The following is a 68,706-nucleotide window of genomic DNA, read 5'->3' as shown; positions in this document are numbered from 1 at the left end:
ATTTTATTTATTGTTATTATATTATTTATCTCATTTTAAATGTGACAGTAAAATAATTGTGTTCTTAAATCCTGTAAACTAAATTCTTTTTCTATATTTCAAATGTGAGATAAAATAATTGCGTTGATAAACCTCTTTTTTATGAGTTGATACCAATTTCTATAAGTATTTTTTTGAAATTATTTTTTTATAACATTTTAAACATTTTCTAATCCAATTTCTCAATTTTTTATATTTATTTTACTCAACCCGCGAGCCAGCCCGTCAACCCGCGAGCTCGTAGCGAGCCGGGTTGGGTTCATATTTTTTGGGCTCGTTAAGACCCCGGGTTGACACAACCCAACCTGTTTTCAACCCAACCCATATGGACCGGGCTGGCCCGTATTGACAGCTCTATTTAACTGTGATAGCCTGATAGGATAAAATAGTGATATATTGTTTGTATATTTAATACAAAAATTAAGTGAGTTTTTTTATTATTGTAAGGGATTTTTATGTTAGTGCATGGAGTTTGTGACGGAAAGAAATCCGTGGCAGAAATTTGCATTTTGGCATTCTTTGCGACGGAGCAGTATCTGTCGCAAATAGCAAAGGAAATATCCGTAACAAAATAGCGATGGAAGTATCCGTCACAAAATAGCAACGGAAGTATCTTTCACAATAGCGACGGATGTATCCGTCACAAAGTATAGATGGAAGAATCCGTCACAAAAATAGCAATGAAGTATCCGTCACAGGTAGTGACGAAACTATCAGTCACAAACCAGCGACGTATGTGTCCATCAAAAAATAGTGACGGACGTATCCGTCACAAAATGGTGATAGAAGTGTTCATCACAAAATAGCGATGATGTATCCGTCACAAGATAGTGATGAAACATCCATACAAAGTAGCGATAGATGTGTTGATCAAAAAATAGTGACGGATGTATCCGTCACAATAGCGACGGATGTGGCAATGGATTTTGTCCATCACAAATTGCGTTTTTGGGACTCTGCACTTGGATTTCAGCATCATCTTCGCTCAGCCACCGTCAACTCATGTTGGCAACCTATGCTGAGGTTTGGTCTGACGCCGCCGACCTGAAAAAGGATACATAGGAAAACAAATGGCGGAGCTTTTGCCTTTAATTATTATTACTGGGGCTTTTCATGGTTGTCTTTGTGCATTTAATATAGAGATCAAGTACTCCGCCATTTGATTGATATGTAAAGCTTATTTACATATAGTGAGTGAGTAAGTGGTTTGACGTAATGGTTCAACGCTTCATTCATAAAACCGATAGTTGAGGGTTCGATTCTCAACTCTTGTGAATTAAAAAAAAAAACTAATCGAGCAGTCTTCAACCGCTTAACACATTGACAGTATGATGCAGTAACCAGTTTTTTATATCATGTTCAGTATATTGTTATCAATCAAACTCTTTGAACCCAACAACTTTTTTTCAATTAATTTGAATTGAGATATGATTCTCTATCTTTTTTTTGAAAGTATGATTCTCTCATCTTATATTTTATATAAAAAAAATGATTAATTTGATTATGATTTAATTATGTGAAAGCTTACAACCGCCAACATTAGTGAATTGTTTCAGCCGCACTCATCTATTAAGATACTACTACTATGCTTAACTGCCTTCCACGTATAGGAACTCCGGCTCAAAATTAAACAATGTCTTTTGTCCTCTACTCATCTTCATTACAATTTCCTTTTTTCTTTTAAAAACAGAAGCAAGACATGGACAAATTGATTCCTTAATAAGATAATTGATCCCCCTGAAAGAATCTCAGAGTGATCAAACTGGCTCCGCCTACTAGCATTATAGGGTTTGGGGCTCTATGAACCTGAGTATGATTAGAAATAGAATACATGCATAAATAATGATCATGAGCTAGCATTCAAATAATTTATTGTGCCACACCACAAGCCTGCTGATAACATACTCATAGAGGCTGCTTTGCGTATATGCTATATATTTTTCCCCCTTTTGACCCTTAATATATGAAGTAGAACCCCCAATAAAACATGGGAACCAATACCCACTATTATTACTTACCCCACTAGCTCCATCATATCCTCTACTTAGTTAGTGTTTTTATATACTACTAGTCTATTGCATTTTATGTGTACCACTTAATTAGTATAGCTATGCTTATATAACTTGTACTTAAATTAGTAAGCAATTTAAACTTAACCTGAGTTTTATTTTATAGATTCATTTTTATTTCAACTCGGAGTGAGCGAGCTCGAGTGAGCCGATATGACTCAATTTGACATGCTTAAATTTTTCTAAGAATAAAGTTAATAAAATAATAGGTACATGTTCCCTGTGTTAACTGCAGAGTTCACAAGTCTGGGTTTGTCTTAGGTTGCTTTTAACTAGGTCCAGGCAGCCTCTTATCTTAATGTGATTTATTCATCTGTAATCAGGATATGCCACGTAACTCGATGAACATATTTTTTATATCTACCATTATTAATCATAAATGCGCAGTTCAATTAAAAATATTTAGCAAACTACTTTTATGTACATAATTAATAAATGATAGTATACTATGTTCTATATACATATTTTTTGAGTCACTTATTTTTCAAGTGACTATGCTCCTCACTCTGCCTAGTAAGGATCAAATTATTTAATTTCTTCATTAAATTACTTATTGTCTTTAGTCATCGTTTGTTTAAATTGGCGTAGCCCAGAAACAAGGAAAAAGAAGACGATATGTGTATTCTTTGGTTCTATTATTTATATTATTATGTGTTATATATAATATACATATATAAGGATCTTAGCTTACACTATACTTTACAGGAGGGACACGCACATTAATTTGCTACCTATCAGTATCACGGAGTAATTGACCAATCCAAATATCACTGTAGTTCTTTTGGCTTCAATAACATAGAGTTTTTTATTGGTTTAAAGGAGGGCTTAAGCCCGAAACGTTTCTAACACTAGCTTTGGTTTTTTTAGCACATGCTACGTAATCAGAATCATGATGATGAAATTGTTAGGAAATTATAGAGATTTTTTTTTGAAAGTAATTACAGAGAAATTAAAACATGAATACAATCACAATATAAGAATACAGTGGAAATACCCTAAAATCAGAGAAAATTAACAGTTTTTAATTTGTCAAAACTAACTGTTAGATATCAAACACTTTGTAAAAATTATTTCAACGCATTGACTTCACTCTTAGTCATATTGGACTCTCAATGCATCTTCATTTTCCTAGTTTTTGTCAAAACTAATTGTTTTTTTTTTTTTTTGAATTCAAGTACGTCATATGTTAAACTTAAAATGAAGCATAAGTGTCTACAAAGATGGCCTCTGCTAGAACTCTAGGAGGCTCGTCCCACCAAATTTTGGAAGGGTAATCTACTGCAAGCTAAAACATGAGCAGATTTATTGGCTATCCTATTGACATGCGTAAAGGAAATTGCCCGGAATTTCGCTGCCAAAGCTATGCAATCTTGGATGATGGGATCCAGATCTGGTCTACTCAACTTTCCTTTGATAGTGTTAACCACGGTCATGGAATTTGACTCGATCATGACTGCTTCAATATCTAGCTCCCTTAGAGTGGATAAGCTCCACCGAACTGCCAAAGCTTCTGCCATCGTGGGATCAAAGCGGGAAGGCTGAAGTTGTGTCGTGCAACCTTGAGGAGAGCGTTGGGTGAACGAACTACCAAACCAAAACCAGTTGAGGTATCCCTGACCATCCTGCATCGACATTCGCCTTCAACAAACCTTCTGGTGGAGGAGTCCATATGTTGACACGGAGCTCATCTCGCTGAACCTGAGGACGATCTTGAGCTTCTTCCCACTCCCTTAACACTGCTAAGCCTCGCTGCATAATGACGGTTGAGTCTGCAGCTTTATTGTTGAAAACCCTCTCATTTCTTGCTTTCCAGATAGCCCACAACCCTTGAAAGATCAGAGCCAACTCCTCTCTTGTCTTATCAATGCAACACTGCTTGAACCATGCTGCGAAACTATCCCGGATCAGATCCGTTCTCAATCCTATCTGGTGGGAGAACCACGCTGCTCTTGCCCAAGGGCAACACAAGAACATGTGCTCTGCCGATTCAGCCTCTTGATTACTGCAGCTTTGACATTCTACCTCAACCTGTACCCCTCGACGAAGCAGGTTTGCCTTGCATGGAACTGCATTGTATGCTACTCTGTAAGGAAAATGTTTTATTTTTCTTGGCATAGGCACTGACCACAGTTTCTTCCAGGGAAAGGTAACCTCAGAATTGCTTGGCGATTGAGCTAGCTTAGAGGCTTGTAACTTGTAATAGGCTGACTTTACAGAGAAATATCCATTCCTGCTCCGGTTCCAATAAAAGAAATCCTCTGATGTTTTCCATCCTAAAGGAATGGAGGTGATAGTTGCTGCAATTTCAGCTGGAAAGATCTGATTGATGATTTGTGTGTTCCAGCTTCTGGTATCTTGATGGATTAAGTCAACAACCATATTTACCAGTTGGTTCGGTTCCGCCACAATCTTACCATCTCAAAGTCCCATTAACCATGGATCCTCCCATATTCTAATCTTCCTTCCGTCCCCGACACGCCAGCGCATTCCATTCTTGACAGTTTCAATTGCACCCAAACGCTACGCCAAGCATAGTTGGGTTGGTGCCCTACTCGAGCTTCCAGAAGTGAGCACTTGGGGAAATACCTCGCTTTCCAGACCTTATGTAATAGTGATCCTTCATCTGTTAGAAGCCTCCATACCTGCTTTGTTAGCAATGCCTGGTTAAAATCAGCAATGTCCCTGAATCCAAGTCCTCCCTTGTCTCGTGGCTTACATAGTTGTTTCCAACTTGTCCAATGGAGCTTCCTCTCCTCCCCTTTCTTACCCCACCAGAAACCCGCCATTAAGCTCTATATCTTTTTCCAAATGCCCAGCGGTAATTTGAAGCAACTCATTATGTAGTTTGGTATTGCTTGTGCCACGGATTTAAGAAGTATCTCCTTCCTTGCTGTGGATAGTGTTTTCTTCTTCCACTCCTGAAGCTTAGACCAGACCCTCTCATGAATTTTGGATAAAATTTTCTTCTTGGAACGACCAATAATGGTGGGGAGCCCAAGGTATTTTTCATGAACATCCACAGCCTTCATACTCATCCTATCACAGATCATAGCCATACTGGTTTCTGGTACATTGCGGCTGAAAGAGATTTCAAATTTGTCCATGTTGACAACTTGCCCGGACGCTTGCTCATACATTTTGATCACCTCCATAATGCGTTGTGCCTCCTCCATGGTAGCTCTAGTAAAGATTAAACTGTCGTCAACAAAGAAGAGGTGGCTTATCTCCGATGCTCATCTAGCTACCTTGACTCCATACAACTTCTTTTTTCTGGATCTGGTCAGTAATTAAACCTGAAAAAATTTCTACACACAGAATGAACAAATGGGGGGACAAGGGGTCACCTTGTCTAAGGCCCCTTTGTGGTGAGAAAGAATCAGTGGGATCCCCATTCACTAGTATTTGATAGGATATAGTTGTGACACATCTAAGAATAAGATTACAAAAAGAAATAGGAAAGCCCATAGTTACCAGTACTCTCCTTAAGAAGTTCCATTCAATCTTGTCGTATGCTTTAGACATGTCTAGCTTGAGAGTCATGTATCCTGTTTTCCCTCTTTCTTCTTCTTTCTTCTCTTTCTTCTTCTTCTTCTCTTCTTCTTCTTCTTCTTCTTCTTCTTCTTCTTCTTCTTCTTCTTCTTCTTCTTCTTCTTCTTCTTTCTTCTTCTTCTTCTTCTTCTTCTTCTTCTTCTTCTTCTTCTTCTTCTTTCTTCTTCTTCTTCTTCTTCTTCTTCTTTCTTCTTCTTCTTCTTCTTCTTTCTTCTTCTTCTTCTTCTTCTTCTTCTTCTTCTTCTTCTTCTTCTTCTTCTTCTTCTTCTTCTTCTTCTTCTTCCTTCTTCTTCTTCTTCTTCTTCTTCTTCTTCTTCTTCTTCTTCTTCTTCTTCTTCTTTCTTCTTCTTCTTCTTCTTCTTCTTCTTCTTCTTCTTCTTCTTCTTCTTCTTCTTCTTCTTCTTCTTCTTCTTCTTTCTTCTTCTTCTTCTTCTTCTTCTTCTTCTTCTTCTTCTTTCTTCTTCTTCTTCTTCTTCTTCTTCTTCTTCTTCTTCTTTTTTTTTTTTTTTTTTTTTTTTTTTTTTTTTTTTTTTTTTTTTTTTTTTTTTCTTCTTCTTCTTCTTCTTCTTCTTCTTCTTCTTCTTCTTCTTCTTCTTCTTCTTCTTCTTCTTCTTCTTCTTTCTTCTTCTTCTTCTTCTTCTTCTTCTTCTTCTTCTTCTTCTTCTTCTTCTTCTTCTTCTTCTTCTTCTTCTTCTTCTTCTTCTTCTTCTTCTTCTTCTTCTTCTTCTTCTTTCTTCTTCTTCTTTCTTCTTCTTCTTCTTCTTCTTCTTCTTCTTCTTTCTTCTTCTTCTTCTTCTTCTTCTCTTCTTCTTCTTCTTCTTCATATAATGAAAAACCTCAAAGCCTGTGAGAGCATTGTCTGTGATAAGGCGGCCTGGTATGAAAGCACTTTGTTGTTTGCTTACCACATCACCCAGGATGAATTTAAATCTGTTTGCAATACATTCGGTGACTAATTTCAAAACTAATTGTTAGTTATCAAACACTTTGTAAAAATTATTTCTAACGCATTGACTTCACTCTTTGCCATATTGGGCTCCAGTGCATCTTCATTTTCCAAAAAAATATTTAACTTTACATGTGTTTTTTCTTAAACAACTTTACACCTCGACACACTCTAAAAACATATAAGAGCAATATAAGCTTAAAGTGTTTCTAAAAATATTAGGTTGTTACAAATGACTTTTGAGTTTCAATCATGGTATCAAATCATTCAATATCTTGAAAGAAAAAATCACTACCGTGAAAAATAAAGTTTGTCATTTCGTAGATTGACATATCAACAAGAATGCATAGGGGGCAATGTAGAAGTAACTTAATTAGCAGCGTAAGAACTCACGCTTTCAAATTAATATATTATAAATAGATAGATGGTGATATAGAGAGATTTCGACTATATAAAAAAAATCCTCACAGAAGACACGTTTCTTTTACCATGAAAATCCTAGAGCTGCCTTTGATTACGGATGTCAAAATTACCCACACTCGAGGATAAAATTTGCTATGGGTAAAATTACCCGCACCCACAGGTATTCACACATTTATTTAATGAATATTTCCATTATTCATTTATTGATGGGACTGATACACATATTGAGGTATCCATATTCCATACCCATGGTCCACATGATATATAAAATACTAAAATATCTCATATATATATATATATAAATATAAAGAAATGTATATTAAGTCTAATATCTAATGAATTTATGTTTGAGTTATAGTTCTCCTTCAAGTAAACTTGTACAATGATAATAGTAAATGGAAACCCTTTAACCCAAAAAAGGGGGTAGAAAAGAACTGTAAAGTCTAATATTAAATTTCTTTTTAATATCATTTTCATTTGAACAAGTATATGTGAATCCATATATGTTTATGGGTGTCAGATGTCCATGGATATCCACAGATATTTTAAAATTCAGTTAAAACTCACTTAATGGATATCTATGTGAGTATGAAACAGGTACGTGTATGAATTTTCACTAGCGGAGCGGGTGGTAAATATATACTACTCATGCCTACCCGTACCCATTGACATCCCTACTTATAACTTACCTACATCTATTGGACGACGATGTCTTCCGTGGGTCAGTTTTTGGGTCAGTTAAAAACTGACTCACGGTGATACACTTGAAATTTTTATTGCAATGACAGTAATGCCCTTAACTTTTTTATTTTCTGGATAATAATATCCTCATCTTCTCCACCTCTTCTCTGGTACTGTTCTTCACCCACACATAGGCATAGCTCTTTCAAAATCAAATATCTAGTCTGTCCTCACCCACATAGCTCCTGAGAAAAAAAATCCATAGTTGCAACATCTTCACCCTCACAAGTATAAAACTCAATTTCCCAACAAAAGTTTGAAGAAAAAACCCTGGTAATGGCTTCGGTGAGAGAAGCCTACAAAACCCAAAACGTAATTGGAAGGTTGCAGGAGCACCAACAAGAAAGAAACAGAAAGAGAGGGAGATGCAGTGTCGGAGATCAATCAAGATCCAAACCCACAAAGATCCACCGAGTTTCCTCCATAAAGGACCAAGCATGGCGGTGAGCAAGTATCGATCAGACAGGGAGATGCAGTGGTGTTGCAGAAATGGTGCTGTAATGGTTGGGAGAGAGTTCCAGACCAAAGATTCGATGGAAAGCTTGAAGCTTTTCTTTTAGATATGAACAGATCTGTCAAAGCTCCTACCACCGCTGCCGCCACCGCTCCGTTCTACAGAGGGACACCACGTCGGATAGGGACAACCAGAGGTGGAGGCGCTTCAACATCATGCCGGCGACCTCGATGGCCAAAACAGCGACGAGTTTGAGGGCCGTGCGGGGCGGAGTCGAAGGATCAGTAATTTTACAGCTTCGACATCACGCCGACGCCGGAGATAAAGGTGGTTCTGTGGCTTTGGCGGTCGGTGGATTCAGTGAAGTGAGGGTTTGGGGATAAGGATGTTTCAGTAGTTTTACATCTTTAATCTTAACCGTTGAATTTAAAATAATATATCCAATGGTAAATTTTAAACTGTATCACGGTGATTCACTTTTTAAGTGTCACACCGAAGCCAAAACCCATCTATTGGTATAATGTTTAATGGTGAAAAGGAGGCGAATGGAAATTGGTGGTCTTTAAAACCCTGTGAACCAAAATAAGATTCTTTCTTGAAAAATCAGGAAAATCAGAGGACATCATCCCAAAAGGTTCTTCATTCTAAAATTTTGTGACATTTATGAGAGATAAGCCTCGTGCAGCTAAATTTGCAAGGAAAACAGTCAAAACCTAATGCTAATAAAAACCCTAATCGTTAGCTGTGCCCTAATTTATTCCAAAACCCTCTCTCTCTCTCTCTGCATGTGACACAATTTTCTTTTGCTCCACTCCCAAAACAAACCCACTTCCCCTCCCTCGGTAACCAAATCACTCTAACCTTTCTTAATTCCAACCTGAAAACAGTAATTAATCACACACACAGTAAAAAGTATAAACAAACAAAGTAAAACTTACAAAATTTAAACTATTTCGTCCCTCTCAACCTCTATAACTACGCTATGTATTTTTTAATACTAACATTTGCTTAAAACTAAGGCCACGTTTAAGAATTCTTATTTTTTCTTTGAGACCAAAGTAAAAGTATCAATATATAGTTAATTACGAAATGTGTTTCATTATCATAAATGAATATCCAACCTCCAACCTTCTAATAAATAAATGAGATAAGCAACTATCACATCGCATCTCTAGTCAGGAATGCTTATTTTGTTCAAAGAAAAAAACATTAAAATTGTTTTGCTTGCTTAATTAGTCTAACCCTTTAACTTTTCACAATCTCCCAAGCTGACTCACTCCTTAGTCCTTATATTATCATCAAAGTACTCTTTCTGTTCCCAAGAAGGCAGTCTCACTCAGTGTGCCATGACAGCTCCATGTACATATTTGCACATAACCATACATAGCTCTGAATCTCTTGATTTGTCCCAATCGCAGCCCTTATCCACAATATAATGCTAATTTTGTTATATTTTCAATAATTATATGCTACTAATATAAAACTTGATAAATTCATGCAATGCAAGTCTTATGAGTTTCGGTATTTACTATTTATACCAATTTTTGCACTCAGACACATTACAATTCACTCTAATCATCCCATCATTAGTTTTAATAATATATAAATTGTCCATTAGAAAACCATAAAAAAAATTGTACATAAGAAAATCATTTTCCTTCCTTCACCTGCTTTTGTCTCTTTATGTATCATTTATGAAGACAGAATCAATTAATCAATTAAATTAAATTAGTTAGTTTTGCAGCTCTATGGTTTTGCAGAGATTATGATCAGTGTGGCATGGGAATTTTGGTTTGGTTGATGAACATCAGTCACTGAAGCAGATGCAAGAACAAACATGCATGGAAGCCCCACTCCGCCCTCAATAGTAGATAATGCAAAGGTAAGGGAGTGTGTCAGTGATAGGAGAGCACTTGAACTTCTTGCAAACTGACAATATTGTCCCCGTGCACACTGGCACCCTCCACCATACTTAAGTTTCTTTTATAATTGAGATTGATAAGAGAGAACACAAACACAAAGAAGAGAAAATGGCCGGGAAAACATATTTATAAAAATATTTGTGGAATGTTTGGTTTTTTTTTTTATATGTCAATGTTAGTTGTTAATTGTTAGTAAATTAGTTCTTCACCAGGATTCGAACTCTGGCCCTTCACCCTGCAAATCCTTTCATTCCCTTAGCTCACCAAGTGAGTTACCCTTCCCCCCCCTTGTGGAATGTTTGGTATATAATAGAATCAAAATATAAAAATTAAAGAATGAGACGAAACACCTCTTCTTTATTTGGTTTAATATGGAATGAAAAGATAAAAAATTAGAGCATAATTCTCGTGGATTTTCCTCTCATTGCCATTCTAGAGTTTTTCGTTACAACTTTTTTAGAGTGACAACCCCTCAATCGAGTAGGAGTCCCGTCATCGTTTGCCTCCACCTCATGTGACTGGAGCTGGGGAGCTACTTAGTTATGGAAATGTGAAACAAGTGAAGATGTGAGCGTTCACAATGAGATATCAGTTTATTGGAGTGAAGTTATGAGAACCGAGACCTAATTATGCTAGATGATTTGCTTCATAGGCTTCAAAGAAGAGTATATCAATTAGCTTCTCCTCGTTTTAGGGTTAAAATGGTAGGGGTGTTGAAGTGAGCTTAGTTTCAAGTGCTTCCTTGTACACTTCACTAACTTGGAGTGTACAACTTAGCCAAATGTGTTTTGCTTCCTTTGTGATAGGGTTGGAATTGAGCCTTTTTGCTTTCTTTTTTGCTTTGTAGCACTGTAGACAAAAAAAATTAATCACATGTAATTTCAACTTTGTAAAACATTTTGTTCAAACATATTTTTTTCTATTTAAAAAAAAAATTTGTTTATAAAAATAGTTTTTAAATTCAAAAAACTGAGGCAAGAATCAAACAAGTTCTTATTCGTATGTCAAAAATAATTTTTGCTTAATCATATACAAGACAAATAATTAGTGACCCTCAGGAAATGACATTTCTAACAAGTTCATGACATTATTGACAAGGATATAAAAGGAAAAAATAAACAAGTTGCATCATGTTCTCGTTCTTAATTAATGTATTGAGAGAGCTTTGAAAAGATGGTGGAACCCACATTTGCATTCTCTTCCTCGTGTTCATAACATCATTGATAAGATATGAAAGGAAAAAGTAAACGAGTCACATCGTGTTCTCAGACTTAACGTATTGAAAGGGCTCTGCAAAAGTGGTGGAACCCACCTTTTTATCATCTTCCTCGTGAATACACGAACCAAACAATGTAACTTCTCGCTCCTATCTGTCTTTCATCCCCTTTCTCGTGTTCATGACACCATTGATAATGATATAAACAGAAAAAATTAAACGAGACGCATCGTGATCCCAAACATAACGTATTGAGAGGGCTATGCAAAAGTGGTGGAACCCACACTTTTATCATCTTCCTCGTGCATATGCGAATCGAACAATGTAACGTCTCGCTCCTATCTTTCTCCCATCCCCCTTTCATTGAGTTCGGATCCTCTCTTTCATGCCTCTCTTCGGCCCCTCTCATACTTATAAAGTTATAATAAAAAAACACTTAATCAACTGAAAAGCTAAGTAGGAGATATAACATTACTCAAAAGTTAAATGTGTGATTGTGAACCGGAGGGTTGTAGAGGAGTTTATCAATTAGAAAATGCACTAAATAAGCTAAATTGAGAGCTATTTGGTTTTCATCCTAAACAAACAATGGGTTGCTAATCTCAATAATGAATGAAGGCCATTTTGGTACAAGCGCACCAAGAACCAATGCAGCCAAAACAATGAATTATTACTAGTAAAAACCAGCCTAAGTATTTAAATGCTCAAGAGATAACCGAGAGGGAGGTTTTCAAAGTTCTTTGAACTCAAAAAAGTTCAGCCACCACACTACCACCGCTGAAGAAAGCTCATTGGTTAGGCTATTATTACCAGCCAAGCGAATCATGGAAACCAAGAATGGTGCCACCCTTCCTCTACCATTCAGCATAGCAGCATAGTCCAACATGATCACAGTAGCATGTCTTTAGCTCTATTAATTGTTTTGTAGCAGAGTTTGGAAGAAGAACAAGTACTTTCTGGTGAGCAGAGAAATAGGAAGAAGAACTATTCATATTCACTGTCCTTTCCTTTTGACCAATCCTCTGCTTGCATAACCTTCCTTCTTTAAGAAACATGACACAATCTCTTTTGTTTCACATGCTGGCATTGAAAACCTTAGAGTGAAACTGAAGCATCTTACCTCAATCCAAACCCCTCTGTCACATGCATCTTGTCTCCTTGATTCAACTTTTATCAGTTTCAGTTTCACCACCATCTTCTTAAACAACACCCCATTATTAGTCTCCAACTCCAACTCCAAGCCATTTTCACTTTTTTCACAATCCAAATGGGAAATACTGTTACCACCTTGTTATTTTCCTTGTTCTTCTTCTTCTGCCTTACCCTAACAAAGATTGAAGTGATAACTTGTCTCTCTTCTGATGGACAAGCCTTGCTTTCTCTTGTGTCTGGAACTGCAAAATCATCACCAAGACATTCTGTTCTCTCCTCATGGAACCCATCAAGCTCAACACCATGTTCATGGAAAGGCATTACTTGCTCCCCACAAGGTAGAGTAATTTCTCTCTCTATCCCAGACACTTTCCTCAACATTACCTCTTTACCCCCTCAGCTATCCTCTTTGTCAATGCTGCAACTTCTCAACCTCTCTTCCACCAATGTCTCTGGCTCAATCCCACCATCTTTTGGTGAACTCACCCATCTTGAGCTTCTAGACCTCTCTTCCAACTCTCTCACTGGTTCCATTCCTGCTGAGCTTGGAAAACTCTCTTCACTTCAGTTCCTTTTCTTGAACTCCAACAGATTGAGTGGGAATATTCCTCAAGATCTTTCAAACCTTACCTCACTTGAAGTTCTCTGCCTCCAAGACAATCTTCTCAATGGATCAATACCATCACAGTTAGGCTCTTTAACATCTTTGCAGCAGTTCAGGATTGGGGGTAATCAATATCTCACTGGACAAATCCCATCTCAGTTAGGGTTTCTTACCAACCTCACAATATTTGGTGCTGCCTCCACTGGACTTTCTGGTGCCATTCCCTCCACATTTGGGAACTTGATCAATCTCCAAACTTTAGCACTTTATGATACTGATGTTTCTGGTTCAATACCACCAGAACTTGGGTTTTGCTCTGAGTTGAGGAATTTGTATTTGCACATGAGTAAGCTCACTGGCTCTATCCCTCCTCAATTGGGTAAGTTGCAGAAACTCACAAGCTTGCTTCTTTGGGGGAATTCATTATCTGGGCCAATCCCACCTGAGATTTCTAACTGTTCATCACTTGTTATATTTGATGCCTCTTCTAATGAACTTTCTGGTGAGCTACCTGGGGATTTTGGGAAGCTAATGTTTCTGCAACAGCTTCATCTTTCTGACAATTCACTCTCAGGTCAAGTACCATGGCAGTTGAGCAACTGCACTAGCCTTGCCATTGTTCAGCTTGACAAGAATCAATTTTCAGGTTCAATTCCATGGCAGGTTGGAAAATTGAAACTCTTGCAGAGTTTTTTCTTGTGGGGAAATTCAGTTTCTGGAACAATACCATCCTCTTTTGGGAACTGCACAGAGCTCTATTCACTTGACCTTTCAGGGAACAAGCTAACAGGATCCATCCCAGAGGAAATTTTCAGGTTGAAGAAGCTGAGTAAGCTTCTGCTTCTTGGGAATTCTTTAACAGGAAGGTTGCCACCAAGTATTGCAAATTGTCAATCTTTAGTGAGGCTAAGGGTTGGAGAAAACCAGCTTTCAGGACAGATTCCTAAAGAGATAGGCCAGTTGCAGAATCTAGTGTTTCTTGACTTGTACATGAATCATTTCTCTGGAAACTTGCCAGTGGAGATTGCCAACATCACAGTTCTTGAGCTCTTAGATGTGCATAACAACTACCTCACTGGGGAAATTCCATCTGTGTTTGGGGGACTTGAGAATTTGGAGCAGCTTGATCTCAGTCGAAACAGTTTGACAGGTGAAATACCATGGAGCTTTGGGAATCTCAGTTATTTGAACAAACTCATCCTGAACAATAATTTACTGACAGGGTCAATTCCAAAATCCATTAGATATTTGCAGAAGCTAACTCTGCTGGATTTGAGTTATAACTACTTTTCTGGTGGCATACCTCCTGAGATTGGTTATGTTACAAGCTTAACCATCAGTTTGGACTTGAGCTCAAATGCATTTACAGGAGAAATCCCAGATTCAATGTCTTCTTTGACACAGTTACAATCAATTGATCTTTCTCATAATGCGCTATATGGAGGAATTAAGGTTCTAGGATCTCTCACTAGTCTCACTTTCCTCAATATCTCTTACAACAACTTCTCAGGTCCTATCCCGGTAACTACATTCTTCAGAACTCTATCTTCCAATTCATATCTTCATAACCTGAATCTATGCCAGTCCAGTGATGGAACTACGTGTTCTTCAAGAGTGATTCGAAAAAATGGCGTAGAATCTGTAAAAACCATAGTTTTGGTCATGGTAATTCTAGCCTCAGTTGCCGCAATTGTCATTGCATCGTGGATCCTAGTAGCTCGCAATTACAGATATAATGTTGAAAGAACTTTGGGGATATCGTCCTTGACATCAGGAGTTGAGGATTTCTCTTACCCTTGGACTTTCATTCCATTTCAAAAACTGAACTTCAGCATAGATAATATCCTGGATTGCTTGAAGGATGAGAATGTGATTGGAAAGGGTTGTTCTGGTGTTGTGTACAAAGCTGAGATGCCAAATGGGGAGTTGATAGCAGTGAAGAAGCTTTGGAAAGCAAACAAAACTGAGGAAACGATTGATTCTTTCGCTGCAGAGATTCAGATTCTCGGGTACATTCGGCATAGGAACATTGTGAGGCTCATAGGTTACTGTTCTAACAGGAGTGTTAAGCTCCTGCTCTATAACTTCATCCCAAATGGCAATCTACGACAGCTTTTGGAAGGGAACAGGAACCTAGATTGGGAGACTAGGTACAAGATTGCTGTTGGATCAGCTCAGGGTCTAGCTTACCTTCACCATGATTGTGTCCCTGCAATTCTCCATAGAGATGTTAAGTGCAATAACATACTTCTAGATTCCAAATTTGAGGCATGTCTTGCTGATTTCGGTCTTGCAAAGCTAATGAGTTCACCAAATTATCATCAAGCAATGTCCAGGGTTGCTGGTTCCTATGGCTATATTGCACCAGGCAAGTTTGTTTGACCTTCTTTATGTATATGCTTACAGCCTTTACTTTGTTTACAAAACCATTGCCCTTGAATTTTATATCATGTATGGATTAGCTTCTTTTCATCAGAATCAATTCTTGAACCTAAAAACTAAACACATAAGCTTCTCCCTAGAGTTAAATTTGGCTTCAGAATCAATAATAGAAGGGTTTCCAAACATGTACTTAGGTTGCATCAGGAAGAGTAGTTACCTGTCTGACATTTAAAGTAGAAACAATATGCACACATTCAGTTCAAGATCAGAAATGTTTGGATGTTCATGTTTTGTTATTCATTGTTTGGAAACAATATGCACACATACATAGCATGTTCGGTTCAGCTTAGTTTTCTCAGTAGCAATTGTAGAAGTATTTCAATACAATGTTGTCAGTTCGAGATCAGAAATGTTTGGATGTCTATGTTTTGTTATTTATTGCTTTTGGTTTAATTTCTAACCAAGTCTTATAACCATTTCAGAGTATGGCTACTCCATGAACATAACAGAGAAGAGTGATGTCTACAGTTATGGAGTGGTTTTACTAGAGATATTAAGCGGGCGCAGCGCAGTAGAATCTCATTTCGGAGATGGACAACACATAGTTGAGTGGGTGAAGAGGAAGATGGGAAGCTTTGAACCAGCTGTGTCAATACTAGACTCAAAGCTCCAAAGTCTACCAGATCAAATGGTTCAAGAGATGCTCCAAACACTTGGAATTGCCATGTTTTGTGTGAACTCTTCTCCGACAGAACGCCCCACCATGAAGGAAGTGGTTGCTCTACTCATGGAGGTGAAGAGCCAGCCAGAGGAAATGGGAAAGACCTCACAACCTCTAATAAAGCAGTCCTCAACTCAAAGCTGATTTTTTTGGCACTCCCTTTATTTTACTTTCATTGGTTGGTTAGTGATTAATTATCCTCTCTTCTCAAACAGTATGGTGTTATTGTGGAGACTTGAAAGTAACATTTATTGTACAGTTCTAGAAATTTAGAGATATCAGTTATCAGCAGCATGTGCTTGCGGAGTAGAAGCAATTTTAGTGTTTCGCCTTGCTGTTGAATAACCATACTCTATGATCATGTCATGTTTTCAAGATGCTAATGTATGTCTCAATTAATTTGCTGAGTCCTGAATAGTTCACTGAGTGGGCTTGAGAATATTGCACCAAAGATTTGGCACTCATGCTAGTTGGATGGTCCTAGTTTTTTTTTGTCCAATACAAGTACTATCATTTACAAGAGTCAATTATATTCGAGCTGAAAACATTTGTACCTTAGTAACTTAGTTCATGAGTCTTGGTGGACTAGCTACCTTGGCAGGATATTTTTTCTTCCATAAACAAGACTCGCCTTGATTAATCAATTGAACTAACCACACATTGTTGGTGAACCCAGCTTTTCTGCCTAAACTTCTGCTGATAGTTTCTTTAAAGGAAAAAAAAGATTTTAAAAAAAGTTGATAATTAAAGTTATATCCATCATGAGTCATTGATAGATTAGAGTCGATAATATGTTTTGAATTAAATATATTAACATATATATATATTTAATTATTTATTATTAGACAGAACTATTTCAGCTCTTATTTTTCAGATTCTGCATAAATAATTTCTTTGGCAACTTTGAGAGAAAAAAACGAAGAGAGCAAAAGAGTACCAGAGAGCCGAAAGGTCCACGGCTGGCAGGAAAAATACAAAACCTGTGTGGCCTGAAATTCTTTGAACACTACTAATGGCAGGAAACAAGTGTGCTTTTCCTGAATGTTTTTTACCAAGCAAAAACTTATCAGTTTTCTAAGTTTCATTGTTCAATCACATTTTTGAATTTGATCCAATTATTTCCCAAATTTCAATAGGCAACTTTTTGAATTAAATGGACTTCAAAGAATAGTGAAATTAAAGTGTATATATATTGAGATTAATGGATATGCACTGTCAGTGTAAAGAAATTTTACACTGACGTTCAATCACATTATGTCACATAGGATTAAGTGGTTGCAAATCTTTTTAATTTTAATTAGTAAATTAATAAATTGATGATGTGGCGGAAATCAATTGGGTGCATGTGTAAAACAAGTTTACACTGTCAGTGCACCTCCTATTTTCTCATATATATTTATATATAATGTGGACATTTGCCTTTCAGAAGTGTAAAAATTGATGCATGCATCTTATGGAGGGGGCCCCCAAGATTGCTGCATGTTTAGGAGACAAAAGGAAACAAACCATGCATGCTTCCCTCTCCTTCTTTCATATTTTTTAGCAGACACTAGATTTCCTTCTATATCATTGTTTGATTTTTCAAACAGGGTTTGGCAAGGAGCTGAATTGTCATGTTCACTTTGCTGTCTGACTCTCATTTCTTTTCTAGTGTGCATCACCTCCAAGTATATATCCAACTGTTTAAAGGATGGGGTAATAATTTTTATTCAATTCAAAAAAACCAAAGTACTATTATTTTTAATTAATATCTTTTGTTTCTTTCACCATCCTTTCCTTAGGAAAGAATTCAATGTTTCTAACTTGAAAGTTGTAATAGATGAATGTTTGAGAATTATTAAACATCAATCATGTGATCTTACCCACAGGGCCGGCCCAACACCAAATGAGGCTTAAAGCGAATTTTAATTTTGGGGGCCTTGAAACATGTTTAATCTAATATAAAATTTTGTTAATTTTAATTTTGAGGGCCTTTTTTACTTAATAAAAATAAAATCAGAGGCCTTTTTTACTTAAGAAAAAACAAAAAAAATTGGAGGCCTAAAGCCCTTGCTTGGGTGGCTTTACCCTTGGGCCGGCCCTGCTTACCCAATAACTTAAGCTTTTAGGATAATTGATTTTATATAAGAATAATCTTGTTTAGAATTATGATTAATGAAGTCATTGTGAATTTAGTCCTTGCGGGCGCCGCTATGGCCAAGTGATCTAAAGTTTGATCTTATTGCCCTCATTATTCAAAAAAAAAAGTTGAGTTAAACACATGTTAGAGAACTCTTCAGTCCATTATTTAAAATGTAAAGAATTATATTGCAAGTTATAAAAATTATAGTATGAAAGAAAATATTAAATGTATATGAAACCCCTCGACTTTTAAATATGTAATAACAAATTATTTATATATACATGAAAATGGTAAAAATAAATTGTAATCGTTAAATCTATTAACAATAGATGTATTTTTAAAGTGTTTTAATTTATTTTTTTGTGCTTATAAGTATATCTTGTACTATGCACTACTTGAACCGACCACCCGTTAATATTTAATTTAATTATTCTTTCTTTTAAAAAATGTCACATTTATAAATAAAAAGATAATGCAACAAATCCATTCAATTACGGTGACCATCTCTATTCTCTTATATTGTACATGCTGTTTCATTTATTCTGTAGCATGCCAAATTAATAGCTTCCATAAACTCTTTTCAGTTTTATGTGTTAAGTTGTAAAGAAATCATGACTATTATATTAATGTTTTTATGACAAAATAATTTTTAATTCTTCATAATGTAATATTTTATTATATCTTGTTTACTTTATGATAAAAAGTTTACGCATATTCTAATGAATAATCTCCAATTTTATGTTAAATTTGGAATTTTTAACTAAATTTTGATACTTTTTATTTTAATTTTAAATCCAAAATTTTCATTAATTTGACTTGTTTGATATCTGTTCAAATTTTTTTCATTATATAGTTAAGATTGAGTTTGAATTCGTCAAATAGAAATAGAGTTAAGATTTGTTTCTCTATTTAAATAGAGATGTTATCTAATTCTCTATCTCACCCGGGCATGACAATGGTGCCTCCGCAGCCCGGTCTCATCGACAGGCTCCCCCAAAGGGTTATCCGGATCGAGATCATCCCTGACCCCCCACCTAATTCAGATAGTGGCGTGTTAAGCCAAAATTACGAGTACTACGACTCTCGACACCATGGTGCAAAGGTGGGTTCTCGACAGAAAGGGTTATGGCGAAACCGGCAACTCAGCACACGGTGTCCCTCAAAGTCAAGTTAGTAAGAGCTATATCTCGACAAACTCAGTAGATGAAGAAATCTCGATCATCTGAATGGAAGAGGCAGTTACCGAGTAACAAGCAACTACAAGCACGTGCATACACCCACGATGCCACGAATAGCGACGGTTGCCCACGACTCAGAACCATCCACGTGGCAATAGAGTCACGTGCGCGAAGACCACCGGCTAAACGTGGGGTATGGCGCCAAAATTCAAAGCCCACGAAGCCATCATGCATTCAAGAAAAACCGCCAAGAACGTGGGAAGAAAGAACACTATAAATAGAGGAAGCAGCAGCAGAAGAAAGGGGTTCCCAACTCAAACTCTGGAAAATTCACCAAAAAGCTCTAATGTCCGCATCAATGAGACTCAAGGAGCAAAACGTGATGATGGAGGAGTATGTTGCAGAACCGACACTTTAGTTTCCCTGCATTTCAGCTTGTTGATTTCCAGTTCTTTTGTGTAGTTTGTTTGTCGAAATCTGCAGTTCATGTAGTTTTCATGTTTTAGCTTATTTGACTGTTTTGTAATTGAATCGTGTTCAATAAAATCTAGTTTCACTCGAGTTGCTCGTTGTTATCGAAAACACATTCATTCACACACAACACTTTGGCAAAGCGTTTTCTCAAAAGGACCCTGAAATCTAAACTTCCTTTAGTCGAATTAAGAGGATATTTGTTTACCAAAAATCCGTGTAAACAAATTGGCACGCCCAGTGGGACCGTTTTTGTGAAAACTAAGTTTTACAGAAGCGTTTTGTGTGTTTAAGTTTATTGCATGCTATTTGGTATCTGTTACTTGCCCCGGTTGTGATTTACGTTTTATATGCACCTGAGAAGTGGTAAGACTATGAGTATGGCAAGTAATCGAGGAAGAACCTCCCCTCAAGGGTCTAACGTGGGCAACCAGGGTAGCCCCGGGGGAAGTAGTGGTAACAATAATGAAGAAGTGTCTACTGGAATGGGGCATGGCACTACTATGCCAACCCAGAATGTAGCAATCTCTGCAGTTGCAGAAATGCCTGTATCTACATCAGTACAGGCACAAATTGTTCCAACGGTTACGAGGGAAAACATGCCTTATGGTATGCCTACGTCTATGATGCAAGGCATACAAGGCACGTATTCGACGTTCCCTGAAAATGTTCCTCCATTCAGCATACCCCCTTTTGGGGCAAATGGAACAATGCTAAATTTGGGGAGCCGAGTTAGCCCTTCTATTCCTGGGACTAGTTCACAAATTTATTTATCTACAGGTATGAATACTGGTTCACTTCAAGCCATTAGGCAGCAAGTAGATGATAGTAACCACGAAATTGTTAACATGTTATCTCGACAGATAGGTGAACTACTTAATCCTGTGCTTCAAAATAATAATGCCAATAATCAGCATTTGGCACGACAGATGGATCGTTTGGCGACAGCCCTGGGGGCACCAGTCGAAATCCAACCGGCACCAGGGATCAACCAAATCCCGTTGCCTAACCATGTCCCTGCCCCTGTGCGCTATCAGGCGCCGCAACACCAAGAGATGAGGGCAAACCCTTTGTACGAGGCAGTGCAGCCACCATTGCAAAATGTGTATATGGTAAACGGGGAAGAACACGCTGATGGTGTGCTAGAGAGAATTCGACACCAGAATGCTGGGGGGCAACAAAACGTTGCTGCTGTAGTGGAACAATTGTTAAACCAACATGGTTTCAACGTGGGTTTCGCGAATAGACCCCATTTTGTGTCAGCCTTTACAGAGGAGGTCCTCGAATCAGAACTTCCTCGAGGCTGGAAGGTCCCCAAATTCACTAAGTTCTCGGGGGATTCAGGAGAGTCCACTGTAGAGCATATAGCCAGGTACCAAATCGAAGCAGGGGACTTAGCCATCAATGAAAATTTAAAAATGAAGTACTTCCCGAGTTCTTTAACTAAGAATGCATTTACCTGGTTCACCACCCTCGCTCCTAGGTCAATCCACACATGGGCCCAGTTGGAAAGAATTTTCCATGAACAGTTCTTTAGGGGAGAGTGCAAAGTGAGTTTGAAGGATCTGGCTAGTGTTAAAAGAAAGCCAGCAGAGTCAATTGATGATTACCTAAACAAGTTTAGGATGCTTAAATCTCGATGTTTCACCCATGTCCCTGAACACGAGCTAGTTGTCTTAGCCGCTGGTGGCCTAGAGTATTCCATTAGAAAGAAAATCGACACTCAGTATATTCGAGATATGTCTTTACTCGCAGATAGAGTGAGGCACATCGAATTGCTAAAGGCCGAAAAGTCTGAGGAAAGGGCCAAGACTACTAAGTGGCCAAAGAAGGAAAAAGTAGCATACCTAGACGCTGATCCAGTATGTCAAAGTTCGTGTGTCTATCGAGAAGTCCCTGCAGACGTCGAATTAAACGATGTCAATCTGGCTGAACTTCAGCCAGGCGATCCTTATGTTTGTAAAGCATTGAAACCACGTGAAAACAAGCTTGGGGAGGAAAACCCCAAGAACACGATTCCTGCTGTGAAAACCTATACTTTTGATGTGACCAAATGTGATTCAATTTATGATATACTTGTGTCTGATGGTTTGCTTGTGGTCCCTAAAGACCAAAAACTTCCTTCTCCTGAACAAAGGAAAGGGAAGAAATATTGCAAATATCACAAATTTTTTGGTCATTGGACCTCACAGTGTGTTCGTTTCAGGGATCTTGTGCAGGGGGCATTGGACTCGGGAAGGCTCAAGTATGACGAAAAAGCCAAAAGCCAAATGAAGATTGACTCCGACCCACTGCAGGTAGCTGAAGCCAACTACGTGGAACCTTTCTACATTGGCATGGTTGACATTTCTGAGAAGCTAAATCTGGGCCTGACACTCGAAGAAGCAAAGGAGGAGAACATGGCTGTCGAAGAACCAGAAGTCGAGAAAGAGGTGAGCTTGGAAGAAGTTTACCCAAAGGCGGGAGAAACCCTTGTCGAGTTTCTATCCCGGAGCAAAGATGGCGAGAAGGAAGTCATGCTATGCCCTCGATGCAGCGCTGTTTTCGACAAATCCGCAGCCAAGGCTTACCAAGATTCAGAGATGAAGAGGCATTACCAGAGCAAAATTCCTGTGTCTAGAAGGTTGAAATATCCCCATGAGGAGTGGGTTGAAAGAGATCAAGAGCTCGATGGCCACAAAGGCCAAAAGTCAAGAATCAAGGACAAGACTTATGTCCCTGATGCTGGTTTGCCAAAGAATCAATGGTTCAGGCCAGCACCCCCAAGACCAAAACCATACCCCAAGTGGCAGAAAATCGACTTAGGCCAGGGGTCATCTTACATCAACAATTCCCGTGTGTCGCGGAACTATTCCTATGGCTCTGGGAATTATTATGCTCCTGAGCAAATGACTAGAACTCAGTTCAGACGTTTCCTGAGAAAAAGAAAAGCTGAGAGAGAAAGAGGTGGCAAGTTCCGTTCATTATGGGACATAAAGCCAGAGGACAACCCTCACAAGGAACCTAGTGTGGCGTCAATCATCAACCAGCTCGACCACGCTATCAAACAGGGAACAGTTGTGCCCCCAAACCCGGCCAAAGAAAAAGGGAAAGATGTGGCTGAGGACGAGGATGAAGACATGCTAGACGATTTCGACGACAGCGATGGGGAAGATCTTAACATCATCTGCATAGTGTCTATCTTACCCGCTGAATTCGACAGGATCTCGGAGGTCACCGAGAATGAAGAAGATTACTACGACGAGGAGGAGCCAGATGACAACCCCTTGTGCTACTACGTGATGCAAAAAGGATCCGTCGAAGACGAAAGAGCTATTTTCCAGAGGCCAACGGAGCAGATGAAAAGCCACTTGAAACCGTTATTCGTCTGGGCTAAAGTCGACGAAAAATGAGTCAATAAAGTTCTTGTCGACGGAGGGGCCACAATCAATTTAATGCCCAAGTTTATGCTCAAGAAGTTAGGCAAAACTAAAGCAGACCTAATCCCTCACGACATGGTCCTTTCCGACTACGAAGGGAAGACAGACTCTTCTTTAGGAGCAATTATGTTGAACATAACCGTAGGAACGGTGGCCCGTTCCACATTATTCATCGTGGTACCCTCAAAAGCCAACTACAACCTGCTATTGGGGAGAGAATGGATCCACGGCGTGGGGGCAGTCCCCTCAACCCTGCACCAACGTATTTCCATTTGGAAAGCAGATGGAGTCGTCGAGAACGTGCAAGCAGATCAGAGCTACTACTTAGCGGAGACAGGTTACGTTGGCAAAAAGAATTTCGAGAAAAGTTTAGCCACAATCGCTCCTCTAGACACAGTGGCTAGTCAATATTTCAACCCTTACTCAGAGTACTCGGTGACGTTGGATCCCATCAGGGGATTAAACCTTAATGAAGCATACAAACCTGATGTCATGAGTGGATGGCACAGTGATGAGGAAAAGGATGCCACAACTGAGTGGCAAAATGAGGTTAAAGATGATTAATTCGAGCCTAGCTCGAATTTCGGCTTACGCAACCGAAAACAGAATAAGGACGGCCTTAGAGGCCGCACGAATAGCCAAAGAAATGGCTACTGACGAAGCCAATGCCTCAATTCTGCCTGTCGAAATGACATCTCAGGAGGAGGCAAAGGCAAATAAGGATAACACGTGCATAAGAAAAAACGAGCAGAGCGTCGATGAATGCGAATTCGAGGACCTTTGCGATTTGAGACTGGATTGCATCTATGATGACGGTCCATTAGGTTTCGAAAAGCCAGTGGTCGACGTGTCCAAGAAAATGGAAGCACAAGACCCTTTGGAAGAAGTGGATCTGGGTGATGGCTTAGAAAAGAGGCCAGCATACATCAGTGCTCTTATTGACCCAGAACTAAAGGATAGGATGGTGAAATTACTCAAGGAATTCAAAGACTGTTTCGCTTGGGATTACGATGAAATGCCTGGCCTCAGTCGCGAATTGGTGGAATTGAAGTTACCCATCAAAGAAGACAAGAAACCAGTCAAGCAGTTGCCCAGAAGGTTCCACCCAAATGTGTTGGTGAAAATCAAGGAAGAAATCGAAAGACTCCTCAAGTGTAAATTTATCAGGACGGCTCGATATGTGGACTGGTTAGCCAACGTGGTTCCAGTGATCAAGAAGAATGGAAAGATGAGAGTTTGCATCGATTTCCGAGATCTTAACGCTGCCACCCCAAAAGACGAGTATCACATGCCTATTGCTGAGATGATGGTGGATTCAGCCGCTGGTCACGAATACTTAAGCTTGTTGGATGGTTACTCAGGCTACAACCAAATCTTCATAGCAGAAGAGGATGTGTCGAAAACAGCTTTTCGATGCCCCGGTGCCTTGGGGACATATGAGTGGGTGGTCATGCCGTTTGGACTGAAAAACGCTGGCGCGACCTACCAAAGGGTAATGAACACCATTTTCCATGACTTTATTGAAACTTTTATGCAGGTGTATATCGATGATATTGTGGTGAAATCCCCGTCGAGGGATGACCATTTAGCCCATTTAAGGAAATCCTTTGAGAGGATGAGGAAATATGGCTTGAAGATGAATCCCCTTAAATGTGTCTTTGGTGTTATTGCAGGTGATTTTTTGGGTTTTGTGGTGCATAAAAAGGGCATCGAGATCAACAAGAACTAAGCTAAAGCCATTCTCGACACGAGTCCACCTACTAGCAAGAAACAGCTGCAATCATTATTGGGAAAGATTAACTTCCTAAGGAGATTCATTGCCAACCTCAGCGAGAAGACCAAATCATTTTCCCCACTGCTTCGACTTAAAAAAGAAGATGCGTTCCGCTGGGAAGCAGAGCACCAAAAAGCGTTCGATGAACTCAAAGGGTACTTGTCCAGCCCACCTGTAATGGCACCACCTATAAAAGGAAAGCCAATGAAGCTGTATATCTCTGCCACGGATGGAACCATTGGAAGCATGTTGGCCCAAGAAGATGAAGATAGCAAAGAAAGAGCCATATTTTACTTAAGTAGGGTTTTAAATGATGCAGAAACTCGATACACCATGATCGAGAAATTATGCCTATGCTTGTACTTCTCTTGTGTAAAGCTGAAATATTATATAAAGCCAATCGATGTAATGGTTTTTTCTCATTATGATATAATAAAGCACATGTTGTCTAAACCTATCTTGCATAGTCGAATTGGCAAATGGGCTTTGGCCCTAACCGAATACTCACTCACTTATGCCCCACTAAAGTCAGTTAAGGGGCAGGCAATCGCTGATTTCCTAGTAGATCATACTTTGCCTGAAGAAATTGTAACCTATGTGGGCATCCAACCTTGGAAGCTATTCTTCGACGGTTCTAGCCATAAAAATGGCACCGGAATCGGGATGTTCATAGTATCCCCAAGGGGCATCCCCACGAAATTCAGGTTTAGGATTAAGAATAACTGCTCAAACAATGAGGTTGAGTATGAGGCCTTAATATCAGGCCTCGAAATCCTGATAGCCCTCGGGGCAAAGAATGTCGTCGTAAAAGGAGATTCACAGTTGGTAATAAAGCAACTGACCAAGGAATACAAATGCGTCAGTGAGAATCTAGCTAGGTACTACACGAAAGCTAATAATTTGTTGGCCAAATTCGACGAAGCTGGGCTAAGCCATGTTCCCAGGATAGATAATCAAGAGGCCAATGAATTGGCGCAAATCGCGTCAGGATACATGGTCGATAAATGCAAGCTAAAAGAGCTTATCGAGGTCAAAGAAAAACTAAATCCTTCTAACCTCGACGTCCTGGTCATTAACAATATGGCACCTAATGATTGGAGAAAACCAATTGTCGATTACTTGCAAAATCCTGTGGGCGCTACAGACAGGAAGACAAAGTACAGGGCAATGAGCTATGTCATCATGGGAAACGAACTATTCAAGAAAAACGTCGACGGAACACTACTGAAGTGTTTAGGCGAAGACGACGCGTTCATAGCAATCTCGGCTGTTCACGATGGGCTATGTGGTGCCCACCAGGCAGGAATCAAGATGAAATGGATCCTATTTCGACAAGGGATGTATTGGCCTACTATCATGAAAGATTGCATGGAGTATGCCAAGGGGTGCCAAGACTGCCAGAGACACGCAGGGATACAACATGTGCCAGCAAGTGAATTACACTCAATCATTAAACCATGGCAATTCAGGGGATGGGCTTTAGACCTAATTGGCGAAATTAACCCATGTTCTTCTAGGCAACACAAGTACATAATAGTGGCTATAGATTACTTTACCAAGTGGGTAGAGGCAATTCCTCTACAAAATGTTACCCAGGACACGGTGATCGATTTCATTCAGAATCACATAGTGTATCGTTTCGGGTTACCTGAGTCACTTACTACAGATCAAGGCACAATATTTGTAGGCCAAAAAGTGGCATCATTCGCGGAATCTTGGGGCATAAAACTCCTAACCTCAACTCCCTATTACGCTCAAGCGAATGGTCAAGTAGAAGCGGCCAACAAAACATTGATCTCCTTGATTAAAAAACATGTTGGTCGACAACCTAAAAGATGGCATCAAACATTGGGCCAAATGCTTTGGGCTTACAGGAATTCACCTAAAGAAGCTACCGGGGCAACACCATTTCGACTAGCGTACGGCCAAGAAGCGGTATTACCAGCAGAGGTGTATTTGCAGTCATGTAGAATCCAAAGGCAAGAAGAAATTCCAAGTGAAGACTATTGGAACATGATGCTTGACGAATTAGTCAATCTCGACGAAGAGAGACTATTGGCATTGGATACCTTAACCAGGCAAAAGGATCGCGTTGCTAAAGCTTATAATAAAAAGGTTAGAGCTAAATCTTTTATGCCCGGTGATTACGTATGGAAGGTTGTCTTACCAGTTGATAAAAGGGATAAACGCTATGGAAAGTGGGCCCCAAACTGGGAAGGCCCTTTCACAGTCGAGAAAGTACTTTTACACAACGCTTATTCGATTAAAGAATTAGGAGGTCGAAATCGACAAATAACGGTAAATGGCAAATACTTAAAAACGTATAAGCCAACGTTGCATGAAATAAACATCGAATAAGGAAGCAAGAATAAGAAAATAAATAAAGTAAATTGCCAAACTCGAATGTTTTATTAATTAGAATAGAGCATTACAACTATGGCAAAGAAACTTTAAAAAGGGGGATTGGCCCTATAACTATCGTATTTGGCCCTAAGAGGCTCCATGCGCCTCAAGACATCCTCTTGTTGGGATTCCAGTCTCGATTTCTCCTGTCGAAGATCCAGCTCCTCACGGGCAGAGGAAGAAAGCTTGTCCACCAAGGCCTTCAGAGCTCCCACACTCCCCTCAGGGTCCGCTTGGTTCAGAGCAGCCTTCAACTCTTCAAATTCTTCCATCTTCTCCTCAATTTGGTGTTCAGCAAAGAACACTCGAGCAGTAAGCTCCCGGTGTTCTTCATATAGGGGTACAGCTTCATGCAGGAGGCCCAGAAACTCCAGGAGAGGGGTTTTTACAGAGGCAATAATATTCCTCTGCAAAAGCTGGTTAATGAGCCTGGTAAGCTCTTCAGCCAGAGAAAGAGAGGGATGTAATTCCCAAAACAGGTCTTCGTCAAAGGCCAAGCTCCGGACCTGGTTAAGAACACGACGGCTAGCCATGGTTGAAAAGGTGTGTAAGAGCAGGAAAGGAATTCTGGAAAAGAGGCAAGGGAGAGTTTGAAGAAGTTACTGAAGAGAAGTAACCAAGAATGCTCTATTTATAGTACAACAACAAAGGAGTGCATTAATTAGTGGCAATCAGTTGCCAACTCTTCATCTTATGGTTACAGGCCACATAAATTACCACTACCATCGTAAATGGCTTTGGCCTTTAATGAACAAAGACTTTCATTGAATCAAGAAAACGTGGTATAAGATGGCAATAAATTGGCTTATTTCCCAGAAACCAAGTAATGACCACGTAAGGGGATGCAAGGGAGTTTGAACGGTGCAACAATAAGCGAATAGCCGTCAGAATAAATGCACAATGGAAACTGAAAAGACATGGCAAATTAAACGTCAAATTATATGGCCTACGTGCCAAAGCCATTGTCGAAATATTACATGCAAATTGGCATCGAAAGCCATGGTTAAAATAGTGCCATCATTACAAATTGATAAGAGAGAGTCCTAAAGCAGGAATTTAAAAGAGTTCAAACGATCAGCAAAGGTGGAAATCTTGGCATCGAGATCCTTCTTCACGGCCTGGTCAACCTCCAACTCCTTGATAACATCTTTTGTCGAGATGATCAGAGCCTTGGAGTCCTTAGTAAGCACATCCAACTGAGCCTTCCTCGACCAAATCAGCTCGCTTTTTCTCCAACTTGGTAACCTCTCGACGCAGCTCCTCAAGTTTAGTGTCGACTTCAGAGATTTCATCTGCAATTAAAACCTTCCTAGCAGTGAATTTCTTGAAGTCCTCTTTCATTGCTGCAACTTGAGCTTTACCAGAAGAGACTTTTGCTTCCTTAAGCCTGACAGCTTGACCAACGTCCTTGACTTGATGAAAAGTGGCTGAAGCATCCACTAAGAAGGATTGAAGGTTGGCCAAAGCAGCAGACTGATGAGAATCAAGTTTTTGGCCAAGAAGGAAGACGAGCAATTCCTTAGCAGCATGGCTCGCTTGAGGATCAACTTGGATCTGGTCGAGAAACCCACTGGCGAAAACAATAGCTTTCAGCCGACCCATACTCTCCTCGATTTGCTGAAAATTGGCCACCCCACTAGATTGAGCAGTCTCGGCAGTGGCATCAGCTTGATGGGGTGGAGAATCCCATTCCAAGGTGCCATCGAGAAAGCCATCCATAGCTGCCAGCGGGTCCTCCTCAAATAAAGTGTCGAGCTTTTCACTAGACACATGAGATGAAGAGCCACCCTTGGCTCGAGGCGAAGGTTGCACAGTGGCAGTCGATTTTGGAGGAGGCATAGGGTTATCATCCTTGCCTGGAAGAGGTTCTGCTTCGCGAATGGGAGAGGTTGCACCTTGAGTTTCCTACAAGGAAAACCTCTTTAATGCCCTTTTCAATAAAGTAAAATGCATATTAGAGGAGCCAACAAAACATGAAAAATATAAAGATACCTGGCAAGCAGATTCCTTAGAAGGGCTCGAGTTGGTGGAGCTTCTGGAACGGCGGGGAGACTTATGACCAGATTTGCTCATGACCTTCCTCCTTCCCCCAGATGTTGAGGTCTTTTTAGCCGAGGATGCGGCCTTGGGAGGTTTCTCGACACCTTCAGCTTTGGATTTTGCAGGGTTGGGAGCTGGAGAATTCTCACGGGATGGAGGATTGGAAGTGGAATGCTCATGGACATCAGCCTAAAAGAAACAGAACAAACAACAAATGACTCAGATCAGGAAACCACAGGTTAAAATGTCACAAAGTACCCTCGAGAATGGAAAACATACCTGAATGGCGGCGTCGCCACCACCTTCTTTGTCCTCGACTTCTGGTTGAGCATCAGATGCCAACTTAGAAGCCCCACTGGTGGTGGAAACACCAGCCCCCTTGGCCCTCTTCTGACTAGCCGAAGCAACAGGCTTAGGTTTCCTTTTTCGACTCTGTCGAAGAATACGTTAATTCATAGTCCAAAGAAATTGAAAAGAAGAAGGGAAAAGCATGAGGAAAATACCTTGAGCTTGTCAGCAAGACTGACATCATCATCCTCATCATCATCATCATCATCCTCGATCACGACTGGCTTGTCCTTGGAAGAATGAGCCATTGGGGAAATCACTTGAGGAGCTGGTCGGGTAATGACTTCAGCTGCAAGCAAAAGAGAAATTAAGAAGTAAAACAGGAAAACCTAGGCCAAGTCGAAGTATTACCTTGACCAATACGCATGTTCAGCGATATGTGGTTGAAGATTTCGACGGGCACATGATACGGAAAGTTCCATAGGTGGTACTTAGTCCAAGTCACTCGCTTTCGAGGAGGTAGAGCTTGATTGGCCAACACATTTATGTTTACATGGTCAACCCATTTAGGCAAGACCGGTGGAAAGGCCAATGCAAACCTACTCGTAGGCAAAGATGGGAACCTAAAACCAGTTTTTCGAATAACAAAAGATAGACCCTCCTCACCAGGAGGAACAACTAACTTGGATTTCTTGGCTCTAAATTCCCATTTTTGCCTTAATACTTGAGCTGCTTTCGCAACCGTATCTCGAAGGCGAAGAGTTGGGTAATATACCACACCAAAGAACTCTTGAAAAGATCGAATTTCTGCCAGGTGCGTACCTTTGGTCTTCTTCGGATCCTGCTTCTGCAAAAGAAAAGCATCTGTCATGCATTGCAGACAATCTACGAGGGGCTTCGAAATTTGAGCCCAATACTTAGACCACCAGGCTTTGAAAGCATTAGTAGCATAATATGAAGGAGCGTAAGTGAAGGGGCTTAGGTTGAGGAGTTTCTTGTTATAAAACTAAACAGTCGTGTCGAAAGCAGAAGCCCTCTTAATAGCTCCGGGGTACAGGACTAGACTCTTGTCAAATAGAGTGTTGGGTAGAACTTGGCTAAGCCCAAACTGTCGAGAAACCAATTGAGGGTTGTAGCCACATAGAGTGTAGTCACTGCTAGCAAAGCCCACAGTTAAAACCCAAGGAGATAAGAGGGTCCTCCAGAGCGCGATGTGGTGTTCTTTGGGCAATGCAGAATCAGAAGCATTAGGGTAAGAGTTCCTCAGCCAGAAAGGGCCACGAACAGCCTTGCTGTAAGGAGAAAAACTGGAACGATAATGCTTCAGCTCGAGAAACATGGTAAAGTACTTTCTGAAATCAGCTTCAAAACTCGACGCATCATAAGCCGGGGTCAGGGTCTCGAGCCTGTGGGCATCAATCCGGGTGTTAGAAACAGTTGGAGGATTATCTTGTGCCGGCAGAAGAGATTCGAAGACTGCATTCAACCAAAGTTGAAACAGCCAAAGAGGTCCAGCGGCATTCAAAGAGACGGTCTTGGTATTCCGGATATCCTCGACAGCTTCATTCAGCATTTGATAGAGGTTGCCAAGGACAAGCCTAGCCATAGCGAGTTGTCGACCCTCGTGAAGTAGATTGGCTAAGGGCAAAAGCTTGGCAGGAATACGCAAAGACTTGGTGCAAAAAACATAAGCAGACAGCCAATACAGCAAGAAAGCGACATGTTCAGCATCAGACACCTCACCACTCTCGACATAATGGTCCTTAATGAATCGACTAAAAGAAATATTGTCAGTAGGAATCGAGATGGGTTTAACAGTGGCAGGTGCGGAGTGATAATCATCACCAATGGGCCATAATCCGGTGATAGCAGCAACATCCAAGAGGGTGGGGGTGATCATGCCAAAGGGAACATGAAGGCAATTAGTGGACCTCTCCCAGAAATAAAGTGCACTCAACAACATAGCAGGGTTATACGAGATTGGAGATCTCGACAGCTGAATTAAGTCGAGAATCCCGACATCCTTCCAGTGTTGCCTCTTATCTTCCTCAACCCTATCTAACCATTTCAGGTAAGCTTTGTCGTTAGCAGAGGGGTTAGGAGGAGCTGAACGAAAGGCTCGTTTTGGGTCAGAAAGAAATGGCATACGGTAAGAAGGTTGAAATGCCAAAATAAGCTCTTCCCCCCTAACGCTAGGGTGAAATGATTCATGTTCTTTAGGTAGACTATTGGGCCTATCATGCTTCACTACTTTCAAAGGACCCAAAATGGCGCGTAAAGTACCATTAACAGAGAAAGGAATGAGTACCTGGGATTTCCAGATAGCTCTCTTCTCTGCTTCATTGGGGGGGTTCCGGGATTGCCACGCGCTTGGATTCATCCAGCTTAAGCTCAGTGGCCAACGGAATGGTCAGCTCAGGATTGGAAGCCATTGAAGAAAACGGTAAATATTCCAGAGAAAACGGAAGAAGATGAAGTGAGAGCGCTGGAGGAAGGAGTTGAAGGTTTGAGAAAAGAGTAAAGCCTGAGCAAGGAATACCAAGAGGGTATTTATAAACAGAGGGACAAACGGAACCCAGGCCGCATTGAGCAGTAATTTATAAAATTTGGGGTCCAAACGATTATTTTATTAGTTAACTCATGTCACCTCTCAGCTTTTTGGCATAGGTGAAATCATGGCCCTAAAAAGGCTATAACTGTCAGCTAGTGGAGAAGTCATCAGACGTTATGGCTGCTGATTGGACTTGAAGATCGAATGGTCGAGAGCACAAAGTATTTGAATCGTTGGAATCGAACGGCTACGATCAAAAATGCTTGGTGTCTTCAAGCTAAAGCAGTCGACAACCAACATTCTTGGGGGGCAACTGTTAAGCCAAAATTACGAGTACTACGACTCTCGACACCATGGTGCAAAGGTGGGTTCTCGACAGAAAGGGTTATGGCGAAACCGGCAACTCAGCACACGGTGTCCCTCAAAGTCAAGTTAGTAAGAGCTATATCTCGACAAACTCAGTAGATGAAGAAATCTCGATCATCTGAATGGAAGAGGAAGTTACCGAGTAACAAGCAACTACAAGCACGTGCATACACCCACGATGCCACGAATAGCGACGGTTGCCCACGACTCAGAACCATCCACGTGGCAATAGAGTCACGTGCGCGAAGACCACCGGCTAAACGTGGGGTATGGCGCCAAAATTCAAAGCCCACGAAGCCATCATGCATTCAAGAAAAACCGCCAAGAACGTGGGAAGAAAGAACACTATAAATAGAGGAAGCAGCAGCAGAAGAAAGGGGTTCCCAACTCAAACTCTGGAAAATTCACCAAAAAGCTCTAATGTCCGCATCAATGAGACTCAAGGAGCAAAACGTGATGATGGAGGAGTATGTTGCAGAACCGACACTTTAGTTTCCCTGCATTTCAGCTTGTTGATTTCCAGTTCTTTTGTGTAGTTTGTTTGTCGAAATCTGCAGTTCATGTAGTTTTCATGTTTTAGCTTATTTGACTGTTTTGTAATTGAATCGTGTTCAATAAAATCTAGTTTCACCTGAGTTGCTCGTTGTTATCGAAAACAAATTCATTCACACACAACACTTTGGCAAAGCGTTTTCTCAAAAGGACCCTGAAATCTAAACTTCCTTTAGTCGAATTAAGAGGATATTTGTTTACCAAAAATCCGTGTAAACATGGCGTCACCTCCGTCGTTGAAGATCAAGTTTTGAACTCTAATCAAAATCAAGATGAAGAGACGGTTCAAGGATTCGCTGCAAACAACTATGATTAAAACTGCACCATGTATATAGATTGCTCAGTTGTTAGAGTTGAAACACTGCATATCAGTTCTTCTATCCTGGCTATTAAAAGCCCTTCCTTCTCTAAGCTTTTCTCAAATGGCCAGAAACATGTCACCATCCGTGTTAATGAATCTGAAGAAGCTGTTCTCAATGAGCTATTGAATTATATGTGCACTGAAACTGAACCCTTGGTTATGGATGAACTTCTAACTGCTGATGATTCTAAAGTCTTTTCACGTATTAAACAATGTAGCGAGAGGTTGCAAAATTCACCCATGACACCTTACTCTGCATTATTTTATCTGGAACTCCCTCATACCGCCTTAATGGCTGATGCAATCGAACCACTAGCTATTGCTGCAAAGCAGTATCTTGTTGGCCGATACAAGGATATAACCAAGTTCAAGGAAGAGGTTATGGCCTTGCTAGTGATGATCTCCTGGTTGATTCAGAAGATGCTTTAGCTGACTTTGTATTAAGGTGGGCTAGACAACATTACAACACTGAGAAAGAAAGGCGAACAGTTATGTGTAGTCGGCTTGCGCCTCTAATTCGCTTCCCATACATGACATGTCCAAATCTTAAGAAGGTCTGTCGTGACTTTGCCTTTAAACATGAGGGTGCATTTAAGCTTGTACTTGAAGCACTAATTTTCAAGGCGGAGACTCCAGATTTCCAACGCCAACAATCACTGGCAGCACATTCTCATCGTCGTTTTGTGGGGAGGGCATATAAGCATCGCCCTGTCAAGGTGGTAAGCTTTCAACTTCCCACACAGGAGGAGTGTGTGGTGTACTTGAATATGAAGCGGGAGGAATGTGCCACTTTATTTCCATATGGAACAGTATATTCTCAGGCATTCCATTTGGGTGGACAAGAGTTTTTTCTATCAGCAGAATGCCACATGGACCAACAGGGATCTTTCCATTGCTTTAATCTATCTTTGGGAATGCAGAAAAATAATTGGGCAAGATTATCTGTGGACTATGAATTTGCTGCAAGGTCTAGGCCAACAATGGAGTTTGTTAGTAAGTACAAAGGCAATTATACATTTCATGACAGGAGGATTGTTGGCCATACAAACTTGTTTGGGATTCCATGGAATTCCTTCATTGCTGAGGATAATCTTTTATTCATTGATGATCTCAGAGCCAAGCTCATCATCAAACGATCCCTAATTTTTGTTAGTTGGTAGCCTTGACTTTTAGCTTTTGTTCATGTAGTTAATAATCCTCTTGAACTTTAAGACCAAGGTGGTATGCACTAGATTATATGCTAATGTTATATTCCAAAAAAAAATTAGAGATAGATTTTGTTTCTTTTTAACTCTTTCAAGTTCTATTGTTACATGAATTATGTTGAAGTTTCATTTAATAGGATTAAAAAAAAACACGGGTAGGACTATATAAAGAGATGCTCGAAGCCACAACTATGAAGCAACCACCTTCACAGCGGTTGTTGTCGCTGATCTTACCAAAGGAACTGATGATCAAGATCCTCCTTAGGCTTCCGGTGAGATATATTCTAAAATTCAGGTGCGTGTGTAAATTATGAAAAAATCTAATCTCTAGTTCTCAATTCGTGAAGGACCCACCTTCACAACTCAATCTTTGATACAAGCATGATCCGCCAACGATTGGTCTCACCAACAATTGTCGCAGTATCGCGTATGTTTGTGAGGAAATCCGGCTGGATATGGATGAGCATCTAGGATCCTCCTCTGATTGGTTTCGTCTCCCTTAAGGTTGACGAAGCTTACAACTTATATTTTTTAGCAGACACTAGATTTTTCAAACAAGGTTTGACAAAGAGTTGAATTGTCATGTTCACTTAGCTGCCTGACTCTCAAATTATTTTCAATTGTTCATCACCTCCAACTATCCAACTCTTTAAAGGATGGGGTAGCAATTTTTATTCAATTGAAAAAAACCAAAGTACTCTGTTTTTAATTAATATCTTTTGTTTCTTTCACAATCATTTCCTTAGGAAAGAATTCAATCCTTCTAACTTGAAAGTTTTAATAAATGTATGTTTTTGAGAATTATTAGAGATCATTCATGTGATCTTACCCAATAACATATGTTTTTAGAATAATTGGTTTTTTACAAGAACAATCTCATTTTGAATTTTGATTAATGAAATAGTTGTGAAATTAGTCATTGCCGCTAAAGCCAAGTGATCTAAAATTTGATCTTGTTGCCCTCATTATTCTAATAAACACATGTTAGATGAACATGTGCATTGTCTTTCTCTTCAAACTCAATAAATTTATTACGTGAGAATGCGTGTTAAAAGTATACTTTGTGTCATTTACTCAAATTCTTAATAGTGCTTAAAGCTTTTGGGACAAAAATGTTCATCACATTCTTAAAATTTGGACTAGACCTAAATCTACTACAAAAAAGCTAGTTTGAAGGTGAGAGTTGTTCTTCCTTATAAAAATATTTGGGACCCGTTTATTTGTAGTTTTTAAAAACTGAAACATGTTTGATACAACCTTTTTTCAAAAACAATTTTTGAAAACAGTTCTCATTTTCAGCTTTTAAAACAAAAAAACCATAACAACTAAAATATGTTTTCATTTCTGTTTTTAGTTTTCATATATCAGTTTTCTAAGAAAGCATGTCATTCAAACAATTTTCTTCTTCTGAAAACTGTTTTTTAAAAATTGTTTTTGAAAATTGAAAACTAAAACTGTAATCAAACATGTTCTTGATCTCGCGTCTAGCATAGACTCACAATCATTTTATCCTAAAAACTACTTAACCTGATGGTACATGCATAATTTTCTTTCAATCCATTATTGAGACCTTCCGGAGCCCATCACACACATTGTTAACCCCCTTGTTTTTGTTCTTGGACCAATTGTTTTTCCCTATCCTTTTTTTGGTAAATAGGAAAACTAACAACAGACTACAAAGCTACCAAATCCTTCTGAAGAAGAGGCATCACATCTTAGGAGGAGAAACTAAATCAACAACAGTACATTGAAGCCTCCCACCAATTCCTGCTAGAAAGTCCGCCGGAGGATTTCCTTCTCGAGGAACATAGCCAATTGTGATCTCCCAATTCCTTGCAAGGAGAAGGTGGATGTCCATTAATAAGCTACCATACTGGTGAAAATCAACTCCTCGCTTCCCAACCGCATGCACCAGCTCCAGACAATTCGTTCCACATATAATTTTCCTCCAATTTTTACGCCAAATGAACCTCAATCCCATTGCCAAAGCTGCATCTCCGCAAGCAAAGAATCCCCAGCCGCTTCGGCATAAAAACCTCCCAACCAAGTCCTTGTAGATTCACGAACAAGACCCCCCCATTCCCATACGGTTGAAAGATAAGTTGTAAGCTTCGTCAACCTTAAGGGAGACGAAACCAATCAGAGGAGGATCCTAGATGCTCATCCATATCCCGCCGGATTTCCTCACAAACATACGCGATACTGCGACAATCCCGCATACTCGACACTGCGATAGTCGAACACTTCTTGCCCATCACCATTTCATTCTATTCTTAACTCTCATGAATCGATGTTAGTTAAATAATTAAATCAAAATTTTAAATAACTGTTATGTTTATTTGATTTTTTTCATTATAATTTTTTTATGGCATTCTAAATTTAAAAAATTATGGTTATATTTATTTCAAACAGTCAAAATTTATTTAAATAATTTTAAAAAAGGAAAGGTTTATGAGATTCATATTTTGAAATTTAAGGATGTCAATTGTCAAAGGATATTATCGAGATAATAATATCTTTTTGAGTATTGTAACAAGAATACAAAAGTTTAAAGTTTGTATTTTGTCGAAAACTTTTCAGTTTTATGTGTTAAGACATTAAGTTGTAAAGAAATCATGACAATTAATATTTGTATGACAATAATTTTTTATTCTTTATCATGTAATATATTTTATTATATTTTTTTTTACTTTATGATAAAAAGTTTACGCATATTCTAATGAATTATCTCCATTTTTATGTTAAATTTGTCCTTTTTAACTAAATTTTTATTTTTATTATTTTTATTTTAAATCCAAAATTTTCATTGATTTAACTTGTTGAATATATGATTTCAAAAAAAAACTTGTTGAATATATGTTAAGATTGAGTTTGAAATTAGTCTTATCTGACATAGAATTAATATTTGTTTCTTTATTTTAGATTAATATCTATTTAAATAGATATGATATTTAAGATAGATTTAGTTTATTTTTATATCTTTGTTATGTTTATAAATATTGTAGTTTAGAATCAAGTATTATCAATAAAATATACATAATAAATATTTTATCAGATTAATGGAGATCAAATTTCGAGATAATATCTTTCAAAATAAAAAATCGAGATAATATCTTCAAAGGATAGTAACAAGAATTAAAGAGAAATCAAAGTTTTAATTTGGTTGAAAACTTTCCAGTTCTATTGTTACAGGAATTCTGTTTTTTTTTTACAGGAATTCTGTATGTTGAAGTTTCCTTTCAATAGAATTAAAAAAAAAAAGATTATCTAAAGAGATGCTCGAAGCCACAACTATGAAGCAACCGCCTTCACGGCTGTTGTTGTCGCTGATCTTACCGGAGGAATTGATTGTCGAGATCCTCCTTAGGCTTCCGGTGAGATCTATTCTAAAATTCAGGTGCGTGTGTAAATTATGGAAAACTCTAATCTCTAGTTCTCAATTCGTGAAGGACCACCTTCACAACTCAATCTCCGATTCAAGCATGATCCACCAACGGTTGGTCTCTTTGACCAACTCTTTCCCCAACTTTGAACAGGAAGAAATGGTAACATGTTCGGTGCTGTCATTGTTTAAAAACCCATCAACCCGTGCTGAAACCCTTAGCTTCAGGGTGGAGCCCAATTGCCAAATTATAGGTTCATTCAATGGGCTGCTATGTTTGTATGATTATGATGGAGATTTCAGATTATGCAACCCTTCTACCAGATTGACATCCAAGAAATCGCCTCACTCATTTTGGTCGAGACAGGATATAACTCATTTTGGCTTTGGTTATGATCAAGTTAAGGACAAGTACAAGGTGCTAATAGCTATCAGGGCTCTTAATATGACCAAAGTTCATACCTTTGGAACTAATTCTTGGACAACGATTCAAAATCCCATATTTTCTGAAAGTGGGGATAAAGAAGGTAAATTCGTGGGAGGTACTATGAACTGGTTGAATAAGAGAACAGGTAGTTATGGTAATTGGGCGATTGTTTCCTTTCATATGGAGAAAGAGACTTATAGCGAAGTGTTGCTACCTCCTAAACATGATGGTGGCAACAAGCATGTGCTGGACGTCTTGAGTAATTGTCTTTGTTTTCATTACTTTGACGAAAGTCACTGGGTTCTGTGGTTGATGGAAAAGCAGGAGTCTTGGACTAAATTGATGTTGATTCCTCATAACAGGATTTGTAATTTTAGGCTTTTTTTCCACCCTTTGTGCATTTCAGGAAATGGTGATGTTCTAGCAAAATGTTTAGATCCCCAATTAGTTCTGTATAACGCAAACAAGGGCACATATAATTATCCTAAACTCAGGGGATGGTTTAGGCCTGATATGCATATTTACCATGAGAGTTTAGTTTCACCATGATGTTATGTTTGTGGAATCTTCCTATCTTTGCTTATATGACTTTTGAAATGGTTTTCTTAGGAACTTTTCATCTAATGACTCAAATATTATAAAATATATGGGGCCTGAATTGTTTGGGTGAACCCCCTCATATTAAAGTGTGTCCACCACTGGACGGAGTCATACAATATATTTCAAAATCGTGCGTCATAGCGCAGACCAACTATATCGAAATTAACTAGTTTTCTCAACATCAAATGTGAAATAGCAACACACAATGGGTGATAAAGATGACATTCTAGTCTTTGAGACAACATAGCATTTGATCTCTCTAGTCATCGATTGTTGCCTCTAACATTGTTATGCGTTAATTGTCTCACTGTGAAAGCCATAGAAATTGATCTGAGGCTTGTCATCACTTCACAAGAGAGTCTAGCATAGCAAAAAAAGCTAGATGTAACTAGTGTGGCTGCTTAATCAAGTACAATAAAAGTTATAAATGTCATGCAAACTATCATTCAACAAGCTACGAGGATAATCTGGATAAATATGAGAATAGGAAGCATAAATTAGGGTCATCCTCAACGATAAATCTGTAAGAACATGTTGGTTTTTCTCCATTAGTCCCCCAAATCTGATAGGATATACTGAATATGTCTCTAGCAATGGAGATTCCTATTCGGCGTATGGAGCATAAAGCTTTCACCAAGTTTATGGGTGTAGTACAACTAAGATTAATTGCCCTCACAAACTACCTTAGTACATGATATTTTGAAACAGATTCTGGGAAAAAAGGTGGAAGAAGTCTGTCTTAACATGTGATCTTCTCCGAGAATTGCACTATTCATTTTACTAACAAGTAGAAGTTCCACAAGAAGATTCTAAGTTTTAAACAAGTCACAAGTCACTTTAGAAGGATTATGGCTATGACTGTTGAACAATACTTGAATGTTTGTGGGTTAAATTGTGTTCTCAGTTTAACATTCCATGATGTGTCATCTAATGAGTAATGACAAGGTTCGACATCTCAAAAAGAGACCAATATCCTATATATCAAGTCAGTTTTGAAGGGAGTTTGCAATATTTGTGTACATATTAGGAATCAATTATGAATGGTCATTACAAGATGCATATACTTCATATGGCATACTTAAAGAAGATGAAAGAGAGAAAATTGAAATACTTGAGAAGTAAAAGGAAAAAAAAATGGTATAGGAGGCTACACATTTAGTTTAGGGTAATTTATGATTAAAAACTTAGAGGGACTAGTGTTGAATTCAAATACCACACAGCAGTTCAACATAAAATTCAAGCAGTATACAACACAAAATCTTGTCATGAGCAATATTGCTCACTGTTGATAATTATTTTCTGATTTATAGAACAGTTTGCTTTCTTCATATCATCAACCTCAAACACATAAAATTAAGCCATACAAAATGTTAGCAATGACCTTCTATCCATACTAAGTCAGTTCAAGTAGCATCCTGCCAACTCAACTGATGTAAGATCCAGGGATTCCTTTGGTCATCAAAGTCTATCTTTTGGCCCAACTTCTCTTTCTTCAGAATCAATCATCTCAATCACACTTTTCTTTCTTTATTGTAAGTTGTAACACTGTGTACCTAAAGCTTACTAATGTAGCAGAGAAATGCTAACGAGTTATGTTGATCAGTGTAGTAGCAGACTACGTAACTTCTGCATATAACACCCCTTGTTCACTCCCAATGCTTTGATAATTTTAGTATGCCAATCATCACATTACATCATTTAAGTAGAAACTAACTGACCAGCTGCATGCCACATTTGAAGACCTTAGACTTGAAGCGAGAAAAATGTTTGCCTATTTACTATATAGTGAGTAAACAACTACAGCTCTCTGAAAATTGTTCTGAAATCAACATTTAGATAGGACATTATGTTAAGTATTCATATGCTCTATGTTGATTACTCAACTGACTCTGAGAGAGATGTAAACAAAAGTGAACCATTCCTATTGTCTTCTAAACATCTTAATTAACTAGTTTCTTCACCAGTTTAATCACTACCAGAAAAACACAGTTAGAAAATCTCATTCATTGAAGGCCATATCAAACCAATGCAACAAGTTGTCAATGCTGAACTTAGCATGCCAAAAGAATGACAACAACCCTTTAAATGATCAGCAAAAAAATAAAAACTATAGTAGTCAGTCCTCACAAATCTATGTTTGGATACGCATTAGTACCGGTGCAAACAGATGTTAACGCACTCAGACAAACAAGGAAATTCTTCTTATGGATTGAAAAGAAAGCACTTGAATTCAACTATTATCCAAACACATAATCATCAAAGATGGCTTTCAATCTATTTATTTAAAATTACACCAAAATTAAATACCCTAAGAATCCCTGAGCTAAACTCATTGACTAGCATAAGCAACAACCATCAAATAAAGAAAAGTGTCTTACTCTTACTCATCCAATTGTTGAAGCTCAGCTTTCAACTGTTCAATCTTCAAACCCATTGATCTCTGCAAAGCTGCTCTATCCTTCTCCGGCAACCTCGCCAACAATCGTTCAAACATGCCCACAACCTCATTGACAGCAGCACGAGCACACTCAGCTTCTTCATTGAAATACACAGTCTCTTTGGACTCCAAGGCCATATCTATCTCTTCCCTCGCTTCTACAAACTTGAGGTTGATGGTGTCCACCTCTTTGTTCTGATCAACCTCGCTCGACCCACCACAGAAACTTCTCAGATTGTGCATAATCGCGAATTTGGATATAGAGTGGAAATTTGAAGCGGGGATGATGTGAGTCGATGATGTGAAGGGAATCAGTGAAGTGGGTATTGGAGATTGGCGAACAGAGTGTCCGATTCTGAAGAATGAGTTGAAGAGTGAAACGTTCGCGCGTCGATTCATTGTGCTCGGTGAAATTCACAGGTGCAATGGAGCTATGGAAGGTGCAGTTGGAAGTTGCAGAGGCGAGAGAGAGAAGAAGAGGCCCTTAAACCTTTAGGTAAAGAGAAAATATAGGTGGAACAAAATGGTAACAAGACTCTCATTTTTTTATTAGTAGAGTGACTAGAGTCCATTGAAAACATGAAGAGTCGCATTTCCGATTTAGTGGGATTCACATGAGTGATATTTTAGCTCAGTATCGAGTTAATGTTTATTCACACTTCTCGAGAAGAAAAAAAAATCATCAGTTTCACTCTTCCCATTCCATTCCATTCCATCTGAAACACATTTGGGTTTCGAAATTGAAAGCTATAAAAAACCAATTAGCCTCCTCAAAGAATTTGGCATTAAGGCTCTGCTGCATTCAGGATTGACAAGGGAATTTAGGGCTTCCACAATCTCCATGTCCGCTTGGCAGTGATTAGGATTCGCTCCGTGTCTGTAATCCGGGCTTTCGTCTCCATTCTACCAATTCTTCAGAAGCCGCATTACCTCTGTTTCATTCTGATGTTGTGCATACCTGCCATTCGTTTATGCCCGCCCGCGAAATCCCTTCTTCGGTGAGTATGAAGAAGGTTTAGAATATGTATTTTTGGTTTCGTTTCACAGTTGTAGCTCTTTTTTCGTTTTCCTTATCCCGGCATTGTGATTTTTGGTTTTCCTTGCCATTTTCGTTCCTAAAGGCGCCACTTTTTCATTCGGTATCGCCGATAACATCTCTTGGTTGTGCTGTCTTTCAGTTGTGGCCTCTATTTCCCTTCTTTGGGTGAGAATGATGAAGGCTTAAAATATGTATTTTTTCTGTTTAGTTTCACCTGTGGTAACTCTTTACAATTTCCATACGCTGCCATTATGTTCCTTAACAGGCATAACTACTATCCTTGATATATGCTTTTGGAATATAATATCGGGGTTTACAATCTGTTTTTGGATGTCTAAGTCATTACTTGATGGAATATTCTTAGTCATTACATGCTTATCAAAAAAAGAAAAATTCTAAGTCATTACATGTTTAGTGAAACAAGAGATGTTGATGAAGATGATGCTAATGCTAATGCTAATGCTAATGCTAACACATCCACTACATGATGATTTGTTTGCCAGACTCTTGGTTCCTTCATTCAATTCACCTAAAGACACTCTTGCGAGTAAGTTTGGACAACCGTTGTGAGTTCTCCACCATTAATCTCTCACCTGCGATTTCGCCTCTGTTGATGCTGCAAAGAGCGAACGGATCGTTGAATCGCCGGTGCGGCACAAGTCAATTGACCAGTCTCTCCTGTGTTTTCCCCGACGTTGTGCTATTTGAAAATTCCTTTCCTAAGTTTCGTTTATGACTCTTGGTGAAGTTCATTGGCCCTTATGCCATAAATTAATGTTTACTGCTCTTATTCTTCTCATTGACAGATTTTGCAAAGATTAGAAAGGGAAAGGTTAGTTTTCCTATACTTCCATCATCTGTGGTATTTCCTTTTATGATATTGAAAATCCCTTTCCTGAGTTTCTTTTATGACTCCTGGTGAAGTCCATTAGCCCTTATGTCAGAAATAAGAATGCTTACTACGCTTATTCTTCTCATTGAAAGATTCAAATGCGATATTTATCGCATGAATCGGATTGGCTTTGCTAATGGATACCATCTCAAGTCTAAAGTCTGTTTGGTTTTCAGATATTGTCGTCCTCGCTATCCATGGAAGCAAGGAGATGCAGTAACCTTATCAGCCAAAGTAAAAAAGATTCTCTCACTTCAATCTTAGTTCCTACTTCCAAACCAAGCACCAGTGCACCACAATCGTTGCTTCTTCTTCCTTATTACAATTTCAATTTTGATCTTTTGACTTTCACAATTCACTGTCATTTTTCTTTACCATCATGGTTGCGATTTTGGGCTTTGAGATGATAAATAATTCTGCTTTAGATTTTTATTTTCAAACTATTGCAGAATTGTTTAGGGGAAGGTAAATGATTTTGTTCATAATTTCGATTTTTAAGTTTATTTTGATTTTCTGATTGACTAAGTGGATTTTGGTGATCTTCGCTGCAGTCTTGCTGTGGCATGGGAGGTCAATTGTTTTTTAGCATTTTACTATCAGAGTGCAGGTTCATCTTCTCTGCACGCTTGGTTCCTGGGGACTTAAGCAGAGAGGGAAATTGAATGTAGGCAAAAATGACATGGATAGTGGTTTAAAGTGGGGTTAGTCATTCCCAAAGATGAGATACTTCTCTCACTTATTTGAAGTTATAAATCATGTATTGTGTTTCTAACAATCTCACTAAATAGAATAAGAGAGCGGCAAGTAGAGAAATATGATTTAGTATCAAATGATATCTCATGTCATGTACCATTTCGTGTCATGTCTTTATGCAGGATCGTTAATTTAGAAAACTGAAGAAGCTATAACCAGATTCGGTTATGGATTTCATTTGCTAAATATTTCCAACTTTTAATCTTGCTTAAAGTGTCTTTAAGAGTAAGTTACAAAGTAAAGTGTCTCAAGTTGAATCTTGAGAGACTACAACTCTCTATTTGTTCATCTTTTATTGTGGATTTAACTCAAGGTGAATGTTGATAAACAGAGGATGAGAACTCAGATCAGTGATTCTTTGAATTGTTTTTTCAGTCAGGTTTTGGGGGCGGGATTGGAGGTCACCATCATATCTGCGCGTGTTATATGGCTTCTTGCATCAGATTTGAATTTTCTAAACCCACTCTCTATTCTTCTTTGATTCTTCCTGATACTGTATAAGCATGTGAAATCTAAGTTGTCTTCATCCTTCTGTTGGACGCTCATGTGAGAAAACTGTCGAGGGGCCTCAGTGGGAGTCGGAAATCTGCATTTTGGTGTGTTTAAGGTTTTGTTTGTTTTAATCAGTAGATAGCTGTTTCAGTTCATTTTCATTATATTCTTCAATACTTTATGGGAATCACAGGTTGTTGAACAACTTTAGGACTTAGGAGGAACATCACAATTAAGACCAACGTCACCTTTCAGAAGCACTATCTGGGTTTGGAGTTGCCTTGCTACTTTCAATGGAGTAAATTTAGAGAGATGTATCAGCTGGAGGCAGTGAAGCAGCAACCTGAAGGTTGAACTGTGCTTTTTAAGAAATCCTCTAGAATAGGTCCAGCTTTAACCCCCCTACTTAAAACTCAAGTAGTTGGCCTGTAAAAGTGATTTTGAATTACACTTTCCAAAGTGGGGAGCATTTCTTAACAATCGTCAAGGTGATAAACAATGCTGTAGAGATACCTAGCCTCAACACTTTATGATGCATATGACATAGAATGCTGGTGACAATACTTTCTCCTCAAGCTGTAACTATTTTCTCTTATTTCCATTCATGATATCAGACTAAACTTAGGAAGATTGTGATTTCTTATGTTAAAGTATATGACTAAACTCATCAATAATAAAAGTTCACTACTTCTATGATTTATAGTAGTTTATGAGTATAAAATGATTTTTTATGGTAGGAATATAATTTGTTTGATGATTATGATTTGAGGTGAGTGGTTAGTAGAATGGATATGTCAAAAGTTATGCGGCAACAATAATGGATTTGTTTTCTTATGAATTATGATAAATAAAAAAATAATTAGGGAAAATGGATATATGTTGAAAGTGAATTTAAATATTCAAAACCCAACTTCTTATTTGAGTAACTGACCCTTAATGAATTAGTTTAAAAATTCTTTAGCGGGTTATTGCGAATTTGTTGTGAGGACCGCCAATGTGTATAAAGTTATCAATCTATTAATTAAGTATAAAGTTAAATATGAGTTCGAAAAAAAAGTTTTAAAGTTAAATATATAAAATGTGTTTACATATTATGAGCTAATATTATTTAAGAGTTATATAGTCACTGAATGATAGCTCAAGCGCTAGGGGAACATATGAGTTACAAGGGAAATTTGGCCGATAAAAATTTAAAACTTAATATTGGTTTATTTATTTAATTAACAAATTTAAAAGTAAAATTATGGAGTAATATATTTAGGAGTTATACAGAGATTAGGAAATTTAAAATCTGAAAGATGTAATTTAAAATCCACTTCAATAAAAAAAATCCAATGGCTATTCTTAGTATATATACATGTTACTTCAATAATCAACTATTCAATAAATATACAAAATATCATCAATTGAGCATTTACGAAAACAAAAAAAATAAAAACAAACATTCAGTAAAAAAAAACATACAAATTTATGATTTCATATATCTAAAATAAATTTAATTCTTTTAATCCACAAAATATCTTAAAAGATAATACAGATTTAGAAAAAATACACAAAACAAAAATGAATATCCCCGTGCATCGCACGGGTAAAAGTACTAGATACCAATAAATAAATAAACTTTTGAAATTTAAACATATTATAATTTTTAAGGGCCGTCTAAATGACGCATGTTGGTTATTAAATAACAGACAACTCAATGAACCAATAATTTTTTTATAAATAAAATATAAAAATTCTAACTCACTTATCTTCAATGTGATTAGAGAATGAGTTATTTAACCCAAATTTTCTCATGAGTTATTTAGGCAACCCCAATTTTTTAAAATTCTAATTTGAAACCATCAAATTGCTTTACGGTTTTGTTTTATTTACACTACACATGCTTAATTTTATTTTCACCTACTTAATTGTACTAGGATTGTGACCCGTGCTATGCACGGGGTCTTTATACATAATTTTTTTAGGTTAAGATCTAATCGAACCGTATAGCAATTGACTGCGTATGTGTTCGTAAATAAACAATCCATTTAATACTTAGCGTTACCAACGGCGAAATTAAGAATCTTTAGATATCTCCCTGAGCATGATGACTTTCATTAGAATACTAATGATAATCATTCATATATCATTTTCATGCGTCACGGTACAGAGTGTCGACATAGTCAATGATGAGATTGGATTAAAGCCTTTCAAAAAAGATTAGACTAAAAATACACCTAATATGTAGTCACTTAGTATGCAATACAATGCGGATTATGTGGAATTGCCGCAAGTGAATACAAAAGGATGAACTATGTGAAAATTTAATCAACAAACATTTCACAATCTGAAATCCAAACTATGTGAGAAGGAGAGGTGAGAGCAAAGTATATGTAAAAAATAAAATTGCATTAAATAAGTCAATAATGGAAAAATTGAGTATTTATATAAATACTCTAGAATAGATGTTGAAGTTGGCTTGCCGCTTTTTCTAGTTCCAATTTGCAATCCTATAAGGATCATCTACCTAAATGAGATTATTAGCAAGACAAAAGGCAAGTATGTAAGTTGAAATTCAGGTGCTTGCATGATGAATAACAGTGAAATCAAAAGAACTTTAAGACAAGTATGTAATGTCGAGCTTAATTAATCTATTCTCATTCCATTAATAAGCCCAAACCTTCTAAGTTGTTCACATGAATTCCACTTAACTTAATATATTTCTTCATTATATATCAACGTGCTAAGACCTGAATTATGAAATCATTGTTTTCCCAAAAATTGCTTCAATCTTTTGACCTTGTGAAACAAAGGAAGATTGATCAATACACAGATTACAACTCAACAGATAAACAAATGAGGACAATATGCAGGGAAAATGGACTCAGAGGTTCATTCACTGGACAAATTTTCTCAAACCCTGATTCTCAAGTTGTCTTTCCCAGAACACAAACATGAGATTCACTGGGAATGACTGAACATAGAAGTAGGGAATAAAGGGAACTGGATGAACAACTAACCGGTGAACATCTTCACAACCAATGGTTGAATCATCAATTACCTAAAATAAGAAACTACCAAGAAAAAAAGTAACATAGGATGTGTTTAAAACTCTATACAGTGTCAAGAAATGACCACCATACATGACACAATATTATCCATTTCCCTGCTCAATTGTATGATGCAAAACTCTATAAAAACAAAGAAAATGTTCATGGCTTCTCCTTGATATCTTGGATGAAAACATACTGAAATTTCATTGAAAAAGAAGAAAGAAAACAACAAATTAACTTGTCAATGATTTCATGCTAAACACATATTTCCTATGACCCTAAAATGGTAAATATGTCATGTTTTCCATGGAACTCTGGTTATGATTATGATGTGAAAGGTATGAAGAGAGGGTAGGCAACCTACACTTTCTTGTCCTTTTTCCGAACATTTTTTTTATATAACCTATCCTTCTGTTCCTTAATTTCATTCTCAATCAGACATCGATTAGTATCATCAGCAAACAAATTTATCCACATTAGAACTCTAATCTTGAGAATTCTAATCAGTGAAAAAGCTTCAACATTAGAACTAATGACATATAGAGGATTTGCTCTGTGTCTAGTTATGGTCATGGTGGCCACAATGTGGACTCAAAATGCAGCACAATCAGGTTGCACAAGTGCACTCACTAGCTTGAGCCCTTGCCTCAATTACATAACGGGAAGTTCATCATCCCCATCACCTTCATGTTGCTCGCAGCTCTCAAGTGTTGTTCAATCTTCACCGCAGTGCCTCTGCTCCCTCCTTAATGGTGGAGGTTCCTCTTTTGGAATCACCATGAATCAAACTCTTGCTCTGTCTCTCCCTGGCCCTTGTAAAGTGCAAACTCCACCTGTTAGCCAGTGCAAAGGTAAGAGAATCTAAGCATGTGTGGAAATTCTTCTAGTTCTAAATTCAAAAGTCAAAACCAATTGCGGAGAGAAGCTTCTATAGGTAGCGTTTTTTCTGTCAGAATTGATTCTGAGAATAGAGAAACTGATCCAAACATGCTACAAGTTTAGTTGTTAAGCTTTTTTAAATCACAAGTTGAAAAGAAAAGAATTATCATGAATAAAAAAGCTAATTAGTATAATTTGTTCTTGTGCTATGGATGCAGCTGGGAATGGACAAACAACTCCTTCAACTGCTCCAGTGGGCTCTCCATCTGATTCATCAGCTGAATCACCTCAAGGCTCAATGACACCTTCTGCTTCAAACTTCCCCTCAGGTATAGAAAAACAGATATAAAAATTAAAATTATCATGTAAACTTTGTCCTAAGTTGAGCACAAGAAATTTTAATTAATCAATGTCCAATAATTAAATAAATTATGGTGATGTAAGAATATTTTATTGTAAATTGTAACAATTTGATCAATTGCAGGCGCAGGATCAAAAACTGTCCCATCAACAGAGGGTGGATCATCTGATGGAAGCAATATTAAAGTCCCCTTTTACTTGGTGCTATTTGTTCTAGCCATTGTGTCTTTGGTCACCAAGTTTTGATTTTGATATTTTAGCCTTTAGAGATTTTAGTGCTGAAATTTTATTTATAGCTTTGGCTGCCAATTTGCCATAGAAGATGTCTGTATGTAGTTGTTATAAATAAAGGATATTCAATGGACGAATTTGATATGAAGTTACTTATTCAAGCTGGTGTACTACAATTTTTTTTCCAGTATAAATTAGCTAAACTACTTTGTTATCAGTTGTAATATAAAAGGAAACTAATTGGTCAGGCATGTGAGTGCAATTGGTCAGGCATTGAACCAAAATAAAAGTATAAAAGTATAAAAGCACAGTACTGCTTAATTTTTTGTGAGTGAACCTGAAAAACTGAGTTTGTATCATGTGTGAAGGTACAATCGAGCAACAGATAGTTTGTTTTATTAAGTTTCTGAGGGGGATTAAGAATGTAAAATAAAATGAGACAGTGTTTGTAAGTAATACCCAATCTCAATCTTCAGATGGGACAGAGTAGGTTAATAAAAATTAGACTGATAATAGAAGAGTTTGAGAGAGCAGAAAGAACATTTGTCTAGATAGATGGTTCACTTCAGTAGCTGCAGAAAATCAAAATTTTGTCTGTGGCCTTGAGGGGAGCATTCTCATCCTTGTTTATAAGCAAAGCAAAAAAGACAGATCAAAAGAATCAAGCCATAAATTTAAGAAATGCAGATGTAATTCAATTGGACGATGTAATTTGCAATATGCATACCTCATTGCCCATGAAATTAAGGTAGCCCTCTCCACCTCACGTCATGGTTATAAAATGTATCATCTGCAGAATATTAAGATAACAAATTAACAATGACTATAAGGAGATATGGGTCCTCTTCCAAAATATAAGGAAAAGCACTCTAAAAAAGCACTCTCCATAATTTTGTCTACCTTTCCAAATTCTCTCTTTTATTTTATTACTTTATTCTAACAAATTGAAGACCTCAAACCTTGCTCAGTCCTACCTTAGTAACTATTTGAGGCTAAACAAAATATGTAGCATGTGTATTCCATACCCAAATTAGGTTCTTTCTTTTTAACCTCTCTAAACTTGAAGGCTGGAGCAGAGGACTAACAGAATTCTTGACTCATTTGGTACATTTTGTTTTCTTTTGAAAGTAAGTAATATGCAATCACTGATAATCTGCCAGTAGCTCTCCATATCTAGTCATGCTTAGAAAGAAACAATTCCTATATCTCAGCAGAGAAGATAAATCGGAGAAGATAAATCAATAAAAACCAAGGCACCAACTACAATTACAAACACCTTCAAAAAGATAAATCAGAATGATTAGAACTTGGACAGTCTTTCCAAGATAATCTCATGTTCTCTACTTCTCAATAACAAACTAAAAACAATGAACTACATCAGGTCTAACATATAAAGCTTTGATTGAGCAACTGGTTTCATCTAACATATAAAATTAAATGAATTATAAAACCAGATAAATGAATTATAAAACCGCAGAACAAACTGCTCCATATCATATGTATTATATGACGTTGGTATTTTGCTTCCTGTGAGTGAAGCAGGTTCAAGAAATTAAGCTAGTTACAAAAGAACCAATCTCAGTAGTGATAACTTGTCAAACTCCACACATTAAAAAACAACACATCAAACCACTACATATAGAGACCAAGGTGCAGCAGGATAGGAAAACTTCTATTGTATTCCGAAGGATGACGGAGGGCACAGCAAGCGAGAGTCGACTGTGAAGGATAGGAGATGATGCAATTGTGTGGTGTGAGAACAATGGAAAAAACAACTTGTCCCAAAAAAAAAAGGGCCCGTCAACAGTAACCAGGATTTAGAAATTAAGGATACAAGACAAGATATCTCCTTTTTTTCACTTCCTTGGAAGTTTGTGAATTAAAGTTTATTTATTGACCTCTTTACCATCCTTCGTCAATCTCTATATATACCAGGTCCTTAAGCACAAGTGCACAACCATTCACCACCATAGTTGAAATCCATATCTTCACTAGCCAAAAATAGTCTGATCACCGAACTCACCAAGCAAGGCCATGTCCAAGGTGCTTTGTGTCACTGGAGCTAGCGGCGCCATCGGATCATGGGTGGTTAAGCTCCTCCTCGACCGTGGCTACACCGTCCACGCCACCGTCCAAGATCTCAGTAACAATCAAACGCCTTACTTCTTTCTTACATAAACAAGAGACTTTCATTCAAAGCATTTTTCTCACACCCCATTTTCATGCATATGGTATAAAAGGAAGATAATTCTCTTCTCTTCTTTTTGTCCTAATTACATGGGATTGGGATGTAAGTTCTCTGTTCTCACTCCCTTGTAACAACATGCAGTTGAAATTCAAGGGTAGGATGATAATATATAAATTAGAGATTAATTTACTGTGTAAAAGTTTTACACCATCATTCAATCACAACCTTCCATTTTCTATTTTAGATATTATTAAATTCAAAATTAATTGTGAGCTAACAAAATGGAGGAATGTGATTAAATGATGGTGTAAAACTTATTTACACCGTCGGTGCATAGAAATTAATCTCTATAAATTATAAGGGAAACATTGACTATAACATTAAAAATAACAATAAAAATCAGCATTAGCATAAATTTATCAATTAACTTTGTGGAGATAATGTTGTGACGTGTTGCAGAGGATGAAAAAGAGACCAAACATCTGGAGGCAATGGAAGGAGCTAAGGGCCGTCTCCGCCTCTTCGAGATGGACCTTCTTGACACCAACTCCATCGCTACCACCGTGAAGGGTTGTAATGGCGTCATACACCTTGCCTGTCCTAATGTCATTGGCGAAGTCACAGATCCAGAGGTTAAAAAAATTAATTTTCATCCCATGAAAAAACTTGACTGTAGTGGGAAATTGGTCTATGAAAATGTTGGTCATTGTTGCGCAGTAATGTAGATCAAGTTAGTTTTCATGATCAGATAAGTCACTAATTTAACCGAAATTCTTATCTTAAAAAAACTAGTTTGACCGACATCGTACACAATTAAAAATGGTCAACAGACATGTTTTAAGTTCAAAGACGAACTTGCTGATGTCATCAAACATTTATGAGTACCAATTTCATGGTCACTAGAAAAACTAATTGATACGAGAAAAAATAAAGAAAATAAGAAATTGAGTGTGAAAAAATAAAGTAAAAGGATAGAAATTGAGACATGTGGGTGTGCACGTGCAGAAACAAATATTGGAACCGGCAATAAAAGGGACAGTAAATGTTCTGAAGGCGGCGAAGGAAGCAGGGGCGGAGCGGGTGGTGGCGACGTCGTCTATCTCCGCCATCACGCCGAGTCCGAATTGGCCAGCTGATAAGATCAAGGGAGAGGACTGTTGGACGGATCTTGAATACTGCAAGGAAAAGGGGGTGAGTTTTTTTTTTTCCTTTTCTTTTTTTAATGTGTTTTTAATTAATTGACAATATCCTGCTCATGAGATATTCTTAGTTCTTACCCCTAGATAGATGAAAATTTATTTCTCTTTTTAACGATTTTCTTTGTCTTTTTCTCTGTTCTTTTCAGTACAAGCATAATTTCACTGTGATATTTCTGAGTCAAATAATTTTTTTCCATCTAAAAGTTAAATTTTATTTGATCCTTTAAAAAATTAGATTAACTTAGTTCTTAAAAAGTTAAGTGCTTTTTATAGTAGTTTAAACCGTCATTAATGTATTTTGTGACGGTTAAAATTAGAACTAATACATAAAAACTGTAATAAAATGAACAATAATAATTTTTTTGGAACATTAAAATGAACAATAATGATCAATTTCACGTATTTTACTATTGTTGGGACAAAAGCTATAAATATTTTTTAGAGGTTTAAATCAAATTCACCTCTATTTAATAGATTAAAATCATATTCAACCCAATATTTTTAATTGTCAATTAAAGAAACAATTAATAAAATGAAATAGACTAAAAAAAATTCATAATCAGGTTACATTGTAAACTACTTGCGGCACTTATGTTTGTGACGGTGGTCTGCAATTTATGTTTTATCAATTTTTTCATTTTGGGGCAGTCTAATAAAGTTGCTGCAAAGTAAGTGTCTTGATGTGTTTTATATATTAGTGTTGAAAGGGAAAAAATTTAAAAAACTTCATCAACCATTCATTACCGTGCCTGTCTTATTCAACAGCTGAATTATTGTAGTTCCATTTCTTTAAAATAAATGCCTGAATTTCCATTTCTTTGTAACACGTGGAGAAGTTATTAGTCACAGACTGAAATTGAAGTTATCTAAATTGTTTTTTCTTGGAAGAACATTGTTTTCAACCGTCCAAGCTAATTTAAGTGGGTCATATATATTCTTTTGTTGTTAGTGGTTATACTTTTTTGTTTTGGATAAACATGGTGGGTCTAGTTGATTTGAACCATTATTATTTTGTTGGGCCAGTTATACTATCCCATTGCGAAAACACTAGCTGAAAAAGCAGGCTGGGAATTTGCAAAGGAAACAGGCTTCGATGTGGTGATGATAAATCCTGGCACTGCCTTGGGCTCTCTTATTTCCCCACGAATCAATTCCAGCATGGCTGTGCTTGCTGGCGTTCTCAAAGGTAAATGGGCTAAAATCATTAGCATCTCTTTGCCCTCTCTCTCCTTCTTTGATGGTCTGGTGCTTGGTAGTTGAGAGCATTTACAATACAGCTCCATTTGCATTATTGGTGTGTGGAACTTAGAGAAAGTGATGGGGACAATACATATTTTCTATCGGCTGCCCATGTGATGCTTCTTGGCTTTTATCAAAGAGGGGACCACTCCCAGATTCGCATGACATTGGATTGATTTTTTCTTTGTTTTTCCCGGGTGGGTTCATTTACCGTACACAAAAAAATGCTTGTGCAAAGTTACACAAACCTATATTAATTTAAAATGGGGTTAAAATAAAAAATTAAAGAAAAAGTCTAAATCTGCCATCACCATCCTTAATCTTCTTCCTTCATCTTAACCCCAGAAATTCATTTCACTCTTCATCTTCATTATGCACGAAAACCCAGATTGGAACCCCAATAACCCATACCACACCACCACCAACCCGAGCCCGTGGCACGCCGTCGTTCCTCCTTGCTCAAGCCCAACCGCAGCTCCAACGGTGAATCGAAGCTCCTTCCCTTTCCTTCGCTGCTGCTATTTTGGTTGGGAGCCATGAACTTGACCCAAAATCCAGAAATAAGAGATAATAAAAATTGAACCTGCAAATGGAGGGGATAGTGGGGCTGTTGTTGGCAACGGCGGGGAGATGATAGACCTCAGCGGCGCGGTGGCTCATGGTGGTTCAGGGACTGTTGGTTCGATTCTCTTCTAAGAGGTTTTCTTGCTCCATTTTTCTGTGCCTCTCGCTAACAGCAAACTCCCTACATCTATGTGTGTTAATGTGTTTCACGGATGGAAAAGCTAAACTATTCCAAATTTCCATTGGAGATGAGTTTCATTGTCATGCTGTTTCTTTTTCTAGACTTGGGAGTAGAAATTGAATAAGCTCTGAGTCACCTCCTTGTTGGTACCGTTCGTTCTAGGGGTGAGCAACGGTCGGGTTCGGTCGGGTTCGGGTCCAATCTAACCCAACCGCCAAGAACCGAACAGCTTAAAATTTGGACCGATTTCGACCGTGGGCCAAATCGGTTTGGTCGGGTCGGTTTATAACGGTTAGGCGGTTTAGTTGGTTCGGTTTGGACGGTTTGGGCCTTAACTGGGTTGGACTTTTTTTGGCCAGTTTTTTTTTTTGAAGGAAAAATGAGATTTTTTTTTATAAAACGTGGGTCAAAATAAGCCCACCAACAATAAGCCTAACATCAATAAAACATCACAAAGCTAATTAAGACGCCAAATGGCCAATAAATCAATAATAACCTATTGATCAATTTTACCAGCCAAGTAAAACACATCACAAATTGGTTCTATTAGAACTTAAAAGCTCAATAACCATAGTCAATAATAACATTCACATAAACTTAAATTGGATTGTATCTTAACTGCCAAATTACAACTAAAACTTGAGTCTTGAATCACACTAAAAGGGTCTTCGAGTAAGCCACAAGTAGCAGAGCATTAAGGCATTAACAACATTGTGTCTACTACGAAAGTTTAGATTTTAAATCATATTACAAGACTTTAGACTTGAAATATCCATAAAGAATGAAAACTGAAAATAAAATCATGTAGGATTCCCTCTTCAGCATGTCTATGATCAGCACACACAAGAACCCAACCAAATCCTGCAAGATTGAGTAAGCTAAATGGATTAAAAGATATTATAGGAGAGCAACGATAATTAAGTTCTATAATCACCATTCACCACACAAAAGAAAATTATTAATCCAAATCATGTATGCATTGCATACACTTATACTAAAAGAAAGCAATTTTTTTCATTACCCAACAAGGAATGAAGAAATGTTTTCCATGTCCTTCATAAGCTTCTTTATCATCTCATCAGCAATCAGATTCATCCTCTATCCAAGTGTCCCAACAAGTCTTTCAAAAAGCTAATAATGCAATCATAAAATATTGTAATCAGAAATAAACATAACAATTAAAAGCAAAGGAAACACACATTTAGTTATTACAAAAGGAAGAAAGTAATTACCAACATGTTGTGATTAATTTAGTGCACATCCTTAAGAGTCCTTGCTGCTGCCCCACCAAAAAAATCATGTTCAACATAGGTGATTCAACCTGGAAGTAATTGGAAAAGCATAGGTGAACGGAAAAAACTTGATAAAACAAATAATGAATTCAAAACAGTTTGACATGTGGTACAAACCTCCCAAAAAACAGGTTCATTACAACCTTCTACAATGCTTGCAAAATAACCTACATATATTATATAATATTATAGTGAGTCATTTGACCTGCAAATGACTCCAAAAAAGTCAGGCACCTGTAACAGATACATAAAATAAATAAGCACATCAGAATTGGCTAACTTGAGTACTTAAAGGAAAGATTAAAAAGTTCAAGGGAAATTGTACACTTTTAAGTTGCGCTTTCAGCCAATATTCATTGGCTGAGAGGATGTTCCAGCTGCTGAAGCTGATCCACCTGGGGTCATAGAACTTGCTGCTGCTTGTAATTCTTGGTCATATGAAAAGGAAGTGAAAGAATAGATTAAAATTTATAAAAAAAAAACAATAGTATAACACATAATAAAAGAGAACAAAACAACAATACCTGCCACAATCTCATCATTAAGCTCCCACTCCTCATCAAGGTCTTGATCTTTGAATTGGTAAAGAGAAGGCTTCAACCAGTTCTGGGCACAAATCAGACCCTCAGCAATTTTTGGGCTAAGGGAGCTTCTAAAGGGCTCCAACACCCTACCACCAGTGCTAAATGCACTCTCCGATGCCACGGTTGAAACAGGGGTTGCAAGGACATCTCGCACCATGGAAGAAAGTATAGGGAACCTACCAGAATTTTGCTTCCACCATAGTAGCAAGTCAAATTTGTCATTTCCTTCAACATTAGCTTCAGTTAAGTATGTCTCAAGCTCAGTTTTTCTGTCAATTGAACTTTTCTCCTTTAAATGCTTCTTAAAAGCATCTGCCCGTTCTAAAAATGATGAACATTCAACCGGAGTAGATGATGCACCTTGTCCACTCCCCTCCAAAGGGTCATGAGATGATTGCACAGATCTGTTCCGTTCCTCATGGGCTGAAGCATACCAGTTGTACATTCTAGTAAGATCATCCTTCACACTAGTTGACATTTCATTTAGGAATGTTGGATTTTCACCATACATTTGTAGAAAAGACCATTCGACATAACTGAACTTGTATCGAGGGTCAAAAATTACACCAAAGTAAAGGAGTTTATTAATTGACTTAATATTACCCCAATACTTATCATATTTCAGCTTCATCTCCACACCCATTTTTCTCAAAGAAGAGTTTGAACTGTTACAACACTTTTTCAGCTCCATGTGGATCAAAGCCAATTGATGAAATGCAGAATGCATGCTCACATGTGTTGATGCTGAAAAGATTTTGGTAGCATCATAAAAAATCTTTAAAAATTTTACAAACACCCTTGAACTCTCCCAGTCCTCAGCAGTAGGTGGCCCAACAATCCCAAAGTATTCGACATAACTCAACTCCTCAAATTCCATCTTCTCAAATGCTGGCTGAAACCTTTCAGCTGCATCCAACATCATATATGTCGAGTTCCATCTAGTAGGAACATCAAGACATACTAATTTCTTGGAAGTTATATTTGAAAACTCAATGCACTCTTTGAATTTGGCAAGTCTATTGGGTGAGGACCTCACAAACCTAACAGCATTGCGAATATTATTAATGGACTTATTCAAGTCCTTCAAACCATCATTGACAACAAGGTTGAGGATATGGGCACAACATCTCATGTGAAAAAACTCTCCATCTAACACCAAACCACCCATAGTCCTCACTCTCTTTATCAAATGTTCTATAGCCTTATCATTGGATGATGCATTATCAACTGTGAGAGTAAAAACATTCCTCAACCCCCATTCCCTCAAAATCTCTTCCACATGTCTACCTATGGTTTCACCTTTATGGTTCGGGACAACAGAAAAACTTATAATTCTTTTTTGATACCTCCAGTCATTATCTATAAAATGTGCAGTGAGAGTTAGATAACTGAGGTTTTGGATTGATGTCCAGCAATCAGTTGTGAGTGTCACCCTATTGCAATTATATTTAAAAAAACCTCTCAACCTCACTTTTTCATCAAGGTAGAGTTGGTAACAATCCCTAGTCACAGTAAATCTAGAAGGGACAGTCATTTGGGGCTGAATTTTGTTAATGAGTAATTTGAAACCAATACCCTCAACTACACTAAAAGGGTGTTCATCTAAGATGACAAACATGGCCACAGCTTTCCTACATGTTTCCGCATCATATCTAAGGCTTGCAGCTGTCAACTCACCAGTCATACCAGGGGTAAATGCAAGGACTGTTTGGCTAGAATCATGACTGATTGCATATGCATACTTAACACAAACTTTCAAATGAGCCCACAAGTTTGATGTACCATGAAGCTTAGAATCAGCTAAATACCTCTTACCACAATAATTACAAGCTGCAGTCGTCTCATCAACCTCAATATCAGGTACATGGGTGAAGTGATCCCATATAGAAGAAGACTTCCGAGAGCCACTAGCATTTTGTCTTCGCTTCTTTTTACTTTTAGGAGCGGGATCAGTTATCGTAGCTTCAGCAGTAAATGTTTTCTTCTGTTGAGTAGAAGGCTGATCTCCACCAGAAGCACCTCCTTCAGCTGGGGTGGCATTGGATGGCTGTGTAGCAGTTGGGGGATTGTCGGTTTCAGTTGGTAAAGGCATTGGTGCCGTCAAACGCTGCCTAGATTTCTTCATTTCTATGACAAAGAAGAAATCAAAGTAAATGAATGACTTTAATATTTAATGATTGTAAAACTAGAAGCTGAAGAATAAATTACAGAATACATGACACAAAATTAGCTTTTGAACAAAATACATGCCATCAAATTAGCCATCAAATTTCACAAATTCATGGAGCACCAAAGCAAACTCACATTGTCATTATCACAAACAAAACACTTATTATCACAGCCAAAATAAAACCTACAGTACAAAGAATACCCAATAAAAATATGAAATAAGGATCTTAAAAAATACCAGACAAAGTGCTCTCAGAACTCAGAAGTATGAAGTCTTCAGTCAAAAGATGATATCCTTAGCCCTTGCTTCGGTTACCCTCCTAATCACATGAACCATACAAATATTAACATATTATAGAAACAAATTTCAGTAGGAACAAGGGGACGGGTTTCAATTTCAAGCATATTTCAGTGAGAAAGAAGATGGAGAGAGGAGAATTAGAGAAGTGAGAACAATGGTGAGAGCTGAGAAGATGTCTTACCAGAGAGGAGAGTGGATGAACGATGGAGGGAGAGGGACGAAGACATGCAGCGCAGCAGCGGCGAGCTAGGGTAACGATGGAGGGAGAGTGAATTGAATTGGCTTATATTCTAGGGTTAAATTTCAGAGAGAGAGAGAGGGTAATTGAAATGTCAGATACTCAGAGTTTGAGTGGCTAGGGAGCCTCCTCACGAGATTTCAGTCTTTCAGATGGTCCTACTATACTGATAATCATATCTGCAGTGCTATGTCGGTTCGGGTCGGGTATCGACGGAATCCAAAATTCCCACCGATTCCGACCGACTGTAGCCGCACGTAACCGCCAGCCAATTTCGCCTGTACCCGTGGCCCGACCCGACCGCGGACGTGATTTTTGAAACGGGTAGAGCGGGTTCGGTCGGGTTCGAAATTTCTGCTCACCCCTAGTTCGTTCAATCAATTTCTATTTCAAATAAAAAAAAAAGAGGGTTGATGATGAATAATTGAATACATTTTCTTTTCTGAATTTTATTGTTAAAGTAAGTAGGTGATAATATTAAAGATTAGAGATTAAGGAGATGTGATTTTCTTACAATAATTTATTTATTCTTAAAAAAAAATGATTTAACTTGTTGTAACTTGATATAACACGTCAACCTAGGTTTGTGTAACTTTGCACAAGTATTTCTTTGTGTACAATAAATGAACCCGTTTTTCCCACTAGTCTTTGGAAAACTTATCTTCTCTATTTTTTTTTTTTGGTCGAATATGGTTGAAGGAAGAGTGCAAATATGGCCTCACTTTGCTTGGTTGTCAATTGGTTCTTTTGGGAGAGATAAGACCATTCCACTAGTACTTCTCCACTAGCATTATTGCCGCTTGATTCTTTGGAAAGTGGTTGAAGTAATTCAAGTCTCTGCAGCTCCCCATGTGCCTTTTGTTTTTATTAGTTAAGAGGGACCACGTGCTTTCCTTGTAGTTACCGAGTTAGGGATGGCAATGGGGCTCGGACCCATTGGGTACCCGCTCAAAATACCCACAATGGGTAGGGTAAAAACCCGCTAGATAGGTATGGGGTTGGGTATGGGTAATTACCCACAAAAGTTAGTGGGTACGGGTGCGGGTATGGGTAGTATAGTACCCAACCCTGTAGTATAGTACCCAACCCGCCCATACCCACACACACTTTATTAATTATTTTTATTATATATACACACTTTGAAATATATATATCAACAAACTAAATTAAAGTTATAAGTTTCTAAGTTACTCTTTTAAAAATGAATGATTTTACTTATTAAATATTTGGATAATCTTTTGTATTTTTAATTAATGTCATTTATTTTATAATAGTAGTCATATATTATTTTCTTTTGGAAAATGAAAATTATATTTTCGTTAATTAAATTGTGGGTAATGGGCACGGGTACGGGCATATAGGTACCAAGAGGGTACGGGGACGGACATTCAAATTGCTACCCACGCGGGTATGAGGACGGGTACGAGTATCTTTTGAAAACGCGGGTACGGGGATGGGTACTATAGTACCCTACCCAGACCCTACCCATTAGCATCCCTATACCGAGTGGAGTGTGTTTTCCTTGCTGGCTAACGTGTCCCAGCTTCTTGTTCCTCCCCTTTGTGGGCTTTTTGTTGGTGGAGTTTTGTATTGGAGTGTGGCAGCTTTGTATTTCCCTCGTGGGCTCGGCCTTTGGGCCTTTTGTTATTAATTCCAACTTTGATTGACCAAAAAAAAATATTCCCTTTGAAAATAATGACTAATTATCTCACTATCTGACGTGAGAGTTATGTTGGTGAACAAATTGTAAATACTTTTATAAGCGACCTATGATATCGGAAGCATACTCTAACCGGTGGTGGTTACTAGAACCAAACCCACCTAAATCTTGTTGTCATTAATCAAAAAATATCAAATGTTATTCGTAACCTTTAAAAAGGAAAACTTAGCACTACTAAGCTCGTGTTATGTGTGAGTTCCCGGAAGGGGCAGACCCACTTTATGGATATAATATAAATAATCCTACCTTTTATTTTGCATAAGACTCGAAATGTTGACCTCAAAATCACATGGGAATAACATTATAGTGAGGGTCACCCTCGAACGCAATTCGAAAACAAATATATTTGTTAACTTTTTCTCAATTTATTTTTTATTCTCTGTCTATGATGCATTTCTTTACATATTTTCTCATTTTTTGTTGGACATTGTTACAGGTGATAAAGAGACATACGAGGACTTCTTTATGGGAATGGCTCACTTTAAAGATATTGCCTTGGCCCATATTTTGGCATTTGAGAACAAGAAGGCAGCTGGAAGGCACTTATGTGTGGAAGCTATTCGTCACTATAGTGATTTTGTGGCAATGGTTGCTGACTTATACCCTGAATATAATGTGGTTAGGTGAGTATTCTACTACACAATTGCACATAACACTTGAACAATTAGTACATTTTTTGATAATAAAATTAATATGTAATTTGAAATATATAATAAAAACATATTTATTTTTCTTTTGCTTATAGGGTGACAAAGGATACCCAACCAGAGTTGTTGAGAGCAAATAATGCATCCAAGAAGCTGATTGATTTAGGTATAAACTTCACACCTGCTGAACAAATTATCAAGGATGCAGTGGAATGTTTGAAAAACAAGGGTTATGTCTAACTTATCTGCTTTTAGATGTGGTGATGGTGTTAATTGCGCACCCTTCTATCCTAGTTTGACTCATTGTTCGTGCCATTGTCTTCTTTTCATTTCACTTTCAGTTGTGTGCTTATAACTATCAAGTAAAATAAGGGTGCATTGTATCAACATTTGAACACAGTTCTTATGTATGGGAAATTGTGTTGTGGTTATCAATGGATGAGCGGCTTCATCTTCACTACTCAAATTTCACCTTATAAGCATATTATTTAAAGGGAATTGTTATTCAGACCCCTCATCTATTCAAATCCAAGGAAATTCTAGAATCTCAAAAATACCTCCTTCGAACGCACTCTAGGAGAGCGTCGTGTACAGACATTTTGGGCCTATAATTGTGGGTAAAGGTGACTGGTAGATAAAAAAAATCAAAAATAAAGTTTACAAAATTACCCTTTTATATTCTCTATTCTCTCTCTACCTCTCCCTCACCCATGAATCTGTTGTAGGCAAGAATGGTTCCCTCTCTCCTCCGTACCGGTGCTCTTCCGCCGCAAACCGTCCTCTTCAACGGCAACCACCGTGGAACTCAAGTTTCAAGACTCACGAAATCAACAATCTGGAACCCCAACCTGGGTGTGCAGGCCGATCCCAAAGCCACCAATCTCTTGGTCGTCGTCGCTCCGCCAACCTCCTCCACCTTCCTCTCATCCTATGAAGAAGATGACGGAATGGAAGAGGGAGAGAGAGAGCGTATGTGTGTGGTGGTCACTCTATAAAATGAAATGGATCTGAAAAAGTGAGATCAAAACTTGATTTGGTGATTAAAAGGATAAGAGGATGATGGAACAAAGAAGAAGAAAGTGAAAGTGGGTTTGTGATTGCAGGGACGGTGCAGCTGTGCAAGGAACCATAAATGAATGAACTTTCTTGTCATTTACTCATTTAATTACAAATATATCAAATTTATCTTTTAACAGTGAAATGCGGTAACCAATTCCCCCTTAGACTGATGGCGTAAGCTCATAAGCCCTCACCCATAAGGCACGGGTGCAAGATCCACCCTCTATTGCACCTTATACTCCACCATAATCTAGCGGGTAATAATAGACATATTGAAAAATTGCCATTATTATGGGTCCAAATATACGAATGTCGATCAGTACTATTTATCTGACCACTAATTCTAAGATTTAAAGACGCGTGTCACAAAAGATACTGTCAATAGCCTGAAACGACACACATTACACGCTGTCTTGTGCCTTTGAAAGCAACTCGTGATATATTTTATTTTTTAAAAATTGCCTATCACTAACCTCGTGATCATATGACAATGACAATCGATTTTGTGTCAAGCACTCAAGGCTCTCCTCCCCAGAGGCTCGGACACGAACACAAGGGGTTTGGTATAGATTTGTGTCTCTATTGGGAAATTATTTTTTCCCCTCACTTCTTTTAAAGTTTAGGTTCTAACATATTGTAGTCTAGATGAATTAAACACAACTTGATTTTGAAAATTAAATTAAATGACTCAATTTTATGTTAGATGAATTTGAAATAAATTGGTTTATTATCTATGAAATAAGGATTAATATGATAAAGCTTGATTCCCCTTATTAAGGTTTTGAGTTCGAGTCTTGTGAATTGAGAACACTCCAGTTGAAAAAGTTAGTCACACTATGATGTAGATATTCCTCACTCAAAGAGGATTATCTCTGAAGAATGACACTTGTCTTATAAAAAACTAGTACTTTTGACCCGTGCGATGCACGGGGATATTTATTTTGTTTTGTGTGTTATTAATTTAAAGATATTTTACTGATTAAAAGAACAAAAAAAATTCCGATGTACCAAAAAAAAATTTGAAAGAACAAAATTTATTTTAGATATAAGAAATCATAAGTTTGTAAGAATTTTTTTGGTAGTGTATGTTTGTTTTTGTTTTTTTGTTGCTATTTTTTATTTTATCTTTTGTATTCATTTTTGTTTATCACGTGAATTCGTTAAAAATCTGTGCTATTTTTGCTATGTTTATTAAAAAATAATTATGAATGAAAAGAATAAAATAAATTTCAGATATAGAAAAACAGAAATTTGCAGGGTTTTTTTTTTACTGAAATCCTCGATTGAGGGTTATGTTAAGTAACATTTTTTTTTTTGCATCTAGAGCATTGAGAATAATGATTGCTGTGATGATTTTTCTGAAATAAAAGAAAATAAATGGGGAAACATAATATGAAGTCATAATATGTAACCACTAAGTTTTACACTGCTATTCCCAAAATTTCAAATATGAAAATGCATGATCTTGTTCTAAAACCTATGAAAGATTGATTAGCCTTAACTAATCACTGAACATTGTCACTGCTTAATTCATGCACTGGTTAGCTCATTGACATAATTCCCCCTGATTATGGCATCACCTTCTTCAACATAGCAGCTCCTCTCCTTCTTCAATCATCCCAAAGGAACCTTGACCTTAAATGGCCAAAGGAAGGTTGTTTGCCTAGCCCAACAGTGAGGATCCCATGGATAAGGTCTCATAATTCCATACTTACCCAGAGCCTCCCCAATAACAGAGTTATCAATCAGGGCAGTTCTCTGCTTGAAGGTGAAACAATAACAGAGATAGTTATACTTTCCATACTTGCACTCTACAGATTTGGGCTCAACTTCGCAACATGTTCATTGTTGATTTGCTAACTTTAAGAAATACACCATTAAAAATCTGTCTCAATCTCAACAGTTGCAAGATCCTCCTTGTCTTAGGATGCAGGGGATTAATCCCATGGATGCGAATAATAAATAAGAGCTTAGCATCAGGATCAACATAAAATCAACTTTTCAACTTTCCCTTACATTTCAATCGAATCAATTACTTTTTCTGCTCATTGCACTCCTTGGCATACTGCTTAACCTTGTTGTGGCCAGCTTACAGCTCTCAGCTCTTTTCTTCTTAGCAGCTTCAAGCTCCTACTTTTTCACCAAGGCACATTCCTCTACCCACTTATGCTTTTCCGGGGCAGACTCTGGAATAGATGCCTTCACCTCTTCTACTTCTTCAACGCAATGTCCTACCTGCAAAGAGAATTTGATCAATAATGGTTAACAATATGAGCCAAGAAGAGGTTTTTAACTTAGATGTTCATATAACTTTACTATGGAATATGTATATGCATTTCACATAGTAAAGAAGAACTTACCTAGAATAAATGACCCTTGAATGACTGAGTCCCAAAATAATTTGTACACTTGATGCTACTATTGTTTCACGTTCAACTGCTCTCAAGGTCAGCACTAAGAAATTAAAAATTGATTTGGACCAGTCCTCGTCAAATAACATCAACACAGCTTATCAAAATAGTGCTGGCTGAAGAATTACAACAGCCCTAACAAAAGTCATGCCATAGACCAATCACTTTTCAGTTTTTGCATCCTTCCATGTCTCTATGATAACTCCAGGAAAGCATGACTTTCTTTGAAGTTGTTCTCAAATCACAACATTAAAATCAGGGACTGTTTTCAAACACACTCAGAAATTGCTTACTTGTAAAAATGGAAAACTGTTTGATGGTTGGTAATTTAACATGATAACCTCCGATGTTCAATCTTGAAAATTTATAAGATAAGATCATAGGATTTACCAAGAGGCTGATGAACCTCTCGCCTCCTTCTTGGCGGATTTCAAAGAAACCCTCCTTTAAATTTAAAAAATATTTTAAAGGTCTAGTCTCATCGAAAATGCAAAATGATGCCTCAAATATTACATTTGATTTCTTAGGTGGATATAAATATTGATTATCAAACAATACATTAACACAGAGCATAACTTTTTAGGATTCACTGTGACAGTGATACCAGGAACTCTATGCTCTAGAGCTTTTTTTGTTGGAATTAATTATTCCAGAAAGCAAGAAAACAGAAGGAAAGAGAGAGAGAATCAAAGATTGGGGGAAAACTCAATTCTTATTATTTCTGTAATCAATAGAGTCAATGCAGTAAATGACTCTCTCACCTATTTATTCTATTACAGCCAATCAAGGGTAATTAACCCTACTAACCATTTAGACAGTAGTTATTTCTAATCACACTTTAATTGCATTACATTTAATACTCCCCATAATGCAATTACCATGAGAAGACTATCAAAACCCAAATCGACCAAAAATAGAACATAGGAAACAAAAAACCACATTATAATTGTGTAAAAAAAAACTCCTATGTCTTCAATTCAGTCAGGCTTGTAACTCCAATAAGTCTTCTCATCTCTTTGAACTTTTCAATCTTCAGTCCCTTGGTTAGTATATCAGCAAGTTGTGAATCAGTTGGACAGTACTCAATCTTGATCTTTCCAGAATCTACTTGCTGTCTCAAGTAATGAAATTTGGTTTCTATATGTTTGCTCCTGCCGTGTGACACAGGATTTTTAGCCAAATCTATTGCAGATTTGTTGTCTACTAGAAGCTCAATCTTACTTCCAAAACCAGCCTTCAATTCTTCTAACAAGGATGATAACCAAACTGCTTGGCAAGCAGCAAAACAAGCTGAAATATATTCAGCTTCACATGTAGACAAGGCTACCACAGGCTGTTTCTTACTACACCAGGACACTGGTGCATCACCAAGAAGGAAAATGTTTCCCATTGTACTCTTTCTGTCCATGATGTCACCACACCAATCAGAATCTGAATAAGATACCAGCTTCAGATTGCAATTACTCTTCTGATGAGGAAATAGAATACCAAGGTCTAGAGTACCTCTCAAATACCTCATAATCTTCTTGATGGCTAACAGGTGTGACTGTCTAGGGTCACTCATGAACCTGCTAACCACACCTACACTGAATGAGATTTCAGGTCTTGTGTGACAAATGTATCTAAGACTTCCCACCATTTTTCTGAACTGAGTACCATCAACTGCAAGTTCATCTTCACACTTGTCTAGCTTCAAATTAGATTCAGAAGGAGTTTCAGTAGCATTGCATCCCCACATGTTAAACCTTTTCAAAACTTCTGAGATATACTTCTTCTGTCTCATGAATAAACCTTTGTCAGTTTGGATTACTTCCAGTCCAAGAAAATAGGATAAAGTGCCCAAGTCAGTCATTTCAAATTCACCTTTCAGCAAATTCTTCAGCTTCTCAATTTCACTTACATTACTTCCAGTTATGAGAAGATCATCTACATATAAGCATATGTAGAGTACACTGTTGTCAGCAAGGAACTTCACATATACTCCATGTCCACAGTACACCTTTTGAATCCAGAGCTAGCAAGGAAACCATCTATTCTCTTGTTCCATGCCCTTGGAGCTTGTTTAAGCCCATATAGAGCTTTCTTAAGTCTTAGAACTTTATCCTCTTGACCTTTGACTGCAAAACCAGGTGGTTGTGACACATAGACCTCCTCCTCAAGAGGTCCATTTAGGAAAGCAGATTTAACATCTAGTTGTGACACATTCCACTTATGCCAGCTAGCAATAGCTATGATGATCCTCACAGTCTCAAGTCTGGCCACAGGAGCAAAGACTTCTGAGAAGTCTAAGCCCTCTTTCTGCATGAAACCTTTGGCAACAAGTCTAGCTTTGTGCTTGGCAATTGTTCCATCAGGTTTAAGCTTCACCTTAAACACCCATTTAACTGCAATGGGAATCTTTCCAGGTGGCAAAACAGCAATCTCCCAAGTCTTATTCTTTTCTATGGAGCTAAGTTCTTCCTTCATTGCAAGCTTCCATATGTCATTGGTAATTGCTTCATCAAAGCTAACAGGTTCACTCTCAGCTAGAAGAGCCATATGCTGAACAATATCACCATCTTCTCCAATTATGTCATCTGAGAACAGCTGATAATCTCTCAGTCTTGGAGGCAAATTTCTAAGCCTTGAAGGCCTATTATTTGCTGACTGTGGTGTGTATACCACTGGTGACCTCTCCCCCAGAGTTCTGACTTGGTTTGGTTCGGTAGATGAGTCTTCAATTAACTCTAGATGCACTGAGTTAGGCTTTGAGGCTTTATCTTTCATTTCATGCCAAGTGGAAGTCTCATCAAAGAAGACATCCCTGCTGAATAAGACCTTCTTAGTTTGGGGATTGTACAACTTATATGAACCAGTAGGATTGTAGCCTATGAAGATCAACATCTCACTTTTGTCATCAAGTTTCTTCCTCTTCTGGTCAGGAATATGCCTATATGCAAGTGAACCAAAAATTCTGAAGTGCCTCACTGAAGGTTTATGCCCTGACCATACTTCTTCTGGAACTTTCTGGTGGAGTCTCTTTGTAGGACATCTGTTTAACACATAGACAGCAGTTGTGGCTGCCTCACCCCAGTAACAATGTGGTAGATTCTTACTTTTGAGCATGCTTCGAACCATGTTAAGAATTGTCCTATTCCTTCTTTCTGCCACTCCATTATGTTGTGGAGTGTAGGGCGCAGTCACTTCATGTATAATACCATGTTCAAGACAGTAGTTCTCAAACTCTGTGGAAGTAAACTCTCCTCCACCGTCAGTCCTTAATATCTTCATGAACTTTCCTGATTGCTTCTCTGCCAAGTTCTTGAAGATCTTAAACCTTGTAAAAGCTTCATCCTTGGTTTGTATCACATCAAGCCAGATTTTTCTACTAAAATCATCTATAAAGGTGATGAAATACTTGCCTCCACCTAAGGAAGGTACTTCAAAAGGACCACACACA

The 68,706-nt window shown here is 37.9% G+C and overlaps 6 protein-coding genes, 3 long non-coding RNA genes and 1 pseudogene across 10 annotated transcripts; 6 read left to right on the top strand and 4 right to left on the bottom strand.

Annotated features, from left to right (window-relative positions):
- Window positions 1-3,692: 3,692 nt before the first annotated feature.
- LOC130719916 (uncharacterized) lies at window positions 3,693-4,487 on the bottom strand. Its single transcript, XM_057570509.1, has one exon. It carries the CDS (start codon window positions 4,485-4,487, stop codon window positions 3,693-3,695), a length of 795 nt encoding a protein of 264 aa, XP_057426492.1.
- A 7,563-nt stretch (window positions 4,488-12,050) lies between these two features.
- LOC130717852 (LRR receptor-like serine/threonine-protein kinase RGI5) lies at window positions 12,051-16,657 on the top strand. Its single transcript, XM_057568229.1, has 2 exons — window positions 12,051-15,483; window positions 15,980-16,657. Exons 1-2 carry the CDS (start codon window positions 12,627-12,629, stop codon window positions 16,360-16,362), a joined length of 3,240 nt encoding a protein of 1,079 aa, XP_057424212.1. The 5' UTR covers window positions 12,051-12,626; the 3' UTR covers window positions 16,363-16,657.
- Window positions 16,658-33,707: 17,050 nt separating this feature from the next.
- LOC130719915 (BTB/POZ domain-containing protein POB1-like) lies at window positions 33,708-34,903 on the top strand (annotated as a pseudogene).
- A 3,587-nt stretch (window positions 34,904-38,490) lies between these two features.
- LOC130719914 (F-box/kelch-repeat protein At3g23880-like) lies at window positions 38,491-39,306 on the top strand. Its single transcript, XM_057570508.1, has one exon. The coding sequence runs from the start codon at window positions 38,491-38,493 to the stop codon at window positions 39,304-39,306; it is 816 nt and encodes a 271-aa protein (XP_057426491.1).
- Window positions 39,307-41,543: 2,237 nt separating this feature from the next.
- LOC130716793 (embryogenesis-like protein) lies at window positions 41,544-42,321 on the bottom strand. The gene has a single exon (XM_057566797.1). The coding sequence runs from the start codon at window positions 42,191-42,193 to the stop codon at window positions 41,738-41,740; it is 456 nt and encodes a 151-aa protein (XP_057422780.1). The 5' UTR covers window positions 42,194-42,321; the 3' UTR covers window positions 41,544-41,737.
- Window positions 42,322-42,418: 97 nt separating this feature from the next.
- Window positions 42,419-45,649, top strand: LOC130716789 (uncharacterized). 2 transcript variants are annotated; one of them, XR_009012155.1, is made up of 4 exons: window positions 42,419-42,792; window positions 43,337-43,665; window positions 43,902-45,074; window positions 45,164-45,649. It is a non-coding gene; the product is annotated as an uncharacterized LOC130716789 (long non-coding RNA). The 2 variants fall into 2 exon arrangements; XR_009012154.1 differs by having other exon boundaries at window positions 43,902-45,649.
- Window positions 45,650-48,392: 2,743 nt separating this feature from the next.
- LOC130716788 (non-specific lipid transfer protein GPI-anchored 5-like) lies at window positions 48,393-49,701 on the top strand. The gene is made up of 3 exons (XM_057566796.1): window positions 48,393-48,856; window positions 49,103-49,213; window positions 49,369-49,701. Exons 1-3 carry the CDS (start codon window positions 48,538-48,540, stop codon window positions 49,488-49,490), a joined length of 552 nt encoding a protein of 183 aa, XP_057422779.1. The 5' UTR covers window positions 48,393-48,537; the 3' UTR covers window positions 49,491-49,701.
- Window positions 49,702-51,355: 1,654 nt separating this feature from the next.
- Window positions 51,356-62,254, top strand: LOC130716787 (phenylacetaldehyde reductase-like). Its single transcript, XM_057566795.1, has 6 exons — window positions 51,356-51,618; window positions 52,123-52,295; window positions 52,669-52,854; window positions 53,886-54,048; window positions 61,587-61,773; window positions 61,896-62,254. Exons 1-6 carry the CDS (start codon window positions 51,510-51,512, stop codon window positions 62,035-62,037), a joined length of 960 nt encoding a protein of 319 aa, XP_057422778.1. The 5' UTR covers window positions 51,356-51,509; the 3' UTR covers window positions 62,038-62,254.
- Window positions 55,538-56,364, bottom strand: LOC130716791 (uncharacterized). Its single transcript, XR_009012156.1, has 4 exons — window positions 56,256-56,364; window positions 56,079-56,167; window positions 55,868-55,977; window positions 55,538-55,707 (listed from the first exon to the last, which is right to left on the bottom strand). It is a non-coding gene; the product is annotated as an uncharacterized LOC130716791 (long non-coding RNA).
- On the bottom strand, window positions 58,734-59,501 carry LOC130716792 (uncharacterized). The gene is made up of 3 exons (XR_009012157.1): window positions 59,374-59,501; window positions 59,130-59,211; window positions 58,734-58,849 (listed from the first exon to the last, which is right to left on the bottom strand). It is a non-coding gene; the product is annotated as an uncharacterized LOC130716792 (long non-coding RNA).
- Window positions 62,255-68,706: the final 6,452 nt, after the last annotated feature.

The sequence above is a fragment of the Lotus japonicus genome, chromosome 5 (genome assembly GCF_012489685.1).
Source record: "Lotus japonicus ecotype B-129 chromosome 5, LjGifu_v1.2".
Lineage (NCBI taxonomy): Eukaryota > Viridiplantae > Streptophyta > Magnoliopsida > Fabales > Fabaceae > Lotus > Lotus japonicus.
Note: the sequence above shows the minus strand (reverse complement) of the source record. Positions and strands in the feature narration are given on the sequence as shown.

Bases quoted from the DNA above. Each gene is read 5' to 3' on its own strand.
- LOC130717852 (XM_057568229.1), top strand. From the start codon at position 12,627: ATGGGAAATACTGTTACCACCTTGTTATTTTCCTTGTTCTTCTTCTTC. The intron at 15,484-15,979 runs GCAAGTTTGTTT...TAACCATTTCAG, and splicing joins CTATGGCTATATTGCACCAG to AGTATGGCTACTCCATGAAC.
- LOC130719914 (XM_057570508.1), top strand. From the start codon at position 38,491: ATGGTAACATGTTCGGTGCTGTCATTGTTTAAAAACCCATCAACCCGT.
- LOC130716788 (XM_057566796.1), top strand. From the start codon at position 48,538: ATGACATATAGAGGATTTGCTCTGTGTCTAGTTATGGTCATGGTGGCC. The intron at 48,857-49,102 runs GTAAGAGAATCT...CTATGGATGCAG, and splicing joins ACCTGTTAGCCAGTGCAAAG to CTGGGAATGGACAAACAACT. The intron at 49,214-49,368 runs GTATAGAAAAAC...GATCAATTGCAG, and splicing joins TGCTTCAAACTTCCCCTCAG to GCGCAGGATCAAAAACTGTC.
- LOC130716787 (XM_057566795.1), top strand. From the start codon at position 51,510: ATGTCCAAGGTGCTTTGTGTCACTGGAGCTAGCGGCGCCATCGGATCA. The intron at 51,619-52,122 runs GTAACAATCAAA...GACGTGTTGCAG, and splicing joins CGCCACCGTCCAAGATCTCA to AGGATGAAAAAGAGACCAAA. The intron at 61,774-61,895 runs GTGAGTATTCTA...TTTTGCTTATAG, and splicing joins CCTGAATATAATGTGGTTAG to GGTGACAAAGGATACCCAAC.
- LOC130716793 (XM_057566797.1), bottom strand. From the start codon at position 42,193: ATGAATCGACGCGCGAACGTTTCACTCTTCAACTCATTCTTCAGAATC.
- LOC130719916 (XM_057570509.1), bottom strand. From the start codon at position 4,487: ATGGTTGTTGACTTAATCCATCAAGATACCAGAAGCTGGAACACACAA.